This window comes from Lepeophtheirus salmonis, chromosome 13, assembly GCF_016086655.4.
Source record: "Lepeophtheirus salmonis chromosome 13, UVic_Lsal_1.4, whole genome shotgun sequence".
NCBI classification, from domain to species: Eukaryota; Metazoa; Arthropoda; class Copepoda; order Siphonostomatoida; family Caligidae; genus Lepeophtheirus; species Lepeophtheirus salmonis.
In genome coordinates, this window is record NC_052143.2 from 12,520,038 (window position 1) to 12,592,126 (window position 72,089).

A 72,089-nucleotide genomic window follows, 5' to 3' on the forward strand; every position below is an offset into this window, starting at 1 on the left:
CAAAAAATTTACCTTAATAATGTTCTAGATAGATTTAAACTATATTCGCATTGAAAGATTTCAAGAAAAAATCACAATATAGAGCTTCATTTAATAACTTAAAATGACCTCCTAATTGGTTTTGATGTTTTCGGCCAAAAATAAATGGAGAATTTTTTTTAAACGTAAGGAAGCTTCAACATTTTTCTACTCATTAGTGAAAAATTAAAAAAAATATAGATGGAATCAGTTTTTATGAGATGAAGAAAAGAAGTTTGTAGGCGCTTATAAATTATGTAAGGAGTGTCATGTTTTGTGTTATGCTCATTCTTTTCTGGTCACTGAACCTCGCAATGACAAACATACAATTCAAATCTAGGAAAGTGTGGTTCTGTGATTGAAACTACGATAATCCCAAATAAAGAGAGTAATAATTTCAATGCAATGATAATAAACACACTCAATGAATCATATAGAAACCAGTTCTTAGTATGTGCGATTCAAGGGGAAAACAGATTGAATTTTCACCCACGAATCGCCGGATTTATTATGAATACACAACGTAAGATCCCCTTTTCAAATTCATATTATTACTGTGTAACACACCTAATTAAGGTACGAACTAGTCAAGAGTTCGTGATGTAACACGTCACTCAATAGCAACTTCAAGTTTAGATTTTTTAGTGTTTCGTTTTGAGATAAATTGGAACGAATTAAACTCGTATGTCGAGGTATTTCTGTATTTTATTTTATCTCTGGATATAAAGATGTATTATAGTTTCAAAGTAAGGAAATAAATTGATTGATTAACTTTTTATTACAGCATCAGAGTAAATGAGAATGGAATATCATTTCTCTAGTTGGAATTACCGGTTATTAAGGCAAAAAAAAAAGAAAAAAAAAAGAGTTACAGTGTATTATCAAGGACTAAATCTTCAAGTTCTCACACGATAGTTGCGGAGCGAATCAAAAAACTTGGCGGATCTTCGGGGAAAATTTGTGAATACGCGCACAAAATAAATAAGATGGATAAATTCATGGAGTCTGGCAAAAAAAGGTTCCAGTTTCGAATGTCCACCTCCTCATTATTTCTAAATAAGTTACTCTGAGATGCAACAAAGAGGAGTTGCCCCTTCTGTGGATTAGAAACCGAGACAAGTAGACACATGTACTACAAGAGCTTTAAGTTATTTAAGGTGTTAGTGAAGCCGTAGAAGGGAATATTCTAGAGGTGTCCAGGGTGAAACTAAAAGTCCTAGAGTGGCTCATAACGACGTCGAGCCGGTATGTGAACTGCAGAAAAATTGAGAGTTTGGTGGTAGCATCCTCTAAATCCTCTTCGTGACCCGGTGCAGAGGGAAAGGAATTGACAAATATATGGAGCAATCGATCCGTATTCTTGTATACTTCACAGATAGGGGAGCCCGTCTTAGGTCAGGAGAGTGGAAGGACGGATGAGTATAGAAAAGGATGGATGGATGAATGATGGGAAGAAATATATATATTAAAAGTGTTTTTTTAATTTGCACTAATTGTTGGTTTTAAAATGATAGTTTTTTTATTCTTATATTTACATATTCTATCTACGATCAACCGGAATTTTCTAAAAGGGAGGGATAAGTGAGCGCTCATCAACTCTCCTTCATTTTTTAGTTCTTTTATCTCCTTCGTTTGTCTTTCGTCGGAACAAGGGGGAAATATATAAATTGTACGTATAATATTTATATTAATTAACTTTATAATAATAAATAAAAATAACGAAGCCTAACCCAAAATATAATCCTGCGGGTGCCCCAGGATAGTCATAGGTAAGTCCATTTAAAATTGAGAATTGACCATGGAGTAATTTCTGCCTATCTAGTTTCTTTATGCGGAGTTGGACCTGTGTTTGTTTCTTTTTGGTTGCTTATCTAATGGAATAACATTACGGCTAACCTCCTCTCCTCGTAAACATTATTGAAATTGTCAGGATAACCATATTAATTTTCGTTTTCTTTTTAATGCCAAAAAAGCTTATGAATTACAATGCTTATTATTGTCTATATAATATTTAAAAAAGTCAAAAATATATCGAACATCTAATGAAATTTCAATCAGTGATTAATATTTTTTTAATGTACCCTACTATTTTCTTTAATTAGCCAGCAATTTATTCTTCAAAACATAAAATTCGAAACATAAGAGTTGATATAATTTTTGTTATAGGGTTAAAAACATTAACGTAACAAAAGAGAAGAGAGGATCTCGCGCTATTTCTTGTAAATAATTATTAATAAACACCATAGTTCAAAGTGGTTGAAGCACCCTCAATAGTCCGCCAATGAAATCATTGAGTCCTGGAGCCTTTATTATAGAGCCCTTAGTCCAAGTGAAGTATAAAATAAAGATATATTTTGTGATGACTGTGTCAGCCTTTAGGTGAGCCCGAGTCGTCGGTATCATAGCCACCAGTCAATGTTTTCTTTTTGGTTCTATTCCAAGTTTGTCCCTAACTTTCTCTTCCAAGATTTCCTTGATAGGTATCACTCTACTATATACAAAAAAAAAAGATGGAAGAATGACTCCATGCGATCCTTTCAGAAAGAGTAGAACCTCTACGTTTCACCTTTTTTCGACTTGAAGGCTTTTTTCAGCTATACCTAAGAATAAGGACTTACCGGAAAGGGCTATTGTCTTCTTGAAACTCCTTGTGGTTGGCTGTTCTTCCTCTGTTGGGATAAAATGAGCCTTTAAATTTTAATTAACTCTTCAAAAGTAGAGATGAGTTAATAAAGCATTTGGGACATGTCTCCTTAAGACAAATAAACTCATTCCTATGCTTCAATTCTATAAATTTGAATACGGCCAACCGTTTCATAACAATACAACATACAAAAATAACAAAACAAAAAAAAACCAGAAGGAAGTATGAGTCCACACAGCACATTTACATTGCATTGGAGCCTCTCAATGTGCAATATGTTCGAAAGGAGCTCGTGAAAATGGAAGTATCCAACCCTCAAATTATTTTAGTTTCCAAACGACTCCAAAAGCTGAATAAACCGGACACGGGGATCGATAAAGTGGGAGGGAGATCGGTTATAAAAATCCATTCATTGATTCAAAAGAAAGATGGTTACGATATCGTCTGAGTACCATGAATTCTTTATTGAAAATGTGTTAGGACATTATTAGATTGCAACACGTACCAATTGTTAACTCGTACAATATATACACTTTTCATAAAATTTATCAATTAATCTTTCCTGTTTTTTTATAGTCAGTCTATTTAAAATTGAAATGCTGAGGTTATAAGAATAGGCCACTATTGGTGAAGTTTTAGAATAGAGAAGGTAATATTGTAAGAAGAAGCTTCCTTGTTGATGAAGTTAATTTTATATGGACAAAAATAAAGAGTTTTAATCACCTCATTCGTTTATTAAAAAGCTGAATGAACGTGATGTTTTTATTTTTTTTAGAAATGAATTAACAGTAAATGGTTACTTTTGACCTTAATAAAAGAATACCATAGGTCATCAGTTAAAATAAGATGATTATTTATCTCGTTGATAATAAGCATTATAAACCAATGAAATCATCGCAATTATTATCATAAAAGTACAAACTGGAGATGAACTTTTATAACGAAGGCATTGTTTTCATTCAGGGATATGATTAATATTGTATGTGTGTATCGATAAGACACCATCTAGATATGGTATACAAACATATATAGGAAATAAATTACCCATATAATGAGTACTAGTTTTTCTCTTTTATTATTACATGTTTTTTTTTTCAGGATGAGATAAACTCAGTGACCATTATTTATGTAGACTGCTGACTCAACCTACTGCTCTTGCACAACTTGTTTGAGTAAACATCATGTGTTATGCTTGCAATGGAGAATATTATTTCTATCGATATTTCGAAAAAAGTCGTGCTTCATTACGAGTATCTATTGTCGAAAGAGTAATCCATAATAATCAAAAATACAAAGGTTGGATTTGACGAAAACAACAACATTGAGAAGTAGAATTTATATAAACTAAAGGTACATCAACCAGTGTTTTGTGCTGATGAGCTAGGTAAGTCCATTAAGAGATTTATAACCATTAGCTCTGGTGACTCTGTATTAGAGACAACCTCAATGTTATGAATAAAACATGAATTTTTTAGAGTCGACTAAATAGCTGCTTCATAGACTCTGCCTACTACAAATGGCTCTTCAAAGTATTACTCCTACCAGTGTTGACATCAGTGTTGTGCACATCCTATCTATCCTAGACTATCGCATTGGCAATGAGATACTCGGTTCTCCGATTGTGCTGCTCAAGAAAGAGTTATTTACTCTATGGGGACCCAAAACCTGCATGACTAAATTACTAAAAACGTGATTTTTATGGAACCAAGAAAACACAACTTTGTCATATGCTAAAATATTATATTTAGTTAATATTTTAATACTTAGTATGTCTTTTTAACAACCTCAATACGCCGGATAATGTTTTGGACGCTCTTGACGATAAAGTTCACTAACCATGGCATACTACGCTGTAAGGATGACTAAAAGGTTTAAGGGATTGAGATAAGGGCAGGTGGAGAGCCACATACAATAACGCTAGAAGTCAGCCATATTGTTGCTTTATAAATTCTGGTTCTTCTTGACTGTATGGAGAACTTCTTAATACCAGAGGTGGTCCGGATGGAGATGCCAACAGTCTCTGCATCCTTCTCTGCACTCACACCAATGCAGAGGATATTATTCTACATACATTGCCTCTTTTTTTTTTATAGCTCTGACATTTTGAAACTTTTTATTTTTGTTTCATTTGTCGTTTGGTTATCTAATGAAACCTTGTAATTAAAAATAACAAGGCTAAAATCCTAATTAAACACTACGGAAAGTTTTGGATTCCCCATTCTGTACATATCTACTACAGCACAGTTTTCCTATTGTAAGTATACAGTTTTTTCAAGAGTTGTTAAAGTGTTTACTGGTTTGTTGTTTTTATTTAGCGATTACTGATTCTGCTAAATTTATAATTGACTATCGATTTCAATAATTGAAATCTAAGAATATTCATAATATGCAAAAATTATTCATTTAATATTGAGGGCATACATACATGAATAAAATATTTGGAGGAATTTTTTCAAACAATGAATCCCACATGAATAATATATTGCTTTTACTGCTTGTCTTGTAATTGTAAATATTTATTTTAATTTTTATTAAAATATATAATCCTATGAATAAATTAAATACCTCGTATCATTGGTATAGCAGGTATTTGTAAATTGTAAGTAAGTTTTTTTGGTGAGAGAATCGCCAAAAATATTAAAAAAAAACAACTGATAATTCATTCATCATAAATTAAATAAAAAATATTCCATAAAAGAAATATGGAAAAAATTCATATACAATTTTTTTACATAAACTTAAGGATTTCTTGTTTTTATGAGCAATGGACACTTGATTCATTTGCGTATATATAATTGCAAAAATCTATTTTCACCCAAATAAAACAAAAAAAACTTAGTATATATGGATTTTTTTTTTGATCATGATGGGTGATGGGCCTGAAAAATATGTATCTGGGAATTTCCAAAGTATTGGAATAAACAAATGGGTTATTATAAATCTTGCAGAATTTAGTATGAGCCATTTATCTCAAATTTATTGCCCACTTGTTTTCCTTTTTCATCTTATTTATTTCTTATAGTATATCGAACAATTTCAAAAAAATGTTTTTTAGTTATGTCATGAAAGAAAGTATCTATAAGAAAGCTGAGAAAGTAGACTATACAAAAATCAGTCGTATACATGAAAACAAGCTTATGCTCTTCAAATTGTTGTACTAATTTAAAATTAAGGTTTGTATTTATTTGATATGGGATCATTCAAGAAAAAAATGGAATAGAATTAACTATATTTAAACCTCAATTTTTAAAATTTTACCATAATCAATTATCTTTTACATATAAGGGAAATAAATAAATAGAAATATGTAAATAATAGAATTTTTTATATTATTGGTCTTTGTCACCAATATTGAATTATTGCAGAATAAAACACAAATATTCTTTTGTTGCTTAAAGATCCATTCATTACACTTAAAAAAAAACTGAGACATTAATCCTTTCAATGAAAGCTCTAGAAAAATGAGAGTTTTACGCTATCTTTTCTCAAGACTGGAAGATCCTACATAGAGTATAGTATATATTTCTTGTGAACTTACACCTTTTCAGAAAATAGGTCCATTTTAGTGTAGACTTTTGAATTTTTAATCCCAATTTCATGAAATTAAATGTTAGCCCAACTTTTCGGATGCAAAATTATCTTTAGCCCAACTTTTCGGATGCAAAATTATCTTTAACCAATTTGGAAAAAAAGAAATGCTGACCAAACCCCCTTCCCTGCCCCAAAAATTACTTTTTCACCTATGAATGCGTATTTTTTTAATCTATTGTTAAAGTAATAAGAAAAACTTGGGAATGTAACAAAACAAGTTACTTTTTCTAAATTTTTATTTTAGGGTGTATAATAGGATGTCCAATTTTTAGGGTCACCTGTTAATTCGATCTTCTGTTGTATTTTAATAAAAAAAAATTATGACGCATATCTCAAGAATCTGTAATTAGTTTAATAGCATCAAATCTTGGTTTGAGATTTTTTTGACTTTTGGCTTGAATCTATCAAAAAAAGATATTATGAATGAAAAGAAAAAAATCTCAAACCAAGATTTGATGCTATTAAACTAATTACCCCCCACCCCCAATGTAAGACAAAAGCAAAATGGTATAAATATTAAAACAGTTTAATTAAGTATTGGAGCTTATTATAAAAATTAGTGTATTGAGTTATTGAAACGTGTGATCATTCCCGGTATCAGGGTGTCTTTTGATTTACAAGGGTAGACTAGCCTGTAAATTTAACAAGTGTGGCCTCCACTTTGTAATCGACTTTTCCTCCAACAGTGGGAGTCGACAGATAGTTTATTTACATCACTTTTTGAGATGAGGCTCTCGACAATTTTTAGAATTGGATTCACTTTTTGACAATAATAAATAAAAAGGAAGAAAGTTTCGACTGACAATTATAAAAAAAAACAGATAATGTTTTTTTGTTTGATTTGCTTGTACATAGAAAGGAAGTTGCAACTCTCCGTCTCAAAGATTGTTCACACAAAATATAAATGTGAATACGTCATAGACCCCCATTGACAAATAGTATTGACAAAATAATGAAGCCTGTGTAGGGAAATATATAACAAATCCATGTTGGATCCACAAATGAACAATGCAATATATTTAATATAACATTAATATCATCGTCGTTCATCAATCCAGAGATAATTTTTAAAGTTTTTGGCCGGATAATTTTGAAACATTATTATATGGGTTAAAAGGCATCTCTTAGGTAAATATATTTTACTATTGGACGGTATTTTAGCATACAATTAAATTTCTACAAATTTGTATGTGTACGAGAGCATATTTTAAAGAATAATTATTAGATTTAATAAATATTAGACAGTTTTCCTAGTAACAGAGACTCCATACAACAAATACACATTATTGTGGCGGTGGCGCGGTTCACAGCTGAGGAAATATACTTCCTGATTCATTTTTATCTTTATTTTGGTATTGAAAGGAACTCATCCAAAAAATGCAACAGGATGTCTAACCTTTTTCTTTTCTTTTTTTTCTTTTTTCTATAATGCCAAATTTGGTTAATGACTTAACGACTTGCTAATTGATTTAAATCCGCAGTTTGTGAATCAATTTATTATATGCAGGATATTTGAATGCATCAGTGATCACAAGTAATGGTCTACCTTGTTTGCGTACATTGTATGCACATAATATTATACATTTAATGTAAAGTCAAAACTGTCAGGAACATTTGCCCATACAAGGACTTACAGGAAACGTGTAAGGATGTAAAGTGAGGGTAGATATTAGGTATATGGGCTAATTGAATATAGTACAGCATAAGTACAAACATAGTGAGGTTGTCAAAGAGAGAGATAATTTATACCCATTATTGTGTATTTGCTAATTATTTATCTTCTTACTAGTATTATTAAAAATATAGATGTATAAGTATAAATTATGGATTTTGTATGTAATTGCTTATAAGTAACATAGTAGGTATGTATCTATGGACTATTAAATCATAGAAAGAAAGGACACCAACAAAAAAAATGGAAAAAGCAAAATACGTCTAATAAAATAAAGGAGTACATAAAGTCTGTCTATTCAAAGGATGTCAATATTAATAGAAACGACAATTAGTTCCTTCGTCGAGAGAGTCTAGGGGAGAGGGAGTTTGCGTACTCCAAGGACGTAGGGAAACTGCACACATTTGGGATCATACCATGCGTTTCATCAGGAACTGGAAGCGTGGATCGTCGTTTTGAGAGATCATCTCCATGACTATTATTGAATCTTTGTTGAAAAATAGCCTTTTTGAATAGGTTTCGGACGTCTCCATCATTGTTAGAGAAAATGGATTTAGACTTTACTTCTAAATGTATGGGTTGATCCTCAAAGGAGGTAATGAGGAGTTGAGGACAACTAAAGGATCGGAGACGCCTCATCTTTTTCCCTGTACTATTGGTGCTATTAAAGTAATTGAACCCATTTCCACCAAAAGATTCGGTCTGTCCTGTTCCTCGGAAGGCGAGACGGATTTCTTTTCGGACTCTTCTGGATCGAAATGCGTAGAGTATTGGAGATAGTACTGGAGCTGAAGCAACAGAGATCATGCTGAGGGGTAATAGCCATGATGAAGTTGTTTTGGACGTGGCGGACACAATGAAATGCACAAAGAAGAATGGAACCCAAGTGATGCAGATGGCGTTTAGACTCAGAAGAATGATCTTTGCTGCTTTTCCTCCGTCTAGTGTGGACTCTGGATGGAGAATTAGATTGAGAGTGACTGCGGATGCATGTGTTATTTTGGTTTTCATGGAGGCTTTGAGTGTGTTATTGTTGCTGTTGTTATTATTATTGTTTGAAGAGGATGAGTCCTCTACGATGAGACAAGGGGAATTAGGTGTAAGGAGATTAATGTTATTGTTAGAGGCAGAAAGGCCATCAATAGATGAGTTTCTTCGAGTTCGAATCGTATTATCCCTTGCAGCTGTGAATATCCTTCGGTAGAAGATGATGAGACCCGATAGAGGAAATATGAAATTGAAAAGACAATTCAGAAAGTTTGGGGCTAAATCCAAGCGATCACTTTTACAACTTGACTCAAAGATTTTGATTTCGGATGTAAATGAAAAGGCGAGACCACACAAAAGTCCCCAGACCCAGGCAGAGGCACATAAAAGGACACAACGAATTCGATTTACTCGATTTGTGTACTTGAGAGGTGTAACAACTGCCATGTATTGATCCAGAGCTATTAGAAATTGTGAGTACATGGAGATGGCAGCAACTCCGACGGAAATAAAGGAAGAGAGGCCACAAATTATGGAGTCTGAGAGAGAGGAAGTAAGGAATATATCCAGGAAGAAAAGAGGATCCAGTACAAGAGTAGAAAAACAGTTAAGTACGATCAAATTCATCAATAACCTATAGGAAAATAATTGTTATAATTTCTTTATTAATTGAAAAAGATAATAAATAGCTGGAACTTACCTATTACTAATTTCCTTTCGGAAACTTCGCCGTCTTGCAAATACCACAAGGAGAATGGAATTGAGTATGATAGAGAGAATGAAGCATATAGAGAGGAGAATGACAAATGCGATGCGTTTTCCATTCGAAGAGAATTCATCGTCCTCATCTTGATCTTCAACTGAGCTGCTGAAATAAGAATAAAGGAAATATAACCAGTGACTTAAAAAAGGTCTAATAATTTAGCTCCCAATTCAAACAAATATGCTAAAAGTTACAAAATAAATTGGTACACATGTTTGTGTGTGTACGTAGGTATTTATATTAATACTATATATGTAGATATACAAGAATAAAAGAATGAAGGCTCTGTTGATAGCTACAAACACCTACAAATTATTATTATTATTTTTTCTAAATTAGATATTTAAATGATGGCAAATATGTGTGTTCTGCACACATATTTGAAAATCCTGATGATTGTTTTATTTATGAACTCAAGTGCAACATAGATACATACGTATGGGCTGTTTTTAGTAACAAGGTGTAGGAAATGTAGGTTGAAGGTGTTAGTAAAATACACTGTATATTTGAATCCCTTCTCATTTATGTATGTACATATTAGGTATATTACTTATAAAAAAAATTGTATAATGATACAATGATTTTATTAAAATACAAACTGATGAGAGATTTTTTTTTTGTGTATAGAATTAAATAGATCCCACTATTTTAAGAAAATTATATACTATGTATATTTTATATATATAATATACATAGAATTTCCCTCAATCAATATCAATTAACACAATAATATGTACATATTATACATAATTACAAAGGATGGAAAGTGTTTTGAGGTGAGGGAAATCAAATCATTTACATACATATGACATATTTATGTCTAAAAGGGGACTAAGTGTGATCCATTGACTTTTTTATATACATACAAGTGTTGGATTTCGATATGAAGATCCTGGACCGTTATTGTTTTTTGAAAGACTAAACTAATTCGGTCCAGATCCGTATCGTATTTGGTTGACTTAAAAAAATCGGTTCCTCAAAAAACCCTTAAAAATACATTTGTCAAAGAATAACAATACCTTATTAGGAAAAGGAAATTAGAATCAACCATTTAAAACTGCGGTCTGGACCGAAGCATTGGTACTGATTGGGCTACAAAAATCCCTTAAGACCGAACTGTGACCCAGTCTCAACACTAATGTATACATAGTATTTGCATGCATATTAGATCATTCAAATGAGAGTGTCAAGTAAACGACGGAATGTTTCTGTTCCGAAAAGAAGAGGAATGTTTAAAGACAAATTAGCAAAACGTGTTTACCAACCAATATATTTTTAATTGCTTAACTGTAACTCCTTGAATGAAGGTGAGAAAGAGGCGTACACCAGTGCGACGAACCAACCAACTCAATACATACCTCGTAAAAATTGATTGAATTTAACGCACAATTAAGATATGTCAAGCACATTTATGATGTTGTAAGTACCTTAAGTACAGCATATTACGACATACACATATTTTATTTATATTAATGGAAAATGCCACTTTAACAAATTGCATAACTAAGAATGACTATATTTCCAACTGTGATAGCCAAGGTGAATGACACTATGTACAATCTATAGCACATTTGTACAAATAGTTATAACATCTATTCTAGGTTAATCTTTTTCAAAGTTGGAAAATCTTTTATATACAAAAATACTATCATAATAACCCTTTATTAGAGTTTCCAAGGCTTTGTGTAAATTTATATACATTTGGTGTATGACAACTCTTAATTTTTTTAGTCTGAAGTTATAAATTATTAATTTTCACTCAAAAAAAAAAAAAAAAAATTTAAAAATCTTGAAAAACCTTCCGTACCTAAGATATATATATATATATATATACCAGTTATATACATTATATACGTACATCCAAATAATGATATATAGTATTTGTAGCTAATCAGATTTATTATTAGTATAAATATTTTTGATCTTAAGATATAGGGTATGTGCAAATAGATCCATTAAAATACATATCAAAAAATGATATATGGTTAAAATTTCATCAAATATGAAAAAAATAGAAAGTTTTGACGAATTTTATTTTGTACTTATAGCTACATTACGTATAAATATATTACTATGAGTACAATCTAAATAGCTCCTTTTAAAAAATCACTCTTTCAGAAGACTACATTTATAGTGGAAATAAAACGAAAATATTTATATTCCCCCTGCAGAACGATCTGTGGACCGTACTCTCCTTTATTACCTATCTTAGATGATTTTATTATTGTACCTAAAAGTTGTGTATAACAAACTATTTATTGCTCATAAAAGGTACTTAGAACCATTTGAGTAGGTAACATTAATAGTTTTTATACATAAATATAAATAAAAGTGGCTCCATCTATTTTTCAAAATCAATATTTGCAGGCAAGAGAAAAGATAATGAAATAAATTAATTTTTTATGCCAGGCGCTTATTACGTTTATTCATTATGGAGACATGTATATATATGTATAAATACATGCATCACTAATTCAATTGTGATTAGAAAATAAACACTACCTTGTTTATATATAAGAGGTTTTATTTAATCCATTCGTTCAGGTGCTTATATCTAGGTATGCTTATAAACTTGAAAAAGCAAATATATTTATGTCGGTAATGTTAAGTATTTAGAGGCATTTTTTCTGTAAAATGATAATAAGGGGTACATTGTATAAGCTTCACCTCACGTCATACTTTCTTTTTCTATTTTAAAATTGGAAAAAGTGAATAGTTGAAACTAAATCCTCACACTCCTATCAATAATAAGGAAATAACTTTGGGAATCGAAGAATATATTATTGGAGTACAAGGAGAGAATCTCAACTCAATCCATCACAACTGCTCTAAATAGGATAAAACAACCATTGGACTTTGTACTGTATATTTCTATTCATGTAAGTTTATCGTGTTTTTTTTTTCTGTTTCATGAGTTAATGGATTTGATGACATAAAAGTTCCTTTCTATTCCATTCATTCTCTAATTATACGGTAATGGTTCGGTAGATACAAGAAAAAATTCTACTGCTTTACTTAATGAGAGCTGCTGGCCTCATGCCTTAGTCCTCGGATGGTCTCCGAGTTACTCTACTTCTCCCAACCATAACAGATTAACTCACAAACTCTTCCACATAATGAGACGCTCCATTTACTTTTCTGATCCTCCAAAGTGCAAATTGTTCGAATATCTCGAAAAAGTTGACATCCCTTGCATACTACTCAAATAATATATTTCTTGCTTTGCAAAGTTATCTCCTTATTATTAAAAGGTTTTATATTTAAATTTCAACTATCCACTGTCTCAGTCTCTAAGTTAAAAAAGTATGAGGTGCGGAAAAACGCATAATAAGTACAAACATATTACCATACTAACATGCTCTATGGCTTAACCTGAAAATTTTCTCAAATCCAATTTTCAACAAAGCACTAAAAATATAAAGGCAAAGCAAAGTATGTAGAAAACCAATTTTTTTTAATGACCCTCTTTTCTATCATCATAACAATATGGAACTATAACTACGCACATATATGGAAACTTTTTTGCATTTTTTATGACAAACAAGTGCGTATATTTCAAATTGTGTGTCTAAATATTATATTCATATAACAATGCTTGAAATATATTTATATATATATTCATATACATTTCATATATGCATGAAAAACGCCAAATGTGAACTTTTTCAAATGAGAAAAAAAACAAAACAAATGTTACTTACTAAAATAAATAAATATATATTTTATTTTTAACGAGTAGTGCCCAAAAATAGACGAAGTTTATGAATATTTCTTGAGAATGATGCTCAATGGCCATTGTTTATTTAGGATAAGTAAATTTTAAAATATACTGGCAGCCGTCATAATTTGTTGTAATCATTTTGTTAAAAAAATGAATTCTTAAAAACTTCTGTTGACGTCAGAGGTGACTGTTACCAATTGCATCCAAATATAAATATGTAAAGACATAGAATGATGTTATTTTTATGGAATCTTGCAACATTTCTTTCAAAAATTTATTGGGAAAAACACCTGGAATTAAGTCCCCTGCTTATAGGACATAGGACCAAGTGACCATATGCAAGTTCCAAGAAAAAAAATTTCCAGACACATCTCATTTTATGATCTTAATTTACATTCTTTTTAGACATAGTGATTAGTATCAAATCTAGTGAAATAAGGGTATTAAAGTCCAAGTCAAAATCTATAAAAAAACTGCTCAAGTACAAGTCATTATGTGTCAGGTTTCCAAGTCTGGTAATTAGCTACTTCTTCTCAACTGTTGAGCTATTCTTCATTAAATAGTGTAGAATTATAATGAACTTCAAAAGAGATGATTCCTATTAAAAAATAGCAAAAACTGAAGTTGAAAAATACAATATAATCAAGTATGTTTGTGGAATATGGCCGTGATTCATAATTGATTTAGTTACACATCATTTTTAAGTAGTTTTGACCATTTCTTCTAAATTAGGGAAAAATGTCTTTAATAATTATTAATTACCAATTCTATGTTTCTTCGTCTATTGATGGGGTTTCAACACAAAAAGATAGATTTCTTATATTTTAATAATAATTTATTACTCTATACGTAAATATGTATATCTATATATAAATATGCAGGTATATGCATTTTAAGAAAGAAAAAAATAACATTCGATAAAAGAATGGATAGTTCAAGTCATTATAATATGCATAAAATGCAGTAACATCTTCTAGAACAATTGAATCATTTATGCTGATTCAAAAAACATATGTACATAATGAGTCTGTTCATACTACAACGTTTCTCAAACTCTGTGCTACTGGTCAATGGAGCTCCAGGTTAGTTGTAAAATTTTATATTGTTTAGATGAAAAACAAAATTTTTGGGCATCCATGTGTTTGGTAATCTCATTCATATGCCCAAAGATTACAAAAATTGAGAATCCCTACTCTACTTACTCACCATTTACAGAACGTTGGATCTAAAGAGCATTCTCCTATCATAAATATCAATTTATATATATATATATATATATGCGTACAATCATATTATATATTCCATGACCGTATTTGGGACACTCATCATGAAAAAGGAGTACTACGAAATTATTCAATGGGTCCGTAGAACTTTTCATATGCATAGATATTCTATGTTATTATAATATATGTATATAGATATAACTCACTTTTCTCTAGAACTCATTTAAGTATATGCTCTCCGCCATATTAAATGGGTATTTTAAGATGACTTGTTTATTACTTAATCCTGTATTGTACGTATGTGCCTAAAGGATGCATAATTACTCTGATATGCACCTTTGCGCCACTTAAAATACTTGTTAGAACCTTTTGAAATGCATGGATCATTTCAACTTTTTTCAATAATTTATAGCTCAATATACAATTAAAAGTTTCAAATTGGGGTTGCACACCTTCAAACTGCTATTATTAACAGTGATTCAAGGGTTTTTTTTTATCATGTAAGCATAATAGGAGTAGTGCACAAGAATTAATTTATTAATAACAAGCGGAAGAATTGAGGCATTATATGTATCTTAGTGACAAACTTATTTGCCAAATTGTAGGTCCTTGTAAGATAGCCAGGTAATGATTGACATTTGACCAACTATATTTTGTTTTAACAATAAAAAAATATTTTCAATGAAGTGCCAAGTTATGATGAAGTAATGAATAGAAATGAAGCATTCTCTTCTCTTCTTTATAAGTAGAGTTGACTATTTTGTAAAGGAAAAAGAATGCAAGGAGAAGGTGGGAGCGCCACATTTGGTGCTCCTAAATTAAAATTAAACTTATTGTAAATATCAGCTACCAGTTATCAGATTTTTTTTGGAAAAAAAAAAGAATTACTCCTTTAAAAAGGAGAACCATTTACATTTAAAATAGAAATACCTAGTGCAGGAAAATTATATTTAATTCATATATATATATGAATTATGCACTTTAAACATAATTTACATCAAAGATAGGCAATAATGCATACTTTAGGGAGGAAACTTAACAAAACAATGACCTATACAATAATGAAAAAAATAGGAAATAATATATGTTTTTAAACTTTGTATTTTCCTTAAAAAAAGTCAACTCTACTCATAACTGAGATACTCTGTACCAAAAATCATCAAATTCTGTGTTGGTCGAGTGTGTTTTATCTTTGTGTTATGTAGTATAAGCTTCAATTACAAAAGGAATACACTTATAATTCGATTTATCAGTTTCAAATTAGGGATGGAGTCATGAAGTTGTACACTGTGCAAAGAAGAACCTTTTAAGAGGACAAGGTTATTTCAAAATTATTTCAAATACTTTTAATTATAACTCCAAGATGATATGAACTAAGAAAAATTGCTTCAATGACTTTGTCAATTCAATGTTAAAATTTGATCATAAAAAAGGTATACTTCTCTTAATATTTTGTATTTAGTACTTGGAAAACTGCCCTGGGGAAAATTGCCAGTGGAAGATTACCCTGAAGAAAATTGCCAGGGAGAAAACTGCCCGTAGTTTGTTCAAACTTCATGATGAATAATAAGGCATTATAAATTATCTTAATATTATTTATGACAAATATCTAAACATATTTGTTTGTTCCATCCCCCCCAAGGGAGTACCTTCAAGTGTGAGTAATATTATTGCTATACAATTTCCTTGCAACTTTTTAAATTCAATCCGATCTTCTGAGAAATTGATGGAGAGGATTGGTAATGAGGGGGGGGGGATAAATACCTTAGGGCCTCTTAAAATATGATTGGATACCCTCCGCATTCGGATTGGCTCGGGGGTGGTGTGTGATTGCTAAAACCCCCCCCTAGTTCATCCAATACCTCCAAGGAATTCCTCTAATACAAAAAAAAAGTTCCAAACCATCGGATTACACGGGTACTTGAGGGTACTTCTGGATTCAAACAACTGCGAATTCATTCAATATATATTCAGTATTCCAATATATTTTAAGAGGCCTTAAGATATTTATTCCCTTCCGCTCCTACATTGCAATAATATTACTCACACTTGAAGGTATTCCCTTGGGGGACGGCATAAACAAATATGTTTAGATATTTGTCATAAATAATATTAGGCAAATTTTTACAGGGCAATTTACAGCACACGATGGACTGAATATATTTATATATAATAGTTAAATAAGTCTTCTAAAGACTTGCTCCAATATTGTTTAAGGTGATTAAATCATTTAAATGTAGCACATTGTTATGTAATTAGATGACATCATCATTTTGTTATTATACTTTGTAAATAATTAATGTGGCCAAACAAAGGGGCCCAAAAGGAAGTGGGACTAACATTTAATAGATAAAATATATTTTTAATAGGGATTTTCTCCTAAACTAATCTTCCAATTTTAATAAAAACCAATACAAAATGAAAGATTAAAAAAAGTATATTACATATTTTATTATTTTAATTCAATATAATCGCATTTGGTGTCAATGATGGTTCCAATCGACCTCAGAAATGGGAGCAGTTCTTGATGAGAGTCTATTTTAGCAGATTCTAGAATTCCTCCCGTATCCTGGACGTCAGCTCAGGTTTTGCGTTGCTGGAGGATCTGTTGTTGTGTCGCTCAACAGTGCCCATAAAATGAAGTCCACGGGTTTGAAGTCCAGTGAGCTTAGAGACCAAAAAATTTGTTCAAGAAGGTCAAAAATAAGTTTTAACAACCAGCTCAACGTTTTCTTTGCAGTCTGGGACTGCTTTTGATTTCTAATCACCTCCACAATCTTCCAGTTTTTTCTTGACGTTAAAGACAAAGGATATATAGAGGTTAAGAAGTTTGGCGTTAGTTTAAAAAATAAGATAATGTTGAGACTACAAACACATCTGGCTAGCCGCCAAAGTAACAAACAACGTCATACCTAAGCATGCACAGCTGTCGCAAGATCTTTGTTAAACAACGGTTGCACACTGTAGAAGGGAGTATATAAATATAAAAGATATTATATAATCTGGAAAAAGTTTGCCACAATATTCATACCTAATTTTTTTATACTGTTATATATGAAAGCTATTTTTAAGACAATTTTTTAAAAATTACATTATATAATCAAATAATTAACAAAAAAAAAAAAAAATTTTCCTCAAATATAGAAAATTAATTGAACAGATATGCTCTGCTTTGCTTAGGAGCACTATGGGCCTCGTTTTCCCGTCTGTAGTACTTATACCAGGAAGTAAATATGTATCAATTCCAAAATTTTGACATCATGTTCTTTGAAACAATTTTTGCTTAATCATTATCCTAGGTATCTACCATTGATGTCATCATCAGTACAATTTAGTCAAGTCTAAATTGATATTTATTTCAAACTACTATTAAACAAGACCTATATTTAATTTTAACTAGATAAGCTCAGTAGATAAATGAAAGTGCTTTACTATAACCTTTGTGAAATTTATGTCCTATAAACAGTGGTGGAACAGCATGACCTTCACAAAGGAAAAATATAGCATGTATACGACAGCATGAATTTTTTTTCTTTTGATTTGATGAGCCATGGAGTACTTTAGCTTGTTGCAAAACCTAATTTAAAGTCACATTCCTTTTTTAAAATTTTATATAAAGTCCTTCCCACTTATTTTTTTTTTAACTATGAATTGAACTAAACGACAATAAGTACTCTCAGTATATTCTATTTCTTTAATTTTGCTAATATATCGGTATATGGTATGAATCAGGGATCACTATATTTAGAGCCCCTGCTGACATGTTTTAATTTACTCCTGAATGATCTTTTACTCACTAGATGGCTCTTAAGTTGAATCAATGATACTTTTTAAATACCTTTTCATGACCATAAGCAAGGTGTTTTTTTTTTTATTTTTGCAAAAGAACATATTTTTCACTCAATTCAGTCAAATGGTATCAATTCACACAATTTGTATCTTACGGTCATATTAAAATGCCGTAATAACCTTACTGGAAACCTTTTAAGATTGCAGGAAGCAAGAGTTAATTTTATTATAAGTACCTAGAGTGAACTTTTTTTTTTTTTTAAATACATACTTTGACTCAATTGATTTTATATTGTTCCCAAGAGGAATATTCCAATCTTGTTTTGTTGTATTAAAAATATGTATATATTTTAATTTTCCTTATTTTTTTAAAATAATTTGCATCCCTCTAACCTATGGCAGCTCATAAAAAAATCATCGCAGGGGAGACCCTTGACTCTGTGGCCCCTCCCACTCCTGCTACTTTAAAATTCGGGAGGTTTTAAAAGACCGATACCATATCCCAATTAAAGAATCTTTCATGTGGGCTTTTATTCAACGATCCCTAAAGAAAAGTACGTTTTTCTAACAGAGATGGATTATATAAGATCCCCAATTGCCATACGCCACATTTTAACAAAGCATTGATAATATATTATAACTTATTTTATGGCAGTCCAAAATCCATTTTCACATATGTATATGTGTATTCAGGACACATCAATATAAAAATGAGCTTGTTTATACATATTACATTAATAATTACACCACTCAAAGTGTTCCCTTCAGTTACTTAGATCAATACACTCCAGAGGAGCAAAAAGGGTTCGAGTACTTTCAAGAGCAATTGAAAAGATACTCAATTAGGTGACACTTAGGTACCTACTACATATGTAAATAAGTGGTTTATCATGGTACAAATATTAACTCTAAATATCCACAAATATCTAACTAACTATTCAAACACAGTGTGCACAAGCTATCTGTTCCCCGAAAAGTTATTTTTTAAACGCAATTTACTCTCCAACCAGTTATCATATTAAAAATATAAATTTTGTTTAATAAAATCACCTCCAGCCTCAATTGCAGTATCTATACAAGGGCGAAAGCGCGAGCAGGCCTTCGCCACTTTGTCCCTTAGCAAAAACTGGAATTCCTTCTTGATCCAAATGATAAGTTTGTTCTTGTTATTATAGGGGTTTGGTCTTTCAATCGCACCCCATACAAAAAAAATCCGGATTTAGATCCTTTGAGTTTGGAGGCCAAAGTCCAGCGAGATGAATTCGTCAAAATTGTCTTGGAGTCATTTGAGACTCAGCTTGCATTGTTGTTACCTCAAAATCACCTTAGGAGGCCTGAAATTCCCTCTTAACCTTGCAAACGAACGTCTGACTGAGTTCCAAAGTTCGAACAAGTGTTTTGTTGTCGCTTCTGGGCGGTTTTCTGTAAGGATTACAACCGATTGTAATGTAGCATATAATGTACAATACTACAAAAAAAAAATCCTTGTAAATTTGACCTATAAATTCGTCAAAAGTAACGTCTCTATAAATTTGGAAAGTTATAAAATGTTTCCCCTCCCTTTCATTCACTGAATTAAGTCATTTTTGAAACTCGATACTTTAATGATGCCAGCTTCAAGGTTTTGTTAGGGCTACGTACATATGTTTTCATTTTTAAAGTAATATATGAATGTACAATGTACACACACACACACACAAATCCAGGCCTTTAGGAGTAATGACATAAAAATAAATAGTTTTTAGTCCATAAAAGAACAATCTCTACACACTATCTAGTATCCATGTATGTGTATATAGATAATCTAATATTGAAACGGCAATCAACTCCCATCTCTCTCTCTCTCCATCTCAACAACACCCTAATTCCTTCAACAAAAATATAGTACTAATCAATATAACAATCATCATCTTCTACTATGTAGAATGTATACGTAGCTAGAGAGTTAAGCACAAATAAGCATGCATCAATTGAGTATTGATCAAATAAAATTCCAAGCATTCCAAGTCATTTGAAAATAAGAAGAAGAAGAGTAGGAGGGATGAATGCCTTGCAAATGAGAAGAAGACAAAGTTCGACCGATCCCTTCTTCACTTTTTGTTGACGATCATAGACTCAAAGCCGTAAGGGATAAGTGATAACTTTAATTACTCTATATATCCAAATATTTTGTAAGCCTTTGTATTCATTGGGTGATTGTTGTAGGTTCTAGAAGATATTCGGTCATTTATAATTGTCAATAGAGAGTTTTACGTGGGTGAGATGTATGATGAATAATACGATATTATAATAAATATATAGGTAGATATTCCCATATGAATGTAAGAGTGGTTCTTTGCCGCTTCTTTACTCAAGGACGTACTCATAAATTCTGATGATGGCGATTGAAGAAAGAGGAGGCGAAGGAGGAGTAGGCAATGGAGGAGGGTGGACAATTACGAAACGTGAAATCCCCATAATTTACGTCATTCAAAAAGTTATGTTTCAAAAAGGACATCATATACTATGTAGTACCGAGTACTTAGTCACTCTGTCAATTTATTATTACATATATAATATGTACATAAGTGAGTAAGGAAACCATATTTATAACTACATCAGAGATGTACCTATGTATGTGTTTTGAAGTCTCATCTACAAGTAATAATAACAACAATACCGGATCACCTTGACTAATATTTATATATCTATGGTGCACAACAATATTAGTTTATTTATACCAATTTTTTAAAGAAAAAAAATAGAATGGGGGAGATTTACCTACATTTTTTTCATTAAATTGCCAAATTTCCCAGTATGTAACGTAAACTTTGACCAATATGAGGAGATTTCAAAATCGAAATACTTGTTTTTTTTAACGCTAAATCAAACTTTATTCATGTGCCAATGTTAGTACATGTTATAGGGCAACTCATTTTAGTGTACATAATGTCCGGACGTTTAAAAAAAATCTGTCCGGTTTGCTTACTAAAAATCGGTTATAATATAAAGTTTAATTAAAATATAAAATATCATTAATACAAAAATCAATTCCAAAATATTAACCTCCTGCCCCTTAAGCCAAGTAACTTCTTTCAAAATATGGTCGCTGTAACATTTTATGTACCTGTAGTATCTTGATTTTAGAAGGTGACTAGATACATACATACATATTCAGGGGCAATGCTGCCAATTCTAAGGTGAGTTGGACCCAATATTAGAGGAAAGACATACTACAGTGAAGACAACAATATCATGCAACTTTTCCTTCTATTGTTTTCTAAAATTTTGAGGTAGGGCTAATAACCTCCCGAAAGTTGTCAAATGTCTCAATGATGACAACTTTATGTCCAAGAGTCCTAACTCGAACCGTCATGTTACAAAAATTATCTATATTAAATATTAGTTTGTTAGTAGGTATAAAAATTATTTGATTATTAAAAAGATGTAATACATCTTCATTGAATCCTTACTTTGATTTTTCAAAGATAAATAAAATATAAATGCATGATATATATTTTTTAAATTGCCGATATCTAATATATTTAAGTTTTCACGTAAGAAAAGTACTTAGGCTAGAAAGAAAAAGAAATAAACACAAATGAACGTTTGAATAATTATTCCCTAAATCTTTTTAACCTAAACCAAGATGGAAATTTGAAAAAAAAAGTTAACAACTGATCAATGACCTCTCATAGATATAGATTCTATGTGATTTAATTTGTTATTTTTGACAGTTTATAAATTAATGTACAAAAAAATCATATACATATACTACAAAAAAAATCACAAACAAATGTTTTGTGACTAACCGGAAATAATTAAGCAATAATATTTAATTTTGTATACATTTAAATATCTTAAACAATTTTGTTAATATAATGTACTAAAACGGTATTAAGTATTATTAATCTTGAATATGACTACCTTAGGCAGCAACTACGGCTTCCAGTTGGATACATAATTTGCTAGAGGTTCTTTTAATGTGGGCCTCTGACATGACTGATATTGCCCATTGAGAGAGTCCTGTAAGGCTTCAGAATTTGAGTGTCAGATGTTGTAGGTCTTTCGACTCTACTTGCCTCTAGATATTATAATCCAGGGGATTCAAATCTGGTGATTGGGTGAGCTTATGACACTACCAGCCTCTTTGATGCATCTTGACATTGTGGACCTTGATACATTGATGTCCTTAGCTATCTCCGTCATGGAGAGATCCGGTGGCTCTTAAAAGGCTTTGAATACATCTCCAGTAGTCAATTTTCTTGTACGACTTCTCCTGGGGGCTTCTTTGAGATCCTAACCCTTATCCAGGCACTCCTTGAAGCGGTAGATGGGTGCCTTTATGCCATATTTAATAGCAATAAATGCTTTCGGAACATTCAAGTGACAAGCAAGGCTGCAATCTATCGTCTTTGTTGTTCTTGCGACATGATAATAAACTCTAATGTTGGGAACTTTATGCAAACAAAAAGAGTATACTTTGGGCTCTCTGCAGAAGGACAAAAGATCAACTTGTTGTATTAAATTTTAAAACTTGTCTCAAAACTTGTGAACTTCCCGGTATTTGAATAATAATTTTAAGTGAGCATTATCTTTTTTTAAGTATATGGTGTAAGTATGCATATTTATTATATTATCAATTTCCATACATATAGGATTCGATAAAATTACAAAAGTAGCAGTAACGTAACAAAATAACTTTGTTGTCAAATCACTATAAGTTATGAATCTGCTAGTATGTAAAAAATGGCTGAAGTTTGAAATTTGGAATTGGAACTTTTTATTAATACTCTTACTAGCTATAGTTTTCTAGATACATAAAACCTTGAGATCCAGGAGGCTTAGTCTCCCTCCCCCTTTCTACAATCTCTGACTATGATTTAGGAATGTCCTAACGTTCAAGAAGATAAGAAAGGGTTTCGATATTTTATCCTACCTATAAATATTATTTATTGTGATTATTGCCAGTTTGAAAGGAGTCAGTGTTTTTTTTCACCGCCCCTTAAAGTTTTTCTATGGCCGTGGACACTTCTAGCCTTTCTTTAGTTCCTGTGCCTCTCTTCACAGTATTGAGGTGGGGAAATCTTTCGTAAACTTGATCAGTAATGATATTATTTGCCTAGTTTTATGGCCAAGACTATATGTAGTTATTGTTGTCTTCAAAGAAAAGCAAAGATTTACTTTATTTGCCCTGATTTTGTTTGTGACGCTGATGGTGAGCCGAGATCAGGATTTCGAAGAGTCGAGGCTAAGATGAGACCAAAACCAATTGACCTGTTTCGAAAACTATATTACTAACTTGTACTTTCGACACATAGTGAAGCATTCTAAAAAGTATTAAACATTTTAAAAATCTCTAACTATAACAGCTGAAGAAAAAAGTGGTTTATGTTTGATATACTTAAATATACATTTTGTACATGTATTTTAACAGATACCTACAGATTTATGAATATAGTTTAGAAAATAAGCATCCTATTTCCTCTATACCTTCTACAAGACCATTAATAAAAAACTTTATATTTATTTATATATATAGTTTCCTTTCCAATCAAGTTTATTGATAATAAATTGGAAGATTAATAAACGAGCAAGAAGGATGCATTGTACTAATACCTACGCCAAATAAGGAACATGGGCAGTAGAAAAATTATCGGCCGCTAACCATACAAAACTGCATTTACAAAATCTTTTCATATGTGCTATTTAACAAAATAAATAAATTAACCCCTTCACCCTTCCCAATATAGATCCTATATTAAAATCTTTATTCAACATTAGGATAGATAAAATTATTCCAGGCATTCAGAAGGATGATATAATTCCAAGTGCCGAAACTATCCAAAGTAATTCAAAAAGTATCTGTTATGCTGAAGACTTAACATTGGTCTTTCGTGGCGGCCATCTCGTCATTATTGAATAATTAAGAGGACCATGAGGGTTCTTCTTAATTTTTCTACTGTTTCTGGTCTGCCAATGAGCACTGAAAAAACCAGAAAACTCAGTCCATTTGAGAATATAATAGAAAATGAATGACCAAACTTCCGAATCACAAAGGATATTAAGCTCCTTGGGACCTGGGTTAGAAAGTCTGGATACCAATACAACGAAAATGAAATATAAAAGGATTGATAAGGCCTGTTCCTTCTTTAATAAATTTAACCTCAACATGTGGGATAAAATCATTAAATGGAACACATACATTTTACCAAAAGTGTTGCACCTCCTAAGAGTTACTCCTACATACAGTAAGAAAATCTTCCAAAAATTTATTGAAATCCAAAATACATTCCTTCATATGAGAAATAGAAAAAATGGCTTCCTGGCCCACTAAAGAGTGGGGGGGGGATACCCATGATTAATATATCTGAAATGTGAAAAATAGTTAACTTCTACTGGGTGAGGAAAATATGGACGGGCTAAGAGCCCTGGTGCTTCATTTTTAACCATCTTCTTAAAGAAAAAAGAATATATTTTATAAATAAATCACAGCCGAGCTACAATGTAGTCCTTGATAAACTTTCTCAATACTCCAAGGGTATGAAACGGCGGAGTGAGGGCCATTTGGAATTTGTTTCAAAACTTGAATTCTCCCTGGGCTGAGAATTGCCTATACAGGAACGTTTTAATTTCCCTGAAGTATGTACAGTTCCTTCCGATAGCACTGCTGAGGTACATTGGTCAACTTCACTGATAAACCAAATGGCTCAGCTTTCCTTTAAGAAAAGACTCTTTCTAAGCCCGAAAGGCATATAATTCCATCCAGCTCGAAAGCTCTACGTTACAAGTTAGAGGACTTTCCAGACAAACACATTAGACTCCTTTAGCTCTTACTTACTAAGAAGAGGAATCACCACAGAAGAGGTGATTATAAAGTATCCGAATAATAAAAACCGATTGCTCACATCCTCAGAAGAAGGGTTCAAATACCACCTGTTGTCTCGAAAGCTGGAGGTATGATCTCAGTTCTTTGATGGCCAGAAAAGCCTCTGTATTTTCTGCACGGAAATGAAGGAGACAATAGAACATATTTTTTTGTTCTACAGAGAGCTAAAAAAAAATATATGACGTAGGGTGTTGGATATTTTGTCGAATAATTTCAGAGAACATATTGGTAAAGCCGAATTCTTGGCTTATTTTACTGGAAACGAAGGAGGGAAAGTCAACGCAATATTATCAAAAATTCAGTAAGTCGTTAATGCAAAACGATCAACAAACGACAATTCCCTTAAAGATATATTACCAATCGTGGAGATGTCAATCAAAGTAGCAAAAAAGAAAAAAATAGAGTAAATTTATCAATTTTTATTAATGTTATTTATAACCCTATTTTACCTTATGTTCAAATGTTGTTCTTAGTAAGTCATTTTAACCTAACCTTTGTTCTGTAGATATATATGCATATAACACCACTATTTTGTTTTATGGAAGCTTGTAATTAAACTCCTAAAATTATGAATGAAATCTAGCCTCTTGGCTAAGAGAAAAAAAAAAAAAAAAACGAGGGAGGGAGGGTAATACATAAATATCAATTAAAAAAGTAAAAACAAAAAAGAAATATTTGGTTCAGAGATTTGCTAAAGTTAATTCATTATGTCAGCATTGATGAAGGAAATTAAACTATTCAATGAATCCCAGAATAAATCACTTATTTAAAACCAATATATCAACAAATTAGCAATATTAGAAGGTATGTCACATCTATTTTCATAATAGGCATATTCCAAAAGAAATAATAATGAGGCTATTTTTGATATTATGAGCTGGTATTCATCAGCAATATATGGGGAAATATTCACTTTGAAATTTTGAGTTTTGTATAAACTAAATACTAAACTTCAAACTTATATTTATTATTAATAACCAATAACTAGACTAGATATCCTTTTTAAACGTGTTTTTTAACGTGTATTGCAAGAGACATCTCTAATAAAGGTAAATTAAAGTTTAAATAAGGAAATATTTAAGTTAAGATATACCACAAAAATAAAAGTAATATTAAACAAAATATATAAGCCCTATTTTTTGTATTTGATGTCAGCTCCACAATAAAAAGTTGAAATTTGTCACGTTTTTGTTCAATTATACGGTGATAAAACAAATCAAAGTTTATTTACGAAAATACAAATTAATTACATGACACTTATGATATGTATTTTTTCTGTAATTTGCATTGAGGTATATATAACTTACTGATTTTCCCTACGCTTCAGTCATAATTAAAATTTAAGTTCAAGTCGGCACCTGTTATCCTTGTTCACGCTAGCTGACATAAAAAAATAATAAAGAATGTGCATTTTAGATTTTGAAGAAAATAACTTTTTTTATTTGCATGGAGACTGTCTAGTCTATATATATATAAAACTATCAGAGTTGCATAATGATAGGTGCATCTAAAACAACGTCAAAACAGCCTTATTTTTTAAATATCTTATCGGAAGGTAAATCAAAAAAGCAGATATGCAAGTTAATATCCCATATCAGAACTTAAGATTAATTCTGAACTGATGTAATATTCAATTACAAATTGAGTTCGGACAAATATATCTTGAAGCAGCCGCAATAACATGCCACTTAACTCTACAGTATCAATTGGTTCATTCAAATTTGACTTTTTTGTAATGTCAAACTAAAAGTTCAGATTGCCGAACGTGATTGCCTTTGCCTTCACCGAATAATATTCCTTCTTTTTGGCAGCCCAAAAATAATTGTGGCTAAGATGTGGTTTGGTGAGGTGTTCATGTGTCCTTCTTTATGTTCCATGAAACGAACTTCCTTGACAAATGCAATAAAGGACATTAAAAAAAAGCATGAACAACTGAAGTGAACATCTTACCGCAGACTTTTTATAATCTTCAATAATCATTGCAAAGACTTTGATAAGATTATTTGCAATGATTATTCAAGGTAATACACTTGAAATTGGGCAGATAATTTCTTAACCTCAATAAATCTCCTTAGTAAAATTAATTATTTGACTTGTAATACATAGATATTTTCTACATACAGTAATTGATTCAGTAGATAATTTTTTCATTAAAGAATAGCTTCCCTTTTGATAAATTATGATTACTTTTAACATAATGAATAGAAAATATGTTATACTAAGAAGCTTCCCTCTTTCAGCTTATCAGATTTTCCTGGCTTTTGAAGAAATACCTTCTTCTTTTGTTCTAAGAATTATGTCGATTGTCGAGTAACAAACCACGCCGTTAATCAACACAATTCGATGAGTTATACTAATGAAAGGAAAGAATTGGACCACTTGTGAGTTTATTATATTTTTTTTCCATCCACAATCCACTTAAAAAACTAGCTTGAGGAAATAAACCTCCAATCAACATCCGGATTCACAATTAAGTTAAGAAAAATCTTCTCGTAAAATTTTTGCAAGATAGAGGAAATCATTGCTGCTAGTTTCTTCTGCTTAATGCAAGAATGTATTTAAAAAAAAAAATAACTCTTCTAGTCAACTGTTTTCCTTTTTAATTGAATGCTCTCAGATCATCAGGGATGAAGTAGCTTTATAAAAAATCCATTTAACTACCTGTGTATTATCGTATAAGTAAATACTTTTTATAAATTAAAATTTATCTACTCAGTTAATTTGTTTTTAGTCAAACTGTTGATACTTTTCAATGCATCTTAGAAGAATTTAGATTCTTCTAATGAGTTGTTTCTTCGATTTAGTCTCCACCATAAGGGTCACATCATCTGCATACAGGTTAATTATTTTCCAACTCAATCCCAGTTGAATGCTAAATCTGCCATATGTACTTTGAATAATCTTACTGAATTCATCAATAGCCGCAAAGAAGAGAAAAGAAAAGAAAAAACTAGACATTTCAACTAAAGAGTAAATCAATTTAATTGAAGAGAAGTTGAACACTATGTTGTTGACGCTCCATTGAAAAGAGGAACTCCAACAGGGTTTTAAAATTTCTTATGTAAGATTTTCTTAATAGTCTTCATAAAAAAACGTGACCGGTATAGTCAAATGCTTTTGAAAAATTAATGGCTATAACTACACCATACATTTGAGTTTCATTTACCGATTCAACTGCTGCCTGAATTCTTCCTATGACGTATCCTCCCACGCAGAAAATCATTTTGCTCTTGTCTGTACCTCATTTTTAAAATTAGCTATATTTCTTAGCCTAGAACTCTCACAATAGCTATAAATGATTAATAAATAACTTTTATGGGTGTAAAATGACTCAAGTACGTTCTGTTACATTATTAGTTTTTTTTTTTTTTTTAATAAAGACAACTATTCCCTTAGTAACGTTCATGGAAGACAACTTGCTTTTCCATATATTTTCCAAACGTTTCTAAATCCTGCACAATTTTCATCCTGGCCACGACATAAACTTTGCCAATTATTCAATCAAGTCCACATGCCTCATCTGATTTACAGTTCTTCTCATTACATCTTGAAAGGAGTTTGTGTCTCATGGGAACTTTTTATATCCCTCCTAAGATATTTTGCAAGAACTCATGCAAATAATTCAATAGGTCCTCTTGGTTTGTGTGAGTGAATTAATCCGATTAATAGTGATCTTTACGATAAATCTTATTTGATCTTAATCTGTTATAATAAATTGAAAGTTAATTATTCAACTCCTTAAAACATCTTTTTATTTATTCTTCATAAAATATTAAACCGTATAATTTCCTTAATTTCTAGCCTAAAATCGATTTTTAAACTGTGGCAACCAACCTTGACTACAAAAACAAACTTGACAAATCATTTAGCTTATGACAAACCTATTCAATCATGTAACTTAAAAATATTTTCAAAAAATAGCAGACAGTTGAAGCTATGTAAATTTTAATTTTGGTGTATATAAATAAAAATACCTTCGGGTAATTGAGCCAAAAACAAAAAGTACTTCAGCTTTTCTCGATCTTCAAGTTTGTTTGTTATAACTGGCAATGAAAATCGGGTTAAATTTTTTACTCGACCGTTTTTTTGGAATTGGCGCCCTGAAGATCGACTTTTCCCCCTCAGCTGTTTTCATTATTGTTTATTCCTGAGGAAGGGACCCTGAGGATGAGTTACGGAGTTATATTTGTTTGTCCTTGTTGGACTCAGAGTAAAATTGATGATCAACATATGTCTTTGTTTATTCCCATGTACCAGCTTCTTGATGCTGATCTAATGAAACGTCATAAACGCTAAGTTTCCCCCTCCAAAACATTTTTAAATTGTCAGGACTACCATGCTGATTTTCAGTTACTCCTTTTTAACAACACTAAAATGCTCCCAATTAGAATCACTGATTATAAGGTCCAGAATCTCTGCACCATTTGCGGATATGAATATTTTGTTAGCTTGTGTATGAATTATTTGTAGACTACTACTCTTCTTAGAAATAAGCATCAGAAGCACGAATCTTGTTCAAAATATACTTACAAATGTATTGATATTATTTAATGTCCTTGAATTCAGAAATAGGCATGAACTTAGGACTAACAACGGATTTTCATAGTCGTTATTATTATTTTTAGGTATATATTATTATTCTCCAAATTTGAAGAATCCAAAGGAATGTGCAAATAATTATTATGAATTAACGTTATAAAATGTCCACTCAAATCATGGACATTCCTTTTGATACACACTCACATTATTAAGTATGTTAAAAAAGATTACTCGACTTATTTTTTTGTTTCCTTTACTAAGGCTTATGAGGTAAAAGTATTTCATATTAGAGTACAAAATGTATAATTGATGTATTTGACTCTTGTCTCTGAATATATGTATTTGTGATTAAATAGTTAAGCTATGCAAGAAAATGAATTTAGTAAAGGAATTTCAAATGGAAATTGCAGGAAATATATATTTATTTATTTTTGCAAAAAAATATAGAAAAAAAAAAGAACAACAAAACAAGTATTTGAAGGAGGAGAAGTAAAGAGCAAGATTCCAATAAAGTTCTTTTTAGACAGGTTTAGTATAAATATGTACCCATATATATACATCTATATGGGTACAACCATGAAATATCCCATGTTCACAAAATCTATCTTAAAAAAAAAAAAAACGTACACATTTTAGGTACACTTTTTGCGAAATATCAAGATAAATTATAATCTCTTAGATATTTTTTGCTTACTTGCGAATATTATTTAACATTATCAATAGACCAAAATATTTATATGTAGATAGATCAATCGATATTTCAATATTTGGGTATTTATTTGATCAAAATGAATCTTGTCGACACGAGATGATAAAATGTACTTTTTGAGATTGTTTATCAAACGATATCAAGGTTTTTCCCAAAAATAAAAGTTTTTTTTACTTAATTTTACGGCAAAAAAAAAAGAAGAAAAGAAAAAGAGTATTTTTGAATGTTCCTTTAATGGGTCAGATGTCCCGCTGCACCGATTCAGTATAAGTAAACAATATGGTATTACAATTACTCCATCTGATCTAGGGATGGTTTTTGAAGTGGATATACCCAGATAATATATATGTTGTGTACAAGTTATAACACTAAATGTACACTTTAATAACAGGCCCGTACAAATTACAGCTGGAACCAAAAATATTATACAATTTTAAACTGGTACCAGAAATGAAATTGTACAAGTCGTGACTTGTACAAATGAAACACTCAGGCTAAGGGTCGACAACGTTTTCATATGTGCCTGTATATATAAAAATAGCGGAGTAATATATATATATGATAAATGTTTTATTTATATTTAGAGATTTTTTTTTGATTTTATAAATTTAGGGAGTTTTAAATTAAAATCAATTCCCTATCAACAATTTTAGAGAGCGGTGGTTGTCGGGCCCTTACTTAAACTCTATAAAGCATCCCTTCCTTATTCTTAGCTCATTCAATTAGCATCGTGAACTGTAGAGATTGACTATTCATATTGGAAGTACTTCAGTTAGCTTTTAAATATGTTTTAATTGCGTAGGTCAAACTCAATCAAATAAAATTGGATCAAGAGAGTAAGTTTCTTGAAAAGATATTTGATTGCGTAGCTATCTCAGTGTCTCATATTAAAAAAGAATAGAAATGAGGTGTACAAAAGGGATGTAAATCCTAAACATTTTTTAGCGTGCAAGTTTTTGTGGTTGTTGTTGGTAACCTAAATCATATTTTTTTAATTTTTTTTTCCATCTGTTATTATTCTTAAGAAGATAAAATATAATTATTGAGTAACTAAGTGTGGTTGTGCTCATGAAAATAGAGCAAAACTCTAAGAATTTTTTGGAAAGTTATCTTCCATATTATAAAATTAAGGTGTGTCTCTTCTTCGATACCTAATAACTACGGACAATGCTAGTTACTACCGCTAGTAAAGTATATTTCTCTCCCTATGAGTGACCGTGAATCGACCCTACGCACATTGAGTTGATGAGAATAATTTATCCCGGGCATGTTGTCCATTGAGCTACGTCACTCCAAAAGGAACATGGACGAGTATTTTGTCTCAATTATATATTGACAGTCTGAAATTTATACACAAATCATCAATCCCTAATTTTGCATTATAAAAAAGGGGGAATTGCGGGCATTTATGATATAAAGATATATATGCCTTGTTAGATGAGGTAAATTTATATATATATATATATTATACGATAGGTATACAGTTAACTTTTTGTTATCAATATGTAGAACTTCGACTTTTGTTAACATTGGAGCTAACAACGAGGGATTGATATATATATATATATATATAATATAAATTGTACCTACATATTTATAAACATACATCTGTAAGTAAAAATGAACTATTTATTTGTATTTTAAGTAGTGAAAAATGTGAATGATAATTTCTCAATATTTTTAAAGTAGTATTTGTGTTCTCTTTTTTCATTATTGTGATATTCTGCGAATCAACTCATTTATGGTTGTATGCATACATCATATTAGTTTTGGGTTACGGCCTAAAAATCCCACACAAGCCTGAGACGGGTCCTAATTTTAACTAACTTGGTCCAACTTTACGACTAGTAAAATTTGAGCTACATACAAAAAATTTTCTTGATCCAGTTCAGGTTTCTAAGAAAGGATATTGGTGGAAAATGGATTTTTTTTTAATAAAGGAGAAAAAAACAACAACATATGCTTGGCCTTTTCCATAAAAAGGGAGATTTCGATTTACGGTTTAAACTTCGGTCTACGGTCTGGACTGCAATTTCTGTTCAGATTGGTCTACAAAAAATTACTAGACACCAAAACAAAAAACAAATTCGGTCTCAGGCCGAGTCTCACCACTAATAAATTTGCCTTGTTTTTTATTATTCGGATCCCTAGCGATCAATTAAGGACAATAAGTACAATTATATATAAATATCTATGAAATATGAATAGGAAATACATTTGATGCCCATTCAGAAAAACAAACAAAGATGCGACTCTCCTTCAAATTCTTCATTATCTACTAGCAATTTAAATTGGAAAAATTAATTCTAAGCAAATGCATTTATGAGTTACTTTATATACCTATATTTGTAGGTATATGCCTGTGTATGGAACCGACTCACTCCCATATTATTATTATTTATTTAAATGTACTTTTATAATCTGTAATGCAAGATGGATAAGAAGCTGATCCAAAAGGTTTAATACTTCTTGTATATATACATATGTACATACTTATATAATATACATCTAAGTATTTATCCATGAACTTTCTAAGCAAACAGAATCAGACAAATAATTATATTAATATATGTAGCAATTCTTTTGAAATACAAATATTGTATGTACAGGGTGGGTAAGCTATTTGTCCCGAAAAAATGATTTTTTTTTTCAGAACGATATGGTCTCTCCAACCAGGAATCAAATTAAAAAATAAAACCAGATTTTGAAACTTGTAGATTGATTCTGATTTATTTAATTTTTATAAAATCCCCTTCATCCTCAATTATAGTTTCTATACAAGACCGAAAGCGTGAGCAGGCCTTTGCCACTTGTTCCCTTGAGAACTCCTGGAATTACTTCTTTATCCAACTGACAACTTTGCTTTTGTAGTTAAAGGGAATTCAGTTGATTTGTCATTCGATTGCATTCCACACCAAAAAGCTATTAGGTTCAGATCGGGCGAGTTTGGAGGCCGTAATTACAGCAACATGACGTCGACAAAATTGTCTTTCTGGCATTTGACACTTTTTTTTATATGAGGCTGAGCGCCTAGTCCTGCTACCATATATAAGGCCTTCAATTGGCAATAATGTCGATCCAGGGCTTCACCTTGGTCTCTAGTGTTGACTCTCAGGCCTTTGAGGAACAAATAAGGAGACATGACGTCGACTTGCAGGATAACCCCCCCAAACACCATGATGTCCTCTAAGGAGGACTCCATGCCTATTCCAAATATTTGGGAAAACAAATTCGTCAATTGATTCCATTTTTTTCCAACTGGCGCAAGTTTGAACATGCAATCTAAAAAAAATCAGATGCGTAAGTGACCATTTTGCCCGAGAGAACGTAGCAAAATGGCAGCATAGATACTTGCGCACCCTGTATGTACATATAAATGGCTTTAATAAATTATTATGTTTTTCAACATTTCATTTTTAATGATATTGTGATATAACTTTGGGGTATTAAAAAAAGTTTATTTTCTTGGAGCGAAATACGTATCTGGTTTTTTAAATGGGCCAAAAAAATATATATGTATAAATACTTTAATTATTGGGTGCTAATTCCCTTGTTGTGCCCATACATACATCTACTATTACTACTACTACTTAGGACTTGAAGCCCTCCTTTTTTATGAGTGCTTCCGACATATAATATGATAATATAGACCTACACACATCGCATGTTAAGGACTTCCAGGTTTCCAATCATCTTCAATTTAAATCTATAGGTTCCTTATATGAATGTGGGTTAAATATTATTATACATATATTTTTGGGCCGTGGAGTCTCATTCAAGCTCAAGGAGAGTTTATTGCCCCATGTGTGTTAGTAGAAATAGGTATAGGAAAGGTTGATTGAAATTTCAATTGATTTTGCATGCTCTTATCTTATGTTCATTGGTAGTATGATGGAGTCGCACTATGTACATGCACAAAAATTAAATAGACATGACACAATCGTCATACTTTTTGTGTATATTTGAAAGTTTACAAAATAAGTGTAATAAATGCCACTCAACTTTGATGTGATTTCTTAAAGATATGGTATCTTCATTGAAGCCCTCTTCCCTTCCTTAAAAAGATGTAGAAAAAGGCCTTCAAATTAGCTGTTAGATGGTTAATTCTTCTCTACTGTACAGAGAGTTGTCACTGACCTCATAAATTGCATCATAATTGAAGGAGATGTTATTTTGAGGGCTCAAAGTTGAAATTTTTAATACATAAAATGAACCAAATTCTAATAAATCTTGATAACCTCCATCAAATGGCTTTATGAATACAAAAAAAAACAAAAAACCATAGCACCTGCATAAAATAATACTTGATGTCAATGATAAATAGTGTAATTTGAATTAAATCAAAGTAATATGTACTGAAAATCCCTAATATGCTAAATTTGTACTTTTTTTTGTTCGATCAGGGATGAGAAAAGTATGTTATTCTTTCCATTATAATGGTTAATTTTTATATACATCACGGAAATAATATGGTGTAATGATGAAATAACTTATTTTTAATACATTTTAGGGTGGCGTAAATAATCAAACAAGACAACTTAGCGATCAAATTTAAAAATAAACAATTAGGTTTAAATCATTCTATTTGGTGGTCTCAACTGGAAATCCAATATTTTACTATTTTTCTTAACATTAATGAAAAAAGGGATTCCATAGTTGTAAAACTGTTTGTCTAGGCCTCCAAAATGGACGATATCAAAATTTTGACGCCATGTGAAAACGCTTTATATATTAGTAGACAATTGTGAATAATGGAAGAATAAATAGTTTGAGTTTAGTCGATCAACTTTAAGAACATTGATAAGAGGAGAAAAAATCACCAACTGATACAAAAATATGCTGTAAATGTTCGTGTTAGTGTAGGATCACCGTATTGAAGAAGGAAAGGGTCACTAATGTGGCTCAATGTTTGTTTAGGACCTTCATCATTCCGTCATGCTTTTTAATATTTCATGCGTTGTTCATGGTCGTTAATGTAACGGTATTGTCTCTAAGAAATGAGTAGAGGGTTTTAAGGAAGATGAAGAAGACAAAAAAACAAATGGTTGTACAGATACCTACATATGCATGTGTACATATTTATAAAAGGAGATCGACGTTGGTCTTAACATGAATTTAATTTACAAAGAAGACGAAGGATCATCATCATCATCTTACTTGGTTAGTGGACCAGTGGGTGAGTAAGTAAGTGGAAAACAAAAAAATAATTTTATAAGGAGGTGATTAGATAAATATTTGAATTATGATCCTTCCTGGAATATCTCTTAAGGTAGTGCTTCTCAAATTCTTAATGCCTTGCAGCACTTGATTTGATCAAACATTGCTCATTGTGTTATTGATAAATATATATAGCAAATAAAAACAATTATGAACACTCAATATATTACACAATCTGTTGTGGAAAAAAAAAATATTTTTTTAAAAGGGAAATTGAGAAAAAAATTAGAATTTTGTGTAATTCTAATAGTCTGTCGTTGCTGTCATATAGCGGTTGTATGTATTCTAATCAATATGATTTAATTCGATTGTAAAAAGACAGGGTCAATTAAAAAAAAACTAAACTATCCTAACCTTGGGGTTCCACACAAAACATTTCGGAACCCCTGATTTAAGGGATTGAATGTTACTATTCAAAAGCTCAATGGAGTTACTAAAAAATATACATCTTTTTGTAAAGTAATGTGTTTTTTTGTTTTGTTTTTTAATTTGCATGAGATTCCTTCACATAAAATGTAATGACTACATTTTTTTAATGTAATGCAATAGAATGTGTGATTTCCCCTTTCCTTTATTTGATCATATCTACCAAAAATAATACATATACAACCACTGATAATTGAATTATTTTCTGTAGGCATTATACATTTTATTTATTTTGTAACTATATGTATATATAAAATAAATAATACCATTAATTCTTTTCTTTTCTTGAAATTTATTCCCCATCTTTATGCCAAATATCCTTTCAGTGAAGGTTTATTTTGTATATCTATATGTTTGTTTTTACCTCACAAGAAAGTTGAATGTACCACACACCAACAAAAAAAAATTATTATTTGTCTAATAAAAGATAAATAGTAGGAATATCCATATGAATACATAAAAATGTTGTGGTCTATACCAGTATTATGGTGGATAGTACCGGGGACTGACGCGTTTAGAACGATAAGATAGTAAATCGGTAGCAGAACCCCGGTATTTATAGTGCCAGTATGTCATAAAAACATTAACCTGGCGGTAACTTAACCCCTCAAATTCTGAACTGCCTCCTTCCCAAAAAAAATCCTGTGGGCGTACTATTATTTCTTATATATTTATTTAAAAAAATGAACATATCGATACCTATTGTGGTCCAGGAAATCCCTAAGACATACACATTTTTCTACAAATTATTTATAAAATTTTATGGCTCATTCTACATTTTATTGTCTATTTACATCCATATCAATGTGTTTTTTTTTTGTATTATATATTCCTTGTATTGAGTCCAAGGATAATTATACCAAAGGACCTTTCAAATAGGCAGATGGAATCATAGTTCACAATGTAAATGGAACTTGGTCTAGACAATATTTGTCAAGTTACAGTTAGTTACACCGGATCTAACAAAAAAAAAAAAAAAAACGTACCTAGTGTCAATAGATATTGTAACTACTAGGGAATTTATAGGTCCGTTTTGACCCATTTGATTTATGGTGTAACGCATTAGAAATACTTCTTATGTATGTATATATTTTTTTGAAGAAAAAAAAAAAAACTTTCAGGACAGATTCTGACATTTTTTATTTATTAATATTATTATTCGGTTGGAATGATGTATTATTTATGAAGTGACAAGTCATTTCAAAGCTCTGGGTCATAATATATCCTACTTACATACATATATGGTTCTATGTATAAATATAAGTATGACTCATTTTATGCAAATCTTTGCCTAATGAGTTTGAAAAATTAAAAAAGAGTAGATATATATATATATATACTCATGAAGGGTTACTAACTAAAGTAGAGTGGGAAACACAAACTTGGTTTCACTCAAATAAATAAATGAAGGTTTATCGATCAAATTGCGAATTTGATTTAGATCATCAAAGAAGTACCATACATATAACATAAGTATACAATGTACAAGCTTAGGACATCACACATATGTATCTTTCATTTTTGATTATTACCATAATGAAAAAATGGGATTGTATATGAGATACGAGAGAAATGGTAGTAGTGTGTGACGATTAAATTATCTTCAGGCTTAACAAACTAAATTGCATGACAATAAAATATATGTAGAGCGGCACACTCATGGAGTTATTATCATTCTCACCATGATGCATTTCTCCACCTACTCAAAACAATGAATAAAGTTAGAGTAGAGTTAATCCTGATTTATTTGATATTATAGCCATGATTTGATCTAACGTCTTTAACCAAATAAATAATATATTTGAATGCAATTAACTTAGTTAAGTGTGTTATTCAGCTTGCCATATTAATTAGAGCTCTTATTCAAACCAAAAAATTCATCAAAGGTATGTATGATTTTTTTTTCTTACCTCTGGTTAGTTGATATTTCGAAATGGTTCGTTGTTTCAGAAGAGGTAAGAGAGAGAGAGGACCACTCTGTGGTCGATGAGATATTCATGAATTATGGATTGGATGACAGGCAAACTTGTGGGTGTTTAGGAAATTAACTATATATGTTTATTTTGGGTGCTATGGATAAAATGATGAATCTACCTCTTAAGAAGACTACATGGGTCTATCTCTCGACACCTTTTCCAGCACCTTTCACAAGACTGACTAAAACTCTATGAGTGCATAATATATCAACAACATATTAACGAAATGATGTTGAAAAAGAGAAGGAATAATGTTTTAACTGTGTTCAGGATGAGCGCACTCTCTTTGACTTCGCCTTTTCTTTTTTTTTCGCTTATTTATATATTTATATTCCACATTTTTTTATCTCCTACATATATTTTTTTTTATTAATCTGTCCCGGGACGTTGCTTCTATCCTTAAGATATATCGTTATTTTTTTTGTCTTCAAAAATTGTATAAATAATAGTAGGTCCCATCTTGAAGATGCTCCTTTCAACCCATACACAAAATGAAGAATAAAACAAGGGAATAGTTCTAAGAAACCAAATATTTACTTATGATTATTTAGAATGGAGCCCTTGTAAAAATATATGTACATATATATATATACTCAACGCAGAAAAGAAATTGAACGATAAATCAGAGGCTTTATTTTCAGTGGCGTCTGCAAGGGGTGAGCTGGAGTGGCTGTACCCCCCACCCAAATTAAAGATTTTTTTCTTTAATTTAGAATATTTAAAATTTAATTTAATTTTTTTTTTTGAAATTAATTTTTTTCTGAATAGCTATGGATTATTGAATTTTTTTTCCAAAAAAATAATGTTTTTGTGAACAATTGTGCATTTTCGAATTGTTTTAACTAAATTTTTAAGAATTCTCATGAATTTTTGAAGTTTTTTTCATAAAAAAATAAAAATATTAAATAAATAACTAAATTTTTGATATTTTTTTACAAATAATTTAACATTCAAAATTTAATTTTTGAAATTTCTAGAGAAAGGCTATGTATTTTGGATTTTTTTTGAAAATAACTATGGATTTTTGAATTTTTTTACAAAAAAATTTGATATTTTTAATTTTTGGGAATAACTGTGAATTTTTGAAATTTAAAAAAAATAATAATTTGGGAAATTTTTCTAACAAAATTTAGTTTTTGGTTTTTATGAAAAAAAAAAATCAAAATACTAACCCCCAAAAAAAAAATAAATAATAATAATAATCTAGCGGACTCCCCTACTCTTTCATGGCCATACTTAAAATTATTTAAACAAAATGATTTGAACTTTTTTATATAAATATGGTCAGAATACATACTATTATAAATTTATTTACATTCAATTTCTAGTGACAAAGTTTGTAAATAGGAGTCCCACAAATTGGATAAAACCTACATATAATGTCATCGATAAATTTCCTATTTTGACACTTTATTTATTTACTTTTTTTTGTTTATTTTGCCGTACGGAAATTGTTTCAGTCTTATCATAGAAAAGGCATGGAATGAAAAGTAGGGTGGAGCTTATTTTTTAAATTTTAAAAATGTTGATCTGCGAGGGTTGCGAATTTTTTCTCGTCGGTGACAGACATCATATATAAATTTTGAACGGGTTTGAAAAATATTTAGAGGTAACTCAACGGCTCCAAATTTTTGAAATTTTATGATTTTTTTCAAAAATGAGGGGTTTTACCTAAATATTGTGTTACAACAAATCTTAGAATGCAACGAATTTAGTTAAAGAAAACTGCTATCGAAATTATTTTGCCTACTTGTGCTACTTGGTCAAAAAGAGCAAAGACTACCACAACTTCCATTTTTTGCTGTATGTCCATCTGATGCTGTTTAAAAGAAAGGAAACAAAATTGGAGGCCTTTTGTCTCCAGTTGATGCCACAACCCCCAACATCATGGCAGAGGCTGGATGTTTGGTACTGGTCACTGTCTTGATACTGTTCTCAGCCTTTCCAAAGCATACCACCCGATCATTTTTCTTGTTGTAGACGGGTTTAGCGGTAAAGGTATTTTCATCTACGAAAAAAATTACACAGTTGTTGTTGTGCTTCATATTATTCAAGAGTTGTTGACATCGCTGAAGATGGCGTTCTTTTTGACGTTGGGGGCAAGACTGGCCTCTCAATTCTGCTAAGCAACCTTCCTCCAACGTTTTGGGTGGCCTTGGCTACAGTAAACCGTTGCACCTTATTCTTCTTGGCGTACTCTGCCACCGTTATCGTTGCTTTAACCTTAAATACCTCCATGACGTCTTCAGGCTTAACTTTGGTGGGTCTTCCATTCTTGGGTTTATCCTTAAGGTTTCCCCATCAGCCAAACGATTTCTGACCCAGCAGACTTTGTCCTTGTGGACGTTTAAGGCCTTCATAATGTCCGAGGTGGTCCCCCGGTGCGGATTAAAATCGCCTATGATGGCTCTTCTTGCCTCCATAGCGTCATATACATAATTTTTATTTACAACATATACATCAATCAACGCTTAAGAATCTAAGCTATTCAAAATAATCAGAACTTTAAGATTTAGTCAACAACAACTTTACAAAAACTGTATTTTTAGAAGATCCTATTACTTTTTCTACACCCTACATCTGAGTACTACTATTTAGTTCAATTTTTTTAGGACGGAAAATCAATGATTAAATTCAATACATGTGCTTTTGACACATCAAATTCAAATACGGGTAGGATTGCTAGAGTGTTCTTCTTCCGAAATAAATAAGGAAAAATAATTTTACATCTCGCAAGCAGACACCATAAAATGGAAATAATCATAAGCACAGAATTCCAGTCATGTTTTGGACCTACGTCTTCTCCTGATGTTTAAAAGATTTCAACAAAAATGGTCATCCAATAATACAACTAAGTATGATACTGGAATTGAAAATCGTGAAATAGCTAGTCTCGTAGAAGATCTGCAACAAGAGACCCTTGATAATGCAAAAAAAAAAAAAAAATCTATGATCACGAATATAAAGAATTCCTAAATCTGGTCATTATATTCCTTGGTAAAGGACCTGTTCAGGCTTAAGAAGTTTTTAAACTCAACATAGTCTCGCCCAGTGCATATTGCAAAAAATGACACTCTTCCTTCTCCCCTATTGTAGAACATATACTTCGTTGATTGATGCCATATTTGTTAAGCTGACGCCAAACACTACTGGTTAGCCTCCAAAACCATAGTCAACGTCGTACCTCCACAAGCGCTCAAAGTTTGTTGTTAAAACACCATTATTTTACACTGAACCTATATTAAATAAATAGGTATTAATAAATTGAATATATATCTGATTTATAGATAAAACTGTAATAAACGTTTTCCCTTATATATCCTCATCTTCTTCATTTGCTGAATCATCCCTTTTTGATATATATTATTTTTTTATGGTACATGAAATATGAAAAATTTGAAATGATTCAGTTTAAAAGTAAATAAAGCATTCGTTATGACATAAAATGAATATTTTTCACATAAGACAAGATAGAAAAAATAAGAATATGTAATGCATAAATGCTCATAAAGAGAGGCTCAACCATGTAATAAAATGGATCCATAAAAAAATAATGTTTGAGAGCTGACACACGAATTAATTGCATAGTAGTTTTCAACAGCATAAGAAAGTATATAATTGTGTTCAAATATATTTTGCTTATGAGTTGGTACTTGTACAAGTTGCAGATCATTAATCAAATCAAGCAATTGAAACAAAGAACTAAAGGGAAAACAAGGCTAGTGGGTGCAAGGGGCAAGTTGGCGTAACTTGATTTATAGTAAACTTCTACAAACTTTTTAAAGAACTTTCGTGGAATAACCACTTATTAGTGTTGCATTATTTACGACTTTTTGAGAGTGGCAAGTACGCCCAATTTTAAGCTGTGGCTCATTTTTTGAATTAACAGAAAATGATGAGTTGTTTTTTTCTACAGAATTTAATTTTTATTCAAAGAAATGTTAAATAGACATACTAATGGAATAAGTATTATAATTATACATAGTACATATACAATATGTAATAATTACAAATATATTTTAAGTATTCACATAAGAAACAATATTTTACTAAAATAATATATAAGTAAAAATGTTTTAAATACAATGTAAATAATTATAAATTAAGACCTTAAAAATTTAAGAGATATATCGGGACTGTTTTAATTTCACCTTCACTTTACAATAGAATACAATCATATAAATATTTCGTGTTCTTTGAATTATAGCAAGTTTCTACATGCTGTATACTTTCGTGGAATAGCTACCTTAAGTACTCTATTTTATACCGCTCTTTGAGAGTTATGAGTATGTACATTGGACACTTATTCCTGAGCTGTGACTCATTTTATTAATTTACTATCTTTGAGTATTTTTTTCGAATTTATTAATTTTCGTTCGAAACTTTCGATTCTGAATTTCTTCTATTTTAAATAAATAAAATAATTTGTGGTTAATTTAATAGTTAAATAAAGATAACTAGTTGATTGAAATATTAGTATTTGAAGTCAAATAGTATCTGAAAGAAAAGGTGGCTTAAGCTAGTTCTGGAAAATGTTAACTTCACAACAACAACAAAGAACAAAATACGAAAAAATACAAACCTTTATTTTTCATATTACATTTATTTCCTAAATATGGTTTTATTAAGAATTTTCTTCAAGCAATAGATTTAAATCAACTTTGATATGAAGCATTGCAGATAATATTCCTGTAAAAAAAATATTGAATTCGTAACTCTATCTATCTTTGATTTTTGAGATCCGAAGGATATCGAAATCAGAATTTTGATTAGTTTTACATTGTAAATCAATGCAATGATAGATAAGTATAATACACCATAGAAAAGCAATAATTTAGTTTAACAAAACTTAGGTTATGATTTTTTTTTGTAGGTTTGTTATGAAAAAAAAAGTTGATCATAACTTTACTTTTTCACTTTCAATATATTAAAATGAGGTTGTTGATTCTTTTGATATTTTAATCACCTTAAGATAGTAAACTTATGACTCTTTTTATAAAAAAGGGTAAAGTGCTCAAGTCATGGAATTATAAAAATCATAAATTCATTTATTTAGTACTAAACTTCTTGTAGGTTTATTTTATTTTACAATATAAGGGTATACTGGATGATTTATTTATTTTTTCATAATTTTAAGGTCATGGTTAACTTTTGTTTTTCCATAACAAAAAACATGAAAAGTTATAATAAAGTTTTGATTAGCATACTTTTCTATGATTTATTATGCTGCAATATATTATCGATTAAATAATTTAGGTATTTCGGATAATTCCCCCGTTCTTTAGTATCAATGATTTTTATAAGTATTGCTTTACTATTATAAGAAAGCCGAATAAATACCCATTGTTAAAAATATTTCGATATAACAGTATAGATAGATTATAAGCATTTCATTAAAGAATAATCCCTATAATCATTTAAAATATATTTTTTATTTATTTATTTTTATCCACAAAGGATTAGAGATACCTCCTCCATCTTCTCTCATCATTGGTAGATTTAGCAAAAGATGAAACTGATGAGTTTCATTTTTTAATATTTAAATTGGTTTTTGTATTCATGTTCTTTCGTTTTTCAATTAATTGACATTATGCCGTTATTTTTCTATAGAAAGCATCTCCATATCATTTTTCATATATATAATATACATACAAATAATACATATAATACATACATATATGTACAAAGATATGTAAATACTCTATAAAGCTGGAATTTTTAAAGAAAACTTTAATTTAATATAGCCTCATCCATTTAATTGGCAAATCAAAAATCATTTAAGCGGAATAGGATCTATTCTTCTTGTATGAATGAAAAAAAAAATTCTAAGAAGGTTTGCCATATATTTTTGTCGTCTAACAATAAGATAAGTACATATTCAGTCTTTCCTTGAAACTATTTATCCTTCTAATAACATAATTTGTCTTTTTTTCATTCCAATTTCTTTGAAAAAAGAAAAGATTTAAAAATAATAGCTTGAAATGAAAAAAATTCAACATCGCTGGCAACTTTTTCTGTTATATTTTTAGAATATAAGCAAATAATTATTTTCTATTTTTGCATATTCAATTTTGATTGTTCAAAAATATTCAATCGTGGATTAGGAGGAACTAACGGACCTCTAAAGATAGAGGCTATATATCAGTTGACATAATAATGGCACAATAAATCATATATCTAAACTATGGTCACTGTTTCACACATCCTCGATCAAACAATGAATAAGAATGGGACTTTTGTGGAGCGCGGAAAATATTGTACCTATATTATTTATCCACAAAAATCCCTGGACTAATAATGACGCGAGTGAAAAGATGAACATACCGTAGTAAAGAATTTTAAGCTTATAATAATTCAAAGTGATAGTTCCCCCCATTGATAAGTTTTTATTATCTTTCCTTCGAGTTGATCTCTTTAGTTTAACGTACTCACTTGGTGAATTGTGGTAAATGATGAGGATGGAATAGAAATAGCTAACTGGACAGCATTCAAGGAGTCCAATAATTAGAAGAGGGAAAAAGAACAAGAATATTCAACAACCTACAAGTAACTTGTTTAATTGTAAACAAGTCTGCATCTACCTAAGTACACCCATCAGTAATGATACAAGTTTACTAATTTGAAGTATTGTATTCCTCTATATTCTGTACTGTAAGTATATACATACAATGAACCATTTGGGTCAGTAGTAAATAGTAATGTACATTGTTATTATATTTTATTTTATATTAGTTGTTTAAAACACAAAAGTCATCATCCCAATTAATTTATAACAGAATTTCTCTCTTTTATTATCATTATCTTTATGACTCTTTTATAGGCTTTTAGTTACAAGGATCAGTAAGCAAAAGACCAGAGTCTAACAATCCCTTATATATAATGTTATTTATTAATTCAATGGATGCATTTCAATAAGTATATAAAGATTCGTTATTTACGACTTGAGTTTAACTCTTACAAACAACAAGAAGAATGAAGACAAAACAACCTTATGAAGAATCCAATTAATTTGTAGCTATCAAACCTTGGATTGGCTTGTCTAAAAGATTTGATTTTATGATAATTTTATAGTTTTGCTTTTATTTTATTACTTAAAACATTTACCTATTTAAATATGTAAGTATATAAAGAACATAAACGAAGCACAATCAGTTCATTTTTTTGGCTCTTGCTTTAAATCTTAATTTGTAATAAAATGACGTCATATACATAGTTCCTCACACTATGTATTTTATCTGGTATTTTACATGGTCACTGGGAAATTTGTCATCGTATCATTTTGAGTATGATTAATGTCCATAGAAGTGGGTAAATTTATGATCCAATGAAACATTTCTTATAGTTTTTTTTTTTTTTTTTTTAATTTATAGTTCCAGTGTTTTCCTGCTACTATAAATGAGGCAAGGATAGATTTGGCAGACGTGAAAACAAATTAAGGATATAAATAGTATAATTGTCACTTTTGAATGTATACATTAATATCCAAAACACTCTTGCCAAGACAAAAATGATATTTTTCTTCTCTCTCTTGGTGGAAGAAGGACCAACTGAAAGAATTACCTTAAGCATAACATAGTAGGTTGATGAATACTTTAAACTATACTCGAAGTAGTACATTTATTTTTTATGTATGGGTATATGAATATGGAACCTACATTTTAATGATTAATTATATTAACCTCTGAAATTGATATCATTCAACAGTCCAGAGGTTTGTGTTTTCCTTTATTTAATATCAATATTGGATGTTTTCATACGATATATAATTATTATATTTTATAAGATTGGGACGGTACCTTAATCCCAAGGTTCAATACAAATCGTGGTACAGCCTTACAGTACGGGTTTCATTACTGTATAGTGAATAATAGTATTATTTAAAAAAAAAAAAAAATTAATGTAGTTTTTCAAGCTTTTTCGATATTTTATTTTTTTATAATTTCTTTTCTTTACAAATAAATTATTCATATAAATACTTAACTTCTCTAAAATTATAGGCTGATATAAAATATATACAGGTTGTATAATACTAGTACAAATGAATTTATTAAATAAATTACAAAAAAGAAAAATAGCTGAACATTTTTCAATCATAAATATACAAATTTGCAGTCACATTGACAGCTGTGGAAATAAATCTTTTGCTTGATACAAATGTACCTGTAGTTGAAAGGTACTGTGAAGCTAACTTGGAAATATTGGGAAAATTATCCATATTATCCTTCCACCATACTACTGATTTTTCGTCAACTGGGATGCATTTTCTTATCTCTTTTCCATTTATTTTGGATAATGTTTTATTTCTTATCATGTATATATTATTTTGATTGATGTATCTGTTTAATAAACAAATACATATATTATTTCTCATATAAAAGGATGTTTATGAGATTAAAATCTTACCTCATTATCTAAATCTATTAATTAAAAAAATATATATAATATCAAAACATTTAATATTTAGTTATATAGATACCTACGTACTACACCGAGGGTAAAAGTGTACCAAACCACCCCTGTATCCTACAAACACCAATAAATATATTTAAAAAGATATTTTTACAAAAAATATATATAAATAAATATAAATGTAATATACTAAATACAAACATATATCCTCATTTCGACTGACCCATCAGTACTGTCTAAATATACATAGCTAAATCCTTCAAACTTTATGTATGTACGTACTTGTCAAATAGTTAGACGATTATGGGTTAAAGTAATTTTTTGGACATTAATATTGTCTTTTCTGCAAAAAGTATCAAGACAACTTTATTGTAAGTTCTCAATAAGTGGGGAATAAAGAATAAAGTTTCAAAAAATATTTCCATTTTGAAGGAAGCTAAGGAAATACTCACTAATTTTTTATCAGATCTCAAGCTTGATAAATCTTGAAAAAGGAAAATTGTACTCAATTCTTGATGACAGGAAAACCTGTCATCTTTTCCAAGGATTAACAAGTACTGTGGACGAATATATAACAATAGTGTCCACGCTTTTGGGGACTGTCCGGTTCTTTCAATAATAAAGCAATTGATTATGACTTAATCATATGTAGATAAAAAAAAATCAAGAAGATGTGTCTCCTCTCCAATAACTAAGATCTCTCAAGAAGAAGATGCAATAAACCCATCTCTTAGTAACTATAAATCTTTTATAGCTCAGAAAATTCCTTAATACCGGGTTTATAGGCTGATTCATTTAAGATCCATACAAATAGCTAGTGCTGGTAGGTATCCTTGAATTAATTTAAGACCCCTACCTCCAATGAGGCCTCGTGTAATTATGCATTAGAATTGGATAAAATACTTCTTACGGATGTCGGTGCAACAGGAAAATATATAATTCGTCAATATATATTGCACATTAATGTACGATATTATCTATTAGAGTATATTTTATTTTATTCTATTCTATTTTTTTTTTTTTTTTTTTTGATAACCATTTTACTTATTTTTTTGTAATAAATAATGTATTAGAGGATATTAGTTTAAACTATAATGCTTAATTATGTTTTGATAGGAACGTAAATATTCTTTAAATAAAACCTTAAAAAAATAATAATTATCTTTTTTTTTTAGATAAAACACTAATTTTTATTTTTTTTTACGTCTTGTACCAAATTTAAAGATATTAACTAAATATTGTAATCCTATGGTTAAATAGGGAGAGGAGGGAGAGGTAATGGACCAATATAAGAAATAAGCTGTTTGCGTTGAACTCATCTCCGATTATACATAGTAGGGATTGAAATATGTACTGATACTTTTTTTACAGCTTTTTGTCCTACAATTGAAGATTATATCATTCATATAATTCAATTCACAAGAATGTGGAGATATATCATCACTCATAAGTTGCTTATACCCACACTAGGAGTTTTTGAGATCTCTTGCTGAGCTTGGAAACTTCATTGGTCTCTCCTTGAATATACATTACATGAAGGAGTCAAGATCAGGTGAAAAATGATGGCAAAAACCTTTACACCATTCTTGCCCTTTATTTTTTTCTGACAAAGTGTTGTTGCAGTATTCCTGAAAAAGTCTTTACACACTTAAAGATTAGGAGTTTTGGAAAAAAAATATTTATTATATTCACCAAAGATATCAATAAGCAACATCCTGCTCAGAATTTTAGCAACCAATGTAATCTTTAGAATATATAAGGTCTTTTTATAAATGTATTTTACAATTTCAATATAATAATCTTTCCCGAATTATGAGTTTCAAATCAAATTTGTGACTTGAAATAGCAATTTCTAAATATTTGAAGAAAAAAGAGCTAACTGATCTATGGACATCATGCTATGTATAAGAAATAGGGATACTCAATAACAATTATTTTTATTAATAGTAGTAGCTATGGTTAAATGTTATGACATTAAACATACATTGTTGACAGCCCACATAATTATAATTTTTGTTTTATTTTGAAATGCAATATCCATTTTAAGAGATTATTAATAGCTGCAATTTTAAAGTCATGCTGTTGAACAATCAAAGCACACATAACATTTTTATGATTATTCAATAAAATAAAAACCATTACAAGTTACTTCAGTTGTGACTACTTTTTAGAAAATAATATTAATCTTTATAAAATATACAAACTATTAACACCGGATCGTGTACTTATATAATTTATAGTTTTTTTATGAGGAAATACTTAATGTGAAACACCTTTCATTTTCCTTATTTGTTCATTTTGTCAGTAAACAAATGAGTTACATTAATAGCAAAAAGTTTTTTATTGGTAAATGTTGTGGATTTCGTTAAAGCTTGAATGTTTGAAATTATGTATTTCAAATAAAGACTAAATTCAATATGCTGTATCAATAAATAAAAATCTCACATTTGGATGTGAAAAAGTATAGTTATGTGTCATTGAAATAGTTGTAACAAAAGGATTTTTTTAAATATTTTCAGGAGTTACAATAAAAAAATGTTTCCCCTATTAGTAAAATATATTTTTTAAATATTGTACTCACTTTCACTTTCAAAAACGTACTTATTTAAAAGTGTTTGAATAATTTTAGAATGTCTACTATTAAATTATGAAAAAAATTCATCCTTGATTCAAAAGTAAAACTTGTTTCTTAATTTATAGGAAATTCCTCAACTTTTCATATGTGTCACGTAAGACATGATGTGAAATCAAAAAATTAAAATACTTTTAATAGTATAAAAATCAATTCTTGTCTATTAGCACTTTGGTTGAGACCTTGAAGTGAAATGAATTTTTAAACATAAAACATGTATTTCTCACACAGGTACCTACTACATATATACATATGAATACCTATTGTCCATAGATAAATTATATTGAAGATTGACTAATTTTTGTGTTGAAATATGATGTCCCCTTATTGATAATAATTATCATCTAGACTGGATGTTCAATATTCACCTCCATATTATATAAAAGTATTCCTCGATAAAAAATTTAAAATACATTCCCCAAGCCTTTAAGGAATATAAAAACATTAATCAAATATTATTTTATCTCTTTGGGGTACGTACATTCACATACATTGATATTTTATAGAGAAAGTGATTTCTCTATAAAATAATCTCTCTAAAAATAGGAATATTTTTTAAAATATATTGGACTATAATGTAAAACCAACTTTGTGAACAATAATAAAGAAGAAAAATAAAATAAATATTTTTACAACCATAAAATTATAAATATTTTTAGACCTAGAATATTAAGTGACAGTCTTAAAAAAAATTCATTTACCAATTTGTAAAGCTTTTTCATAACAATTCCATATTTTACTTCAATTAATTTTGTTTTATATTTTTACAAATTTGCACTGCAAAGTCATAAATTCATTATTTATGATTTTTTATTTGCTTGTTATGTATATTTATTTTGTTCTAAACTTTTTGTTTTGTTTCGAAATATCCACATAAAAATAGTCCATTCTGCGTTTTGTCCGTTCTACATTTCGTAAGTTTGTCATTCTTTCCGTTTTACTTTCTGTATGTTCAAAATTTCGTCCAGTCGTCCATAAGGGCTTTACAATTAAGAATTGCTAAGTCCAGAGCCCTTGTTACCTCAGAAGTTCCACCCTTCTTCTTTGAAATTCCAAAAAGGACAATACCTTTAACATATTTTTCTTCCCCATTCATCAGCCCCTTTAGATTTATAGATACCAAATATTTTAGGATATAGGTCGCAGGGCAGTCCACAAACGCATTCCTTGAAGGGCCTAGTATATTTAATACAATCTTTGGAGATTTGTAACTCCACGGTAAACTTTTTATCATCATTTTTTCCCCACAAAGAAAACACAATTTTTCTTTTCCAACCCATAGGGAGGCCCAAACGCTTACTATACAGCTCCCAGAGTCCATTCACAGCTGCATCAAAACTTAGGGGGCCATCTTAACGTGCCACGGGCATGGGATTGAATAATATTTTGAAGAATTAACAACTAGAAATCTTATTCTACCATCGTTGAGCAATTATCCCGAATTTAAATTATGAACAGTTAAAATATCTTGTGTGATTGCGCGATATGAGATAGTTGGGCTACTCCACCATCTATAAAGGATTTAGGTCTTTTCATGGCTTCAATATAATTCTTATAAAACAAACAATTAAGCCATTTGTCTACTTCTAATAGCTTTTCAGCTAGTTGCGGACTTGATGTAGCCTTATATAAAATTAAATTATATTAAATTGTTCTAAAAGTCAACTCTTTTTTGAAGGTTGACTCTTTTCCAAAAATAAATTCCTTTGTTGACGGAGGTCCGAACTTCGTTCCAGTTATCTTCATGGATACCACTGCTATTCTATTTGATACCCAAAATTTCCACCATTCTTTTAACTTTGCAACTTCCGACTTTAAGATACTCTTCAGGCTTCCAGGAGTCCAAAGGTTAAATAGAAGTCTTATTTTTATTCACAACCAATCCTCTTTTTTCTTGAAACTTTCAAAAATAATTAAGTAAGACCTTTATTCTGGCAACTAGCTGAGACTCCAAATTCGCCTCTACGGTTAAAGTTACATCATCTGCATACAAATCAATAATATACTGAGATCCCTCAAAGCTAATCCCAATGCATCTGTACCTCTTTGTAACACCTAAAACGAGTTCTTCGATTGCTCTAGGTGTTTTCCTTCGACGTTATGTCCAGTACTATCAGTACAAGTGAAAAATTAAATGATTTTTTACAATTAATTGTTTATATCTGTGAATTCATAATGTAAAATAGTAGTTGATGAAAATATTATTACATTTTGAAAATATTTAGAATATGCATATATTATTTTTAAATAAATAAATAATTATGATCAAAGAAAACCATGACAGAATAGCTTATAACTCCCTACCCTCTATTTTTTTCATTTTCATTGTGGGTCTAAATAAATAACCTCAATAATTAATTCCAGAATTCGTTAAACACTCAAAAGTAATGGAGTACCATCAAAAATGGATACAAAAAATATACGGTAAATTAAGGATTTGCAAAACTATAATACACACAAAATATTACAAGGATATTTCAATTCCTGCTCTGGATAAATATGCGCAGTCTGTTTTTTACATAAGCACCTAGTTTCTTATACTATCCATAGGTGTACCTATAAAAATATGTATATAAAATAATTCACAATGCCATTAAAATAATCTTTGACCCCAAGGACGGAACTTTTTGTCATCTCCTTATAGCAGGAATTAACCAAAGAGGAAAACCTATGATTATTTCATCAATCCTTGACTTAAAATATCACATAGCAAAATTGACATTGTAAATTTTAAGCTTTTTTGGCATGAAAAAAAAAAGAAGATTAACCTCGTAACCCTGACAATTTGAAGAATTTTTGGGAGGAGAGGAACTTAGCTGACATGACCTTGCATTAGATTATCTACAAACAGCTAATAGAGGAAGAAAATTAACACAAATTCCACTCCGTATCAAGCAAATGCATAGGCAGCAATTAATCTGTTTTAGAGTCCTTCATTCTTCTCTGAGTTCCATAGGGACTTAAATTTACTAACAATATCTCAGTGTTACTCCACATTATTTATGTGTTGGCGCACTTGTTATTACTTTATACTTAGATATTCTTTCCTAAAGAATAACCCTAACAGTTTTAGAAAAGAAAAAACACTCTTCAGGTTGCCAACAAGAACAAAACTCCCAATTTAAAAAAGTCCTTTGGGTTCACAACCCTACAAATAGTTGGATAAGATACATATTTTTTAAAAGAAGGAAAAATATAGTATATAGCTATAAACATATAAATATAAGGTACAAATATCCGATTAAAGTTGAATAAAATTATATAAATTAATACTTCTGTGCGCGTCTAAAACTGAACACTCTGAAATTTTTAAAAATAGTTAAATAATTATCTAATTTCTAAAGTGGTCGACGAATTAATTTATTTAACATGAAAGATGAGAGTCTTAGACACATTTCTATTCAATATGGACGCCCATGTTCTCCACTACCAACTCCAGCCTGGACCGGAACTTGCTGCATGACTTGGCGATGAAGCTCTGGTCGAGGTTGGCTCAGGCATTGTTCAGGGCAGACTTCAGCTGGTCCTTGGAATTGTATTGGACTCCCGACAGCATCCCCTTTAAACGCACAAACACTGCGAAGTAAAGCGGAGAACAATCAGGCGAGTGAGGCGGCCAAGAATTCCGATCGAAAAAGGCTGGAGTCTCGATCTGGGGGAGCTCTTGGGTAAAGTTGCTAGTGTGGCAGCTGGTACCGTCCTGCTGCCACCACCACCTGTCCCCGTAAGTAGCCCTGGGCCAAGGGAACACTTTGTCCTTCAAGTATTGGCAGTACGTCTCGGAGTTAAGCCTCTCGTGGTCCTCCAAGAAGATGAGATCCCATTTCTGACCGTACTTGGAGGTTGGCAAGGTGCTGTTCCTTATCCACATGCACCACGTTATCATTCCTGGCTTCTGCTGACGTTGAACTCCCTGGAGAGGCTGCTGACGGTGAGCATGCCTCTCTTGACTTTTTCACGTCAGCAACCAATTTGTCCAACCTTCGAGGCCTTGAATTAGATTTTGTGTTCGCCTAAGAAGTCCCTTTGGCTACCACGCTGTAAATGGTGTCGCGGCTGCAGATCAGAACCTTGTCAATTTCAACGGGAGTTTTTCCCAGCGCGGAGAGTTCCGAAATTGCAACTCAACGTCTCTCCATATTATCGGCTGTTGTTTCACTGTTGCTATTTAGATTTTGCTGGAGTTTTGTTTATAACTAGTGAAGACCCTAGATCTCGATGTATAAACCAGTTTAAACTCAATAAAATCACGAATATGTGTATGACGTAAAATTTAAAGGAGTGTTCAATTTTAGACGCGCACACCTCATGCTCTTTTTATTCTTTATCCCGTTTCCAACAATATGTACAAATAGATCCTCCGAATGAGTAATACTGAGATTATGATATATGTATTGTATATCAAACTTTTATTCATAAGTAGACCAACGTTTTCTACAATATCTTTTCCTTTCCAAAGGGAAAAATTCAAAGAAATAAAAAAATTAAGACATTCATAAAGCAGGAGCAAATAAATTTAGTATGAATACATTAATGTATTTTGTTTTAAAAAAAAAAAGTTTTTCACCATGGAAATAAAAATTTCTTTGTGCTTCTTTATCTTAACCAAAAATTATACACCTATATGTAAATAATATTTTATTTATCCTTCAAAAATCTACAGAAATGTTGTTCTTCAATATTTCCTCTCAGTTATATGAATGAAATCGTCACATTGAAATAGAAATACACTATTTTCAATATCTAACGAGATATTTATTTTAATTAAATTTATACATCATTTACATTATCTAATATATATTTATAAACTTCCTTCTGTCTATCTGAAATCTATAGACTCCAAAACTACTATGTATATGGAGAAACACTGCACTGGATATCAGCTACTTATTTCTTCGCCAGGGTGTCTTTTGGGTATTTAGGCAGTTTTGTTTCACATTAGTCTATATTTTTGGCGCTTCTTTGAAAATCAAAAATTACAAAAATCTGGGCATATTACGATGGGTTCATGTTTTAACTTTAAAAGATACAAGCATAGAAAATTGGACATATAAGGTATTAATGAGTAAATACTAATGTTATCAATTTATATTTTTCGGTAGTTGTTCAACCCAATATGGAGTAAGATTGAGGGTGCCATAGACTTAAGTATCCCTTTCATTTAAATTTCCCTTATAGAAATAAAAACTTGTGGCTGCTTAGATGATTCCAATCCTCAATACACGTTCAGATACGTCAATCTTGAGAGAAAATACAATGGAAAGAAGTGAGATAATCTTTTAAAAACGTTACTTTCTCATAACTATTATCTACACACATACATGAGATCTTGTTGGAAAACCGCCATTTTGAATAGGGACCCCTTGCATGCTTAGATACAGCTGTAGTATAAAGACTGACACTCTGATAATAGGAAGAGATTGAGAAAGATTTTTTTTCCCTGCTAGACTTTGTCTTATACAAATACCCCCCAACTCATTTTCATCCATAAACACTCAATGAAGAAACGACTTCTTATCTGATAATTACATAGATAATTTCCATTCATACACAAAAGGCTACAAATAGCTTTGTAAATTTGTTTCCTTTGATGGGCACTGGTATGCATTATAATTTTCACTGACGTCTATATATGAATAGAAAATGATCATCAAAAACTTATTTAAAGTTTGTTAAAACATATTTTAATTAAATTAGTTATGAATAGAATATATATTATTTTGTATCATCTTTATTATAAAAAGTTTCACATCTTGATTTTTTTTCAATATAAATGTATGTAATGATATACATACTCAAAGAAAAAGTATATATATGTATATACTACAGGGTATAGGAAAATTAGGACAATTCAGAAAAACGTTAATAGTAACTTTATTTTTAGAAAATATGACAATTAAACTCTGTACATCTAATGAACATTCAAGTTTCTGTAATATTTAAAAATTTCATTCAATATGGCCGACCTCAGCCTTCACAGTTACCGTCAGAAGCAATAAAAGTCCTTGACGGCTGCAATGACAAATCTATGACCAATTTGATTCCATGCCTTAATCAGCGAAGCTTTCAGGTTTGCTAAAATCTGAGGAGGGTTTCCACATGCTTTGGACTCAAAAATGGACCACAATGAGTAACCCATATATTTTAAAATTAGATAGTTTTGAGGCCATTCTTTCCCGTGATTTGTGTTTATTTCCTTACTCTAAAGACTTCTTGTAGGATATCTAGTAAAAGTCATGACAACTAAGCTGTTCCCTTCCCAATCATTGTTCAAATTGTCAGGGTGACCACGTTCATTTTCATTTATTTTTATGTTTTTACGTATGATATTTTCTGCTAGTTCCCAGTCAAGGTCATGTTAATAAAGTAATATTTTCATGACTACAAGAGCTCAACTGGTTCAATATGAAAGATTACACAAACGATGCCCTTTTATCACACAACCTCGACAAGCTAGAAACATATAAATTTAAGATTACCCTAACTTCTGTACACCCTGTATCTGCAAGTAATATTGCGACACAATACATTTATAATAAATATAATATTCTACTTCTAAGACATTTTGCATGGCCCATCAGCTACAAATAAATATAAGCATTAGGATGCGACTAAGGCATATTTGAAAAAAAAAAAAAAAAAACACTCCACGCAATCATGTGATTGATTCTAAATACTCTTTCTATCAAGACGAATTTGAAATTACATTTGATACATTTATCATACCCAAAATGCGAAGTGTGTTCAAAAAGTAAGGTGACTTTTCAATTTTCGCAGGGAATCTCCATTTGGTATATTTTATTTTTGTATATTAGTATACTCCCCACAAACATTAACTTACTGTTGCAACTATATAATATATTTAACTTTGTTTATAAAGGGCATAACGGTTGAAAAAAATAGTTTAAATAATTTGTATCAAATGTTGTATAAAAAATGAAATTAAGTGCTCCAAAACACTTGAAATGTTTACAATGGTATTTGGTAAAACTTTTTTGCCTAAAAAAATGTTTAACTGTGTTACAAACTCTTTCAAGGTGGCCGGGAAGATGCCAATAACGGACCTCGCTCTGGTATTTGTTTACGACTACCGTGGCGTAGTGCATAAGGAGGATTTACTATACGATAGGTTATGTGCCGCTTGCAAGAAGCAATACGAAAAAAACATCCAGATTTGTTGAAAAATAATTCCTGGCTTTTGTATCACGATAATACATTGCTCATTTTTGCCCAAAAACAACAGCACTATCATGCCTTAGCCACCATATTGGGCCCCAAGTTACTTTTTCTTGTTCCCAGACTAAGGATACCTATGTTAGAACAGAGATTTGAAAACGATTGAGAAGATAAAAGATGATTGGAAAAAGTGTTGGCACAAGTCTATTGTATCTGAGGAGGATTACTTTGAAGGGGACAACATGCATATTGATGAATAGATAAATGTTTATCACTCAAAATACAAAGTCACCTTACTTTTTGAACATACCTCGTATATTACATAATGAAATAAGAGAAATGGATCCATGCATTTCGTTATGTCCCAAACTGAGATATAAATAAGTCAAATTTAATCATAATGCATATTTTTTTATTTTCTTATTAAATAGAAATGTCATATATATTTCTTAAAAATTGAGATTATCCCAATGACAAATGTATTTCCATCAGGATACTTCAAAAGTGTATTGACGTCACAAATAATGTACATACATATGTGTATACTTGTCCACATGAAATAGAAAAATGTATAAAAAGGAAGATATACTCACTCCTATGTATACCTGATCAAGTATTGGTTAATTTTTTTATCAATTTACATGTATAATAGACCATATACTATCAATAGGGATGATTGATAGAATCAACTCATTGATTGGTATTGAGGGTCTATGTTTATGTAGGAACAAAAATGAATTTACGGATTGACCCTTACATAAATAGACTTAGTGTAATAAAAAGTAGGTCTGAAGGAGTGATGCGCTTTTCAAGACCAATTTTTATAAGGTCATAGTCGGTAAAGGAGTGGCTTGACTTCCAATTAGAAGGAAGGGAAAAGTATGAATATTATCTTATCTAGACTAAATTTTTTATCTTGATTGTTGGAAGGGATCAATTCAAAAAAAGATTATATACTTTTTATCTGAATTTATAAATGTTTCAGCCCTTTCAGAATGTTTCCCTGCCACGACGCTACTGGTTTTGGTCTCGTCAAAAATCTCAGCCCCCCCCCCCCCTTAACTCTTGGTCTCATTGTAAGAACAATCTAACTAGGTTAAAAAGATCCTTTTCTCAAAGAATATTGTTTTCTCCTCATCTAGATCTCTGAAAGTCTTCATATTTTATTTGTTTTAAATAAATATAAGCCTAGATAATGACTCACTTCAATCTACAACAAAAGATTTATCTGATTTTATCTCCATCATTGATTACTAAATACAAATTTTTATAAAAAAATTTGTAAAATTAAAAAACAGGACTTCCCGTGTAAGCTCATTAAAAAGGTTAACAAAAATTTTTATCATACAACTACAATTGAAAATTACTATCGTACCCGTCTAAATTTGGATAAAATTTGATCACGTAGTCGTCGTTTTGCCAGTTTATTTTATAGCTTTGTTCCTTAATAGCAAATAAAATATACTTAGTATCCGTACATAAATTATACAATAATAGTCAAATATGACCCAAGTGTTCTATTTTATTTGATGGAAAAAACTATTAATTGAAATAAATCTTTTTTATGATATCTGGGATAGTTTTTAAGACCAATATAAATTTGTCCTTGACTTCATTAAAAAAAAAATCAAGCTATATTTCAGAAAAATAAATATATTTAATAACAGGATTGCTCATTAATGATTAATATACAAAACAGTAATACTTTAGATTAAGAGCCTAATATATTGTAGAGAAGTGCTTGACACACAAAATACGTACAAACTAAAGCGTTAAACAAAGACAAAATGTTTATTTCTTTAGAATAAATAAATTACCATTCAATGGCAATACTTATTAACAAGTCTACTTATATTTAAAAAATATATAAGCTACGTTTCTTCATGGATCAGGATCTTCTCAATTTTGTGGGACAAGTTGGTCTTTTTGAAATGACCAAAGTAAGAAACCTTATTTATCTAAGAGATGACTCATTATCCAAATTAAAAATATGTTCAAAGTTGCTTAAAACCCTTGCTAATAAAGTTACTCAGACTATGAGTTATCACTGTATATCATGGTATCTCTCAAAATGTCCTTCGAAAAGAGAAAGAAAAGGTCACGGAATTAGTTGATAGTTAGCCAACTTCGTCATTTTTTCTAACTGTGTAACTTTATATTATTTAACTATTGATATACGTATTTGCTAGGGTTTCATTTTTAGGTTGGACACAATAATGTTTAGACTGACTCATGGGAGATAATAAAAAACATAACAACAGCTACATAATAATGCTGAATAACAATAATTATATATCCGTTTAAGATACATTCATTCCTTAATTGCCTTATTATTTCCTATTGGGGACAAAAGAACTCAATCTGTTCCAATTATTCTTTACCCAAATAAGGACAAAGAAAACATTTGTATCATTTGCATATTAATTATTAAATGCCATTAGAAAAAGAACGATAGAATCTAGCTAGAAACTCATTTTTGAAATTAATAAATCTAGACTCAGTGCAAATTTTAAGTTACTATAATTTATAACAACAGAGATATGAGAGTATCTCTAAAATTGAAAAATTGGAATCTAGTCTCATAGTAAAAAGAACAAAAAAAAAAAACCCGGATTTTTTATAATCGTTGAAAGTGCTAATTGTTCATCGTTTAAAAAAGCTTTTATGAACGAATTAAAATAAAAAATAATGATAGAATTCAAAAACACATTTAAATCGTTTATTTAGAACAAATAATCTCATATCCATATTTTTTCCATATCTTCTTTATTTATAAAACAAAGTTTGACGGGAATACAAGGGAGACTGTAGAGTGCTCCCTGATGTTATATCATAAGGATGTGGTCGTATTTTTGAAGGCCTGTGCATGTATCACTGTTACTGTTCCTTTTTCTTATTGGTATCTTATGTATGTCTATCATAATTCATATCTATTTATAGTATGTGTTAAGATTTGAATAAAATTTATACGCTGGTATTTGAAATGAATTAATTATCGAATGCGTTTTTTATATAGCATCAAATGTGTTTACAGGGGTCTTTTTTTGTTAGTGAGAGCTCTAGAGACAAAAGTACTCATTGGTAAACACATACTATTATTTTTTTCCCCAAAGGTCTAACAATTATTCTTTAATTTTTGAGGAGAGAATACATATAAATTACTATAAGTATTGAGTAGTTACGTGTGAGTGTGTACATGAAAACCGGGGAGTAACACTTAGGATTCCTTGGGGAGTTATCTTCTACCGGTAGTTGCATTAATACGCAGACTATTTGTGGCAAATAATTAAATGTGTAATAAAATTCGTATGACAATTTTTTTTTGAGAATTATATAATAGAGAATTTATTCTGGTATAAAATTTAATATAATTACTGAATATAACCGCCACAGCTACTATGACACCCTCCAAGGGCCCGCAGAAGGCCTTGCACACATTGATGATGTAATGGTCTTCCATGGCTGCCCATTGCTCATTGACATTGGTCTTCAATGAGTCTAAATTCGGCTGGCAGGTAAAACAGGCCTTCTTCTCAATTTGCCACCACATACTGTAGTCAAGGGGATTCAAATCAGGTGATTGTGGTGGCCAAATGTTTTTGTTCCAAAATGGTTTATTGGCAGCGATCCAATCCTGAGTCATTCCAACGGCATGGGTAGGTCTTTCAGATCTTTTCCCTCCTTGAAAAGCTTCTGGACCTTGAACACAGTAGTCCTAGATAGTCCAGTGTCCTTGATTATCTCCTTGACAGACGTACCGGCGCGGAGGAGAGTTGCAACCATTTGACGTTTGGCCTCGTCATTCATCGTAAACAACTTTGTTTGATACTAGTAAGAAAATAAAAACAAAGCTAAAAGATTTACCGAGTTACTTGCGCTGGAATTTTTTATTTCCGGTCACGGACCCTCGAGATATAAGCGTTTAAAAATTAGTCCGCGTATTTATGCAACTACCGGTATATTATTATTGCAAATAATCTTTTAGCCAACACCTTTAATCCGGGCAATGCCGTATAGTCTTCTATAGTCCAATTTTTTATTCATTTTTTTATTAAGTACTACGATTTCTCTTGATAAATATATTTTCTCACATATATAGATGAATATTCATGGCTAAATTTGCGATGTTTGGGAGTACGTAATTACATGTTTTAATAGTTTTTTTATTGTACGATCCTGACACCAACTATGTTCTTAAAGAATGCATTTGAATAACATACGATGAGAAGATATTAATTCGAAGTTACAGGGAAAATTTGCTTTAGCATAGGCATGCAGAGGGAGCATAGATATCAATTGTAGGTTTATTTATTCCATAAAAAAGTTTACTGAGGTTAGGAGAGACACTACATTTAAAGGATATTATGCTGATTGCTCTCTTTACTGAATGAGAGTCTCCTCGTGGTACACTACCTAAAAATCCAAAATTCATATCCAGATGTTCTAAAAGATGTTGGAAATTTGTGGATATGTAGGAAGTATTAAATGAGATCTACTCCTTTCACTACAAAGTTGTGTCTCTTTAATAAAATCAAAAAGGTACACATATATAAAGGTTATAAAAGGACTTTTTTCTTTTGGATTATAATATGAAATATTCCAGCAGCATCTAACGGAGGAGAAAAGAGTTTCTTATTTATTTTCCTTTTATCTCTCTGCTACAGAAATACTATGATTGTGTTATATTTTTCTGAAATTCATTAAAAGGAAAAGAAAAGTCCTTTAAAAAGTGAACGACTTGGAGAATGAAAAAGGGAGCTAAACTATTTAAAGAGTTAAAGGACAAAAGACCTGCTGAAAACACACTCTCATTATAATCTCTAAAATTCTTATTTTTCAAGGTAGAACCTTCTAATTGGAAATACTTATATAGTATGAATTAAAAATCAGTTAATGATAAAAAAATAAATCACTAATTACTGTTAATCATTTTGATCATTATTCTCTGCTTATGCATATTTAAAAAAAATGCGTGATATCACTTTTTCAATGCAAAATTTGGCAACGTCTTAATGTACTTAATTAAACATATTTTGGATAATTTAAAAAAAAGAAGCATACTTCGAGCTACCAAAAAATCTAATTTTGGTTTATGTATATAAAAGAGGCCGGTAATATCGGACATTTAAATAAAATTCTAATAATTACACTAAATAAATGAGTCATTTTTGATCTATTCACCCAATAAAATGTAATTTAATTGGTCAGAATACAAAAAAATGTAATATTTATTCAATTTAATTTAAATATATATGAGCATAAAATAAATATGTTGCAGGATAACAAAGTAATGAAATATTTCAGTTGAAGCAATCCATTCGTAATTGGTGTGCTTTCATATTTCTGAAATTTTTAGAGTATTTTTTTTATTTTTTGCCAGTTGGCGTACCTTTATTCCTAACTAATATAAACAATTAGATATATTCCAAAGCAAAGAAAAAAGAAGGGTGAACGAAATATATGAACACTCTTCAGGTTAAAAACAATGGTCCAAATAAGAAAAATACAACTGTTCTAAATATTTCATAACTCTAAGGATAGGTAAGGGCATTAATTAGATTTAAAAAAATTTGTTTTTCATTTTAACCTCAATTTTTTGGGGAAGGAGATATCATGTATATGATAAATTATTTACAAAAAACAAATATTTTTAAATATGAAGTGTAGTAACAGGTTGCTATACATGATTTTTTTTAAAAGTTGAATATTGAACAATTAATTAAATTGGTACATTTTATCGATTGGTGAAGACTCTACACTCAGACTTTTCTTCGCAGGTTGTAGAATGTATGTTAATTGTAAATGGTGAAGGATGTATACCTGCATATATAAAGCAATATGATGTAGATATACGTATACAAATGAGGTTATTAATGAGCCTACTATAGAAAGCTACTTATTCTAGACAAAAACCCTTATCTTCTTTTCACCTGAATAATCAATTATCTAGGCTTTTACGATATAAGTATCGAATATCATACTTATTGGTAATAAATGTGGGTATTCATTGATAGTTTATTTATTTGATAATATGTATGTATCTTATTGGCTCAATTTATTTAGAGGCAACTGGACTATGTATACACAATGGCTTACTCATCTATTTATTCTCATTTCCACTAAATAATGAAAAAGACCGGGACCAGTTTGTTTTTGGTTCTATATTCCGGAGCTGGTTCTGACCTAACAAACCATACTAACCAGTGTTGGGCAAGTTACTTCCAAAATACTTATTACCAGGCTTCCACCCAGCACATAAATTGTACCTTACTGTGAGGTTCTTGTCTATTTCTCGAATAAATTGAAAATAGTGCAAGTATAATAACCACTTAGAAAATGTTGAATTATCCTTCATTGTTGCCATCTTGAAATCTCCAAACAAAATCGTCTTATTTTTGAGTTGTCTTCAAACCGCCTTCTTCTTCTCTTTATTTACAACTGTATTGTTTTTTTCGAAACCCCCTTTCCTCTGAGACAGCTCGGATTTTAACGTGTGTTACCAGACTCAGTAACTGTAATAATATTACCATAACATATTTAGTAGCGCGTTATATTACTCTGTAATATAATATAATATGTAATATATTAAAGTAACACGTTGCTTTTTTAAGGTGTTACTCCCAACACTGATACTAAATTGTCTGCTATTTATATTTTTTTGGTTTTGACTGGTGGCTCAAAAAAAAATCCCAATATTTTCGACTCATGATGAAATGTAATAAAACAATATGATAAAATCTAATTAAATAATATGGTAAAAATAAATTATATATGCTAGAATTAAATGAGATAATATGACTAAAATTAGAGAAAATAATAAGGGGGAATTGTTTTTTTAAATAGATTAGTACAATTATTTGATATAATTTAATGGTAAATGCAAAACAAAATTACACGTGAGATTTCTAGTGTGGAGTTAAAGAAGATGTGGATTATTTTTTAAAAGTCTCTTAAAACTGTAAAGTGAAGACTTTGTTCTCACCTCTTTGGAGAGGCAGTTCATATCCGTATAGTTCGATTAAATAAGCTATGTAGGAGGTAATTAGTAATTACACACGGCTGAACTAAGTAAAAATCCGAAGACAACCTAGTTTTGCACATCTTACTACATACTTTGGGCTTGACGTTACAATTAATCAGTCCATTAATAACTTTAAACATCATAGCCACAACCTGAAGTTCCCTCCTCTTTTCGAGTGACAACAGCCCGACTTGATGTAAACCAACCTCATAGGATACATTGCCGCATACCATCTTAATAAAGTGTTTCTATACATTTTTCAGAGCTTTGATTTCCTTTCTATACATTGGATTCTACAACTGAGAAGCGTAGTTTAAAATGTGCATAACATATGCTTCATAAAGTTTCTTTATCAGCTTCCTATTTCTCTTTTTAAAACTTATTTTAATAAACCCTAGCGCTCTGTTTGCTTTTCCAACAATATTGTAAATACAAGTGCTGAATTTCTTATTTGAAGATGTCAGCACTCCAAGATCCTTAAATACACCCACATTCTTCATTCCTCCAAGGTAAACAACGCTGCCCCGAACAAGCATAAAGGAGCTTTTCTCAAAATTCGCAGGAATTCTCCAATGGTCGCTCCCCCTCAGAAATTATCTGAGGTCATGTTTGGCCTTCTCTTCTGAGTGGCAAATAAGCTTAGTATCGTCAGCATACATATATATTTTGGATCTCAAGTTGTCACACAGGTCGTTCATATAGACCGAGAAGAGGGTAGGTCCAAGGAAACTACCCTGAGGTACAGAAGATGGGACACCTACTGTAGCTGATCCAATGTTGTTTATCAGAACTCGCATTTCTGGATTTATGAGCCAAAATGAAATCCACTGCAATACTTCACCCCCAATCCCAATGCAATATAGTTTGTGTTCTAGCCCATCATGCAGCACTGAAGTCAAAGTATAAGACATATGTATGTATCCAGTGAGAAGTCCCTACTTCGAGCGACATCATCCCAGAATGATAACAGGTTTTGTAACACAAAAACTTCCTCTTCGTAATGCATTTTGTCTGGGAGATTTCAAATTGTGTTTGTCAAAAAAGTTTCTCACTTTAGAATTGATTAGCTTCTTCATTAGTAGAGAATATTGCTTGTGATGGAAAATGGTTGGTAATTACGAGCATCCTTATGACTTCCTTTCTTGTGTATTGGGATAATATTAGCGCATTTCCAGTCAAACGGTACAACTCTCTCCTGCATCGACTTGTTGAATATCATAGTAAGAGGAAAGAAAACAACGTTACTAAGCTTCTTCAAGAAGAAAACACTGTTCTCCTCAGGACACGAGGAGAAATAACTATTGAGTGAGAAAATAGCTTTTAGGCAACTGATTCTGCAAAGAATATCTTGGATAGGCGAAGAAGGTTATCAGGGTTTGGTTGATCAATATAGGGAGTCTCAGAATCCGTTGAAAAAACTGAGTGAAAGAAGTAGTCAAAAACATTTGTAATGCTATCGTCATCGGTCATTCGAGTACAGTCATCCAATTCGTTGAAAATCATATTCAGCGGCCCATATTTTTTTAATTGTTTAACCCTTTATCTCATGAATAAAAAATAACTGAAATAAAAAAATATAAATGGCTTGAGCATAAGAAACATAGCCAAAAAAAAAAAAATCTATCCTAGAAAAAAAAATTACGAAATGTTGCCTTCAAGCAACATTATGAAGTTAAAGTCCATAATTCCTACAAAAAACAAATTTATTATAATATTCTTTAATGTTCATTATTATGTTTGTTTGATGAAATTTCATTTCATAAAACTAATATTTATCCAAAAACACATAGTAACGCGAGAATTCTTGCAGGTCATCCTTTTTTTTGATATTTTTTGATAATGGATACTATTTCCTGGGCAAAGTTATGAGAGAAAGTGTTAAATTTATGGGGAGATTGCTTTTCCACAAATTGTGTTTAAATAAATGCAACATGTCAAATGTTCCAACTCTCCCATAGCTAAAGACTGTTGCACCAATTTAAAAATCAAATTTGACTTAATCATATTTTTTCGAGTAATATATTACAAAATCTTTTTAGGTATTGAAATATTAATTTTCTTTCTTGGTATGTGCATATTACAGTAGATTAAGATATTTTAAAATTCAGATTATAGATCAAAAACTGAAAATTATAGATTTAAATATCTTAGACTCAGGAACCTCTTCAAGGCCCAGTTTGGGTTATAAAAACATGTTTGATGTAAAGTGGAGTTATAAAATAAAAAAGAATAAATAATGTATACAAAAATTGCAACACTTGTTTTGAGCGTTATAGGATCTCATCCATGCATAAGTTACTCAAAAAAGACTGATTTATTACAAAAATAATGAGACTTAAAACAATTTATTTTACCCCCTCAATGTAAGTTTTTATTCGATATCTCGAAAAACGATGATAAAAATTTGTACTGTATCTATATTTTAGCTCTAGGTTTTGATATTTGTATAAAAAAACAAAAAAAAAAACATGTTGTCACCGTCCCCTGTTGCAACTGTTCTTTGTATCTCCAAATAATGAGATATTCGCAAATTATATATATGATGATATGCGCCAAGTCCTTTATATAGTACATATTACGACGTATTTTTTCTTCTATGGCCCTTTTTTGGATCTATTTTTTATTCCTTGAATGATTATAAGTAAACCTTATTACAGAGTATCCTAATTAATCATTCATTCATTCATTAAGCGAACCGAATGAATATACATTATCAAAAATCATGGACTTCTTTGAAAACTCCTAACTGTGTATACCTCAGTAACATTATATTTATTTCTTCAATTATTTTTTTTGATAAAAAAAAAAATAGACTTCGCATTATATTTTAATAGCACACTAAATTTAAGTAAGTAAGGGCCCTTCCATTCTAAAGAGAATAATCTTATACTATTTCAGAATTACTTATGAAATTTCTAAGAATTTGAGATTTTGCACTTATTTGATTTAAGAGGTTTCAAGTTAGGAAGGTAATTAATTATATTTTATCTCAAAAATCAACACCGAAATTAAGCTACGGTCTCATCTAATCATAAATAACTTCCTCAACTTTGGTACAATTATACTCAAAGATTGTTTATATCTAGGTTAATTAAATAATGACAAACTAACTCAAAATAGAAGTGTTATAAAACGGTACAGAGATATAAACTTTCAAAAAGTTGGTTTTATTTCCTGCACAAAATTTCTAACCAAATTTTAAGCATACGTCATGGAAAAGCATCAACTGTACTTCTGTAAAGTACCTCTACTTACTTAAAATTATTGGACAATGAGTGTGGCTTACTAAACAAATTAATTGACAGTGGTTCCGTCTTGGGGTAAAATAATATAACTCTCTAAATGACAGTATTGTTTCATATCAAATATGAATATGTTACTCATAGGTAAAGTGCTATGAATTTTTATTTAATTGAAATTTAGACAGAATACCTTTCTTAAGTTATTTATGCTGTGAATTCTTATTTAAAGTAATCGCTTTGGTCATTGCCTATCCTATTTCTAGAAAAAAAAAATTATATTTACAAACATCAAAATTGGCCATTTTTAACAACATGTAAAAAAATATATATTGATAGAGTTAAATTTTCTAAGTCATTTGACTATTTAAATAAAATGAATCATTGGTGTTTATTGTTTTAATACTTTTTCAACTAAAATAAATCACAAAATTTAATATTTGAAATTTATTATAATTTGTCAAATTTTTTACAAAAATTTAATTTTCTTTGAATAACTAAGTATTTTTGAAGCTTTTTTTCCAAAAAAATGATATTTAATATTTTTTCAGCGCTTAAACGATCAGAACTTTTTTAACTCAAATTTGACACTTTGTTACGTCATTTTCATTATATACTCGCACAAGCACCCGATATTAAAGATAACCAATTAAAAAGGTGTTATTTATACATATGTTCCGTTCTATTTGATAACTTGTTGCCAAGTTCATAACACCCTTCCCGTAGGGGGCCCTTGCCCCTATTGACAAAAAATACGGACAACCAATATATATTGGCTATATATTGAGGCCAAATTTTTACCCCCAGGTGCGTTTGCCATAGATAGGAACATGTGGTAGTCACTAGGTCCCCAGTCCGGACTGTGCGGATGGAAGCTTAATAACTTCCCATCCATGTGTGCGGCCAGGTGGTGTCATGATGATGCTTTGTTGTCTCCTATTTTCCAATTTTGGCCGCTTCTGTTTGATACTCAGCTTGAAATGGTCGAGTTGTTCTCATTAGAGTGCAGAATTGAGCTAAAAAAATCCTTTGAGCCACTACTCTGCAACATGATTAGTAAGAGTATTGCCCCCGTATACATCGTAAATTTTCTGACTCGCTTTCGATGCGTTTATCCCTTTTAGCTAGTAAAAGTTTAAAATATGGTGAATGTCTCCCTTTGAGACTTCTATACTCAACGGAGGATAATTAAAGACTGAACCGACCAAGCGCAATACTGTCCAATATGCGTTTGTACTATATACTCACACCTTTACCTTTATTTTAGGATCCGATGTGACCAATAATGAACAAGATATACTTAGTTAAAGAAAAGGGGTGGAAAATACGAAATTACTTTTCTCGAACCAAATATGATATCCCATTACTTTGCATGAAAATTGGGATGTAATGGAAATTAGATATGTCATCACTGGTACGGCAAATATAATTGAGAAGCATTAATTTCAAATAAATACATTTAGCATATTTCAATTCTTATTTTCATAGAAAATACGAGTCTAAATCGACCCAAATAACTTTTTTTATAGTTCATAGAACGCTCATTCTTACATTCTGGCTACTTTTTTGTAATCTAATCAAAATAACAAATACAAATATGTATTCTCTCAATCCAATATCATATATGTTTTCTCTATGTAATTATGCAAGATGACTATGTATAAGGTGTGTCAATAAGATATTTCTTTGCTTCTGTTAATAATTGTACTTAATATTTGGATGAACAAATAAACATATGTAGTTCAGAAAATACATTTTGAAATGAATAAAGTATAGCAAAGAAATCAATTAAACATTAAGAATAACTTCATATTATGGACTAAATATGAAATATTCATTTGAAAAATAACAATAAGATCTTAATTTCTCATTTATCTTGAAAATAATGAAAATATAGTTCAATGTAATTATCTTGCAAGCCTAACCGAATATGATGCATTGAATAAGCCTCTTTTGCCTTATGATTTTGACTCTTTTCTCTAGAAATATACATTTATATATTTTAATAATATTTGGGAAATCAAGTTTTCTAAAGCATCCCGCCTTTTATATAGCATAGAATAGTTAGTAATACAAACCAATAATAGTTATTTAACTAATAATAGGAATGATTTTGAAGTTTCTACTCCTTTGCTATGTCTCAGATATTTTGGAAGGTCACCTTGGACCAGTTTTGGCCAGAACATAATCAACTTATTCAATTTCTTCAAGAAAACTGGTTCATATGAGGTCTGATGTGATTTTTCAACACGATGTTGTTCCTCCACACACTCCTGCTATGATTAAGTCGCCTTTTCCCCAAAGATTTGGAAATAATAATTTTTGTTTTGGTCCCAAGAATTATCTTCCGTCCCTTTTCTGCCTTGTCTCTCAGGATTTCTTGGACCTCATCCACTACTTCTGAACAGTCCTGTATGGTATATCCATTTCACTAACAACCTTTTTGTTTGATGATCCAACATTTATTTTACCCACAGCCTCTGATATGACCATCAAATCATAATGCATGACTGGGCACGTACATTAATATGGTCACTACTGCTTTTGAACTACAAATGAGGTGTACTGCTGGGATACGTAGTTATAAACATTTGTACTAAAATCTGGGTGTTTTTTTATGTACTTTAGAAAATTTGTATGTAACCAGTATATCCATTCGAATTAATAGGAGACTAATAGGCTGATTAATCAATCTACCTTTTAACTTGAGACATAGTATACGTTTAAAGGACTGATTAGGAATTATGGACTCGTTTTCGAAAGCATGAGCCTTATTTATTGAGATAAAAAAATGAAACGAAGTTGTAGTGACTGTTATAGAAATTTATGAGAAACAAGTAATAAGGATAAGTAAGAAATTGGAATGGAACAGAACCTCATTCTTTATAGACAGAGAATATATATACAATTCATATAATTAAGTCGTGGATCAGAAGCAAAAGTTTAACCATTGTAATATTGTACGGGATTGTATTTTAATATCGGCAATTAAAGTATTCAATTTCAAGATACGGATAACATTGTCACATTTTTGCAGCATATATTTTATAAATGAATATTGGATATTTTCATACAATCTTTGACAAATATGAAGAGTTAGACCTTTTTTACCAAAAGTTATGTGTTACAAATATATCTTCCTTTTGAACACCCGAAGGTGCAGTAATTTATTCAATTGTATTCGCTGAGGAGGAATCAATTGAAGCAATATTCTCTACCATTATCTCAGAGGGAACAATGTTATTTTCATTAAGTAAAGGACGCTTTTCTTCATAAGTTAATCCTTTTTTAGGGCCTTTTTCTGTTTCTCCACTTATATCTTCTTCGCAGGTCATTTTTAGGACCTTATCAGAGTTTTCAATATACGTTTGCACTACTTTTTCGAGACATGATGAGTCTTCTCTTGATTCTAATACAACTGTTGCCTCAGAAATAATATTCTCTAAAGGAATTTCTTCGCTTGGAATAACAGGGAGTCATTTGCCTTGCTTCTTGCAATAGTTTGTTTTAGCACATTAGCATACACCTGAACATTTAACCTTCTTCAATTGCTCTCTCAGCGAGCCTTATATAGGATATTAGGAATAATTAAGAAATTATATATTATATTGGTGATAGATATTATTATATCAGTTGAATAGAATCTTGCCATTTTTTCCATTTGGACACTTTTCCTTTTTTAATCTGGCCATTTTTCCCTAGACATTTTTTACTTTACCATTTTTTCCCTTGCCATTTTTTTCTGACACTGTTGATCCACATATATAAATAATACAAAAGTTTAAAAAGCACTAACGGGTGTACCAGGCATTGTTTGGAATTATTTGACGTCGACCAACAGAAAAAAGTGGCTTTAACAAAAGATATTATTTTTATTAATAGTACGGAAGGAAATTTCCACAGAAATCTTCTGTGCTACTTTACAATTTTTACTAAGCAGACTCACACATAATTATGCAATATTTAAAAGTGACCTCTTCAAGAGTGAAAGAATAATGATGACTGCATGTAAAATGAAAAAAATGTTCAGATTGTCTACAAAATATGTTTGGTCGCTAAACAATATTCTGAATTTATAACCCTAAATGTATGAGTCACTCAGCTTTAGTTACACACGATTGTTACTTATCTAAAGTTACTTTCATGATTTCATATTTTAAGTATGTACTTTTTTTTCTTCTTTCTTTTTTGATAAAAGGCGCCAAGCTATTGCTACACACGCTCGTTATTGAAAATAAGTCCTCCTCAGACTATCAAATAGACAGACGGACAAACTTTGCACTATTAATATAAATATAATTAAAAAGTTCTGTTATTTATTTGTTGAGAGTAGATATTTCTGATGAAACTATACTCATCATAAAATGGTTTAAGGGTTCCTAATTAAAAAAATACCTTGATGACCTTTTCAAAAAATCAGTAGCTAATACAATGAATAAATAACAGAATAACATTAAATATATGAGACATGTTGCATTTATTTATAATTTAGTGCCTCAATGTAGGTACATATATTTAACAATGTACTCATATATTTGTATATGACCTTTTTTCTTACAAAATCACCCGTTTCCATCATTTTTATTATGAAAAATGACATTTGAAAAATTATTTTTGCATATTTTAACGATAACAATCTTCATCATTATTATATTTTCTACATAGAGGTGGAGGAGATAAACGATAATAGTGTGGATTCAAAAGGTTTATTTTTAGACTCAAATTTATGTATCGTCGAGGATCTTCGAAGAAACATTATGTGTACACATCAATTTTTGAAAGAAATATATTTTTTTATTTGGGATATATTACATTGTACATGTCTTTATTTTATAATTACATATCTTGAGTTAATAAAAACAATTTTTATTAAACTTACTAATAGTATGCGATTTTTATTATTTCAAGCAAAGATATTACATAAACTACGGACATACTTGAAACAACTCCACAGATATTTCTAAGTTTTTCTTGTTGCTCTAAACTAGAGAATTTGAAATATGATACTTTAGAATGTTTTAGATACTACTTGACTTATGTAGCACTCACGGTTATGATATAGGGGCTGTTGGAGTAATTATGGATGACTTATCGTTATTAGTGTTGAAAAATACTACATCTGAAAAAAATATTGATCCAGGGCCCTCTGGCGCTAATGATTACGTCTCTGTTGTAGTGTATCATGTTATTGTATACTACGTTATCTATGTTTAAACTTATTCAAATAAGATACTGAAACTATGTACTTTTTAAAGTGTCCAAGGATGAATTACAATAGAAATGAGTTTTTTTAGCTCATTTTCGATACCAATTTCCAGAGTTTTAGTCTCATCTCCGTCTTTACACCGTCTTGGTCCTTGAAAGTCGTGGTTTCGAGGTCAAACGAAAGCATCTAAATTAGAACTGTACTTTTTTGAAGAAGAAAAACCCGCAAAACAATATATGTCTTGATCCCTCCATATCTTGATC

At 30.5% G+C, this 72,089-nt stretch overlaps 1 protein-coding gene across 5 annotated transcripts; it reads right to left on the reverse strand.

The window, feature by feature from the left end:
• Window positions 1-7,995: 7,995 nt before the first annotated feature.
• Window positions 7,996-38,370, reverse strand: LOC121127866 (uncharacterized). Of its 5 annotated transcripts, none has more exons than XM_071892846.1 (4): window positions 38,078-38,326; window positions 22,315-23,664; window positions 9,613-9,780; window positions 7,996-9,546 (listed from the first exon to the last, which is right to left on the reverse strand). In XM_071892846.1, exons 2-4 carry the CDS (start codon window positions 22,347-22,349, stop codon window positions 8,256-8,258), a joined length of 1,494 nt encoding a protein of 497 aa, XP_071748947.1. In that variant the 5' UTR covers window positions 22,350-23,664; window positions 38,078-38,326; the 3' UTR covers window positions 7,996-8,255. The 5 variants fall into 5 exon arrangements, with proteins under 5 accessions (XP_071748947.1, XP_040579364.2, XP_040579363.2 ...); XM_040723430.2 differs by lacking the exon at window positions 22,315-23,664 and adding an exon at window positions 10,964-11,033 and having other exon boundaries at window positions 9,613-9,777; window positions 38,078-38,322; XM_040723429.2 differs by lacking the exon at window positions 22,315-23,664 and adding an exon at window positions 10,964-11,033 and having other exon boundaries at window positions 38,078-38,322.
• Between the last annotated feature and the right edge of the window lie 33,719 nt (window positions 38,371-72,089).

Coding starts and splice junctions, on each gene's coding strand:
- LOC121127866 (XM_040723427.2), bottom strand. CDS start 38,166: ATGAATATCTCATCGACCACAGAGTGGTCCTCTCTCTCTCTTACCTCT. Junction 9,781..38,077: donor GAAATATCAACTAACCAGAG/GTAAGAAAAAAA, acceptor TTCTTATTTCAG/CAGCTCAGTTGAAGATCAAG. Junction 9,547..9,612: donor CGAAAGGAAATTAGTAATAG/GTAAGTTCCAGC, acceptor ATTTTCCTATAG/GTTATTGATGAATTTGATCG.